Below are 72,089 nucleotides of genomic sequence, written 5' to 3' on the forward strand. Positions count from 1 at the left end.
ATTTAATGGGACTGAATAAGTGAAGAATAGAAGTCTATGGATTGAGGATCTAAGTGGGGTGAAACATAAGCAATTCATGTATACGTGAGTTATTTGTTGCAATAAGTGATTAGTGCCACATCCAGTAAAAGAATCCCAGGGGTGTGTGCCTACAGACACAAGCAAGTAAATTCACACCATTGTCCATGCAAAAACACTGACAGAAATGTCATAATATTATAGTGTCTGCAATGGGAAGTTGAAGCACCTCACCCAATCGATTGAGGAGGCATCTGGGACCATAGTTTCACCTGAGACAGGACATATCCCATGGCGAGGGACCCAGGGTGGTCCGCTGGCCCCTTCGAGGCAGCCACTGGGTGGCCCTCCACCACAACCCGCAGGCCCCGAGATGCAGCCAGTCCCAGCCCAGCCCAAGGATGGGAGGATGTCCCTTATTTGTTATTTGTTGGAGAAAGGGGAAGACAGGGGCACCTGACAAGAGAATGATGAGGACGGGAACCAAGGGAGCAGCTATGGGCTACGAGAGAGAAGCCCCACACACCAAGCAGTCATCCATCCCAGTGGGCCCGGCCTCAGGAGCACCGCCATGTAACTGAGTGTCTAACCCACCTCCCTATGACTGCAGTTATTGACCCTACCCTATGAATCAGTGTGCCCCATGCCTGTGTGGGTTTACCGGGCACTCCGGTTTCCTCCCACATCCCAAAAAACATGGAACATTAATTGGACACTCTAAATTGCCCCTAGGTGTGATTGTGAGTGCGGCTCTTTGTCTCTATGTGCCCTGCGATTGGCTGGCAACCAGTCAAGGCTGTACCCTGTCTCCTGGGAGTTGACGGCTGGGATATGCTCCAGCACTCCCGTGACCCAGGTGAGGCTAAACAGCGAATAAAATGGTTGGATAATAATAATAAGCGGCACAGTGGAACAGCTGGAAAGCGTTGGCCTCACAGTTCTGAGGATGTGGGTTCAATCCCAGCCCAGCCTGTCTGGAATTTGTATGTTCTCCCCTTGCCTGCGCAGCTTTTCTCCGGTACTCTGGTTTCCTTTCACTTCCCAAAAACATGCATTAATTGGAGACTCTATTGCCCTGCGATTGGCTGGCAACCAATTCAGTCTTCATGTCCTCCCTCACCACATCATCATCCTATTCTTTGGTCTTCCTTGTGAGGAAAAGCGGCTAAGAAAATGGTTGAATACAAACAATAATAATAATAATAATAATAATGGGGATGGAGTAGGAGTTATTATAATGAAGAGCTGGGTAAGAATGTCTTGGAGGAGAAAAGAGAATCAGATAGCGTGATGAGTCTGAAATTTGAGATTGAGGGAGTTAAGTATAATGTGATTTGCGGCTATGCCACACAGGTAGGATGTGACTTAGAGTTGAAAAAGAAATTCTGGAAGGAACTAGATGAAGTAGTTCTGAGCATCCCATACAAAAAGAGAGTTGTGATTGGTGCTGATTGTAATGGACATTTTGGTAAAGGAAGCAAGGGTGTGGAAGAAGTGATGGGCAAGTACGGCATCCAGGAAAGGAACTTTGAGGGACAGACGGTGGTGGACTTTGCAAAAAGGATGGAAATGGCAGTAGTTAACACTTTTTTTCCTGAAGAGACAGGCACATGTAGTGACCTACAATAGCGAAGGTAGAAGGACGCAGGTGGATTATATTTTGTGCAGACGATGTAATCTGAAGGAGGTTAGTGACTGTAAAACAGCATAGGATGGTGGTGTGTAGGATGACTCTGGTGGTGGGTAGGAATATTAAGAAGACAAAGGTAGAGCAGAGAACCATATGGTGGAAGTTGAGAAAGGAACAATGTTGTGCGGCCTTTCGGAAAGAGGTGAGACAGGCTCTCAATGGACAGGAGGAGTTGCCGGAAGACTGGACTACTACAGTCAAGATGATCAGAGAGACAGGCAGTGGAGTACTTGAGGTGTCTTCTGGTAGGAAAGGGGAGAAGGAGACTTGATGGTGGAACTGCAAACTACAGGAAGTCATACAAGGAGAGAGGTTAGCAAAGAATAAGTGGGACACTTAGAGGACTGAGGAGAGATGAAAGAAATACATTGTGATGTGAGGTAGGGCAAAGGTAGAGGTGGCGAAGGCTAAACAAGAAGCATATGATTACATGTACACCAGGTTGGACACAAAAGAAGGAGAAAAGGATCTCTACAGGTTGGCCAGACAGAGGGCTAGAGATGGGAAGGATATGCAGCAGGTAAGGGTGATTAAGGATCGCAATGGAAATGTGTTGACAGGTGTCAGTAGTGTGCTAAATAGAGAAGAATACTTTCAGAAGTTGATGAATAAAGAAAATGAGAAAGAAGGAAGATTAGAAGAGGCAAGTGTGAAGGACCAGGAAGTGGCAATATTTAGTAAAAGAGGAGGTTAGAAAGGCACTACAGAGGATGAAAAATGGACAGGAAGTTTGTCCTGCTGACATACCAGTGGAGGTATGGAAGCAGTTTGGAGAGGTGGCTGTGGAGTTTTTGACCAACTTATTCAACAAAATACTAGCGGGCGAGGAATGGAGGAAAAGTGTGCTACTTCACATGTTTAAGAACAAAGGCGATGTGCAGAGCTGTGGGCACTAAATAAATAAAGGAATAAAGGGAATAAAGTTGATGAGCCACACAATGAAGTTATGGGAAACAGTAGTGGAGACTAGACTCAGGACAAAAGTAAGTTTCTGCGAACACCAGTACTGTTTTGTATTTGTCTTGAGGATGCGAGTTGAAAAGTACAGAGAAGGTGAGAAGGAGGTACATTATGTCTTTGTTAATCGAGAAAAAAACCTATGACAGAGTACCAAGACAGGAACTGTGGTATTGCATGCGTAAGTCTGGTGTGGCGGAGAAATATCTTGGAATAGTACAGGATCCGTAGGAGGGCTGCAGAACAGTGGTGAGGTCTGCATAGGTGTGACAGAAGCTGCACTCACATTCTGGTAATAAACAAAAAAGGAAGCAAAGACACCAGTTCAAGTTTGACAGCTCGTGAGGAGTGAGGAGAGGAACTGTCTCATACAATAAGCCACTGCACTCTGGTTATCCTCTCCTCAGCACTTCTATTTATTTAGTTTTAAGATACCCCTTATTTACATGGATCCTACAAAAAGGAGATGGCAAGCAAAACAGTTGGAAACAAAGTGTACTTGTTTGTTCATGTGTGTGTGCATGTGTGTGGAAGATTGCTGAGTACATGTGTTGTCATCATTTCTTTAACAGGCAGCAGGTGCTCCTGATTCTAACAGTTCTGATGTTTAGATGTTTTTGTTCTTGCTATCTCCTGCTAGGTGGCTGCCACGTTATGTAGAACAGAGCAAAGTATTTCTTTATTGGACGCAGATGTATGATAATTATATTCACAATTATTCCTACACTATATCTATTCGGAAAAGGTACATAAATGAGAGTACTACCAATAAGTTTATGGAGACAGTGGCTGCGCCAAAGACAGTGAATGTTGAGACAGTTTATGAACTTTTGGACAATTTCACCTCAAAAATCACAAATGCCATGAATGCTGTCGGTCCTGTTGAAACTAAGACAATCCTGAGGTGACCTAGAACACCCTGGAGGGGGACAATGATGGTCAAGAGCTCTAAATCTAGGTGTAGAAAAGCAGAATGCAAGTGGAGAAAAACTGAACTCAAAATTGACTACGACCACTGTAATGTTTTGGCTACGGTTATCGTTTGAACTTTTCTCTTGAGAGTCCTCTGACAAACGAACACTGTCACCATAAGTGATTGATGCTCTTTTGCTGGAGTGGGGAGTAAAGAAGGAAGCCACATGTGAAACAAAGCAAGTATTTTCCGTTATTCTTAGATTGAACTATAGTACTTCTCGTATATAGCAAGAGCATAAAATGGTGTCAAAGTGACGGTAGTAAAACTATGGACTCATGGGGGGAGGGGACGAGGTATTGTCCACGAGAATGGACCGGGACTCATCCAATTTACCAGATGGATGGAGGAGATTCACGGAACACGTTGAACTCATGTTCACGGGACCGCTTAAAAACAGAGCTGAAGAGGAAAAGTACAGTTTACTCCAGCTCTGCATCATCAAGTTCGCACTGAGACCCAGTGTTAAGACATTGTGCATCTGAGTCCTTTTGCCTCGAACTGGAGTTGCCCTCACTGATTTGTGGTTGCTCTGTGGTGGTTGCGCTGTTGTGCAACAGATGTCACCAGTTGCATCTGAAGGACTGGCCATCACTAGTCCGAATGTGGTAGCTTTATGGTGTCTCTCAGCTGGTCAAGTGACTGTCACTGGTTTCCAAGTGCCATCTTCCTGCTGGAAAGGGATGGGTGTGCCAGCAGGTAGAGTCGACATTGGCCTAGTGGATCTGGTGTAGTGTCGCTTCTGGTGCTGCTGACAGTTCTCCCTCCTTGCACAGAGAGTTGCTTCAGGAGCCACCTGAGGTTGGAGTTGCTGCGTTGTCGTTGTCAGGATAGAACGCAGTCTACGGCTCATCAAGATCTGGGCTGATGATTTGAAGCTGTCGACAGGTATATTTCTATACTTCAGAAAACAGAGATATGGTTCTTTCTTATCCTCTTTGGCCTCGGTGAGGATTCGCTTTGCAGTTTGGACATTTTTTTCTGGCTACGCATTGCTCTGTGGGTAATGTGGGCTCAAGGTGATGTGATGAAAGCCCCACAACTCTGCAAACTACTTGATTTCTCTGGAGTTGTAACATAGTCCATTGTTGCTAACAACCTGGAGGGAGACTTCATGCCTTGCAAACATTGCTTATATATTCTGGATAACGGCAGCATTGGTGATGTTGTGCAGACACTCTATATCAAAGTACCTGCTGAGGTAATCCCAAATGATTATGTAGTTATCAGAATTCCATGTGAATAGATCAGTTGCTACAGTATCCCTTGGGGTCTCTGAGATGGCATGTGGGAGCAAAGCTTCCCTTATACTGGAACTGTGGTGTGATTGACAGATGTCTCACTTTTTCACTGTTTCTTCAATCTTTTGTCCCATGCCTGGCCAAAGCATCACATCTCTTGCCCTGTGTTTGCTTTTCTTGACACCAAGATGTCCTGTGTGTGTCAGGGGCATGCCCAAGCCAGTGCCCTGGGTGGTGCTGCCTGCGAGGGGCATGGCCAAACCGCTGCCTTGGGTGGTACCGCCTCTAGCAGCTGTCATACAGCTGCTCTGCATTGGACACTAATTAGACCAGGCATTTAACCCTTGAATGTGTCATTGGTATTTGCGAGTTCGTTGCACTGTGTTTCTGTAGGATGAACACCGCTTTATCGTGTGTGAGCAGCAGAATCAGAATCAGCTTTAATTGCGTGTAAAAGCACACAAGGAATTTTGGTGCTGCCTTGTTACGACATTCAGAACAAAGAACAAGGAACAACAACATAGCAACAAGAGGAGTTTGGTTTTTCTCTCCTGGTGTTCAATCCCAGTCAGTTTGTATTTCCACTTTGTCCTGGGAGCCCAGGTCCTCTTCCTCTGGTCCTTTCTGGGGGACCAGTTTGGCCATCTATCCGAGCGCTCTGTGGTGGCCAGAGGAAACGCCCAAGTAGGGTCCCAAATTTTGCCTCCTGCTGCTCAACGACCAAGCCACAGCCGGCGTCCGTCTATGCCTTGCCGGCGACCAAGCTTCTGCCAACTATCGTCCATGCCATGCCAACGACTGAGCCACAGTGGACTCTCGGTTCCGCCTCGGTGACGACCAAGCGAGTGCGGACTGCCGCCCACACAGCAGTGGCAGCAGAACCACAGCAAATTTCTGCCCACGCCTTGCCGGCGACCAAGCCGCAGCGGACTTTCGTCTGCGCCTCACTGCCGATGGTGCCACAGTGAATTTCCATCCACGCCTCACTGGTGACGGATCTATAGCCATCACCAATCCATACCTTGGTGGTGACCGAGCCACAGCCAATTCTCACCCATGCCTCGGTGACGACCGAGCCGCAGCCGATTTTCATCCATGCTTCGGTGGCGACCGATCCGCAGCCGATTCCCATCCATGCCTTGGTGGCAACCGAACCCCAGCCGAATCTCGTCCACCCCTTGGTGACAACCAAGCCACAGTGGATCCACATCCACACCTCGGTGGCGACCAATCCGCAGCCAATTCATGTCCATGCCTCGGTGGCGATGGAGCCGCAGCCAATTCCCCTCCATGCCTCAATGGGTATCCAACCACAGCCGAATCTCGTGCACGCCTCGGTGGTGACCGCCCCACACCCGCCTCCCGCTACTGTTTCCCCAGCAACCGATTTCCGTCCACCTGATGACCATGCCTTTCAGCGAACAATCCACAGCGACCTCACGATAACTCCTCATCAGCGACCGATCCTCGGCCGCATCCCACTCCTGCTTCAGCACCGACCAATCCTCGGTCGCCTGACGACCACGTCTCAGCAATATCCGATCCTTGGCCACCTTACGATCACGCCTCGGCGGTGACTGATCCACAGCCGCCGGATGACTAAGCCTCTGCGGCGACTGATCCACGGGTGCCACATGTCCATGCCTCGACGGCTCCCAGACCACAGATGCCTTTTACCCAGGCCTCGGCGGACCTCTACCAGCGTTGGCAGCCTCCAGCTCCCGACCACGTCTTGGGAGACCTTCATCTCAAGCCGTCACCTTCCCCCGTCTTGTTCCTGCTGTGCCTTTGGGTCCCTCCTCGGGGACGTCCACCTGAGTCGCCCTGTGGGGACCCTGGTGCTTGGCGTCCGGGCTGACCTCCTGACCAGCTTGGCCGGACTCCTCATTTCGGGTGGCCTGGTAAAAGGAAGTAAAAGGGTGGAATTTGCGATTGAAGATAAGCCTACCAGAGTGCCTTCAACGTGTGTTTTCCCAAAAAACAAAACGAATTGCAGAGGGCTTAAGTTCAGAGGATTGAGTGAATTCTAACTATTCAATCTATTTTCCTCCAGTTAAGAGGGCGAGGACTTTATTATTCCCGTCGCTCCATGCTGTTCCCAAGAATGATCTATTCATGCCCCCTACTTTCTGCCAGTTCTCCTCATGGATCCCTGACTCTGAGCCAGTCGGATTCCGCCTGAAGATGTCGACTCTCATTCATGGCCAAGCCTCCAGTTCAGATGTGCCAAGTCAAACACCGAAAGAGCAACAACTTAGAGTTCTGCGGCCTGTGGGTTTTCAGGAGCCACTCTCTAAATCCCACGTTCCTCCCCAGGAGTTGGCGATGGCTCCGCAGCCACCTCACGTTCCTGTCCAGGATGTGGCGATGGCTCTGCAGCCGCCTCACGCTCCAGTCCAGTAGGCAGCGATGGCATCACGGAGCCCTTCGTTCCAGTACCGGCGGCGACCGGCCCGCGGCCGCCCAATGGTCCTGCTTCGACGACGACCGGCGGTATTCTTCCGTCTCTCGTTCCTGTCTTGACAGCGACAGGTATACGGCATCCTCACGCCCTGATCTCGATGACTGCCACCTCCCTCTCCTGCTTCAATGGCGACTGGTCCGCGGCCGTCAGAAGGCCATGCCACAATGGCCACCGATCTTCGGCCGCTCCCTGACCTAGCCTCGGCAGCGACTGATCCCCGGCCGCCCCAGCGCCACCTCCAGGCTTGGTCAGGAAGGGTGCCCCGGTGACCCGCGTCTGGGAAAAGGAAACCTAAATCCACTATTCTTATTCATCATAGAGGTTTATGGAGACGTACTTTGCCTGGTCCCTCATCTAGGGCCTGTTTACCATGGGTGACCCTACCAGAAACCCCCAGACAATTTAGCTCCTAGGATTATCGCGACACACAAACCCCTCCACAATGATAACATGACGGCTCGAAGAGGGGAGGTCATAATTCATGGCATAAAAAACATGAAAACTAATACATTCTGAGTTAGAATCGGGAAATCTCGTTTTAGTGTTTGGGTGCATTTAGTAATCTTGCCAAAAAAACTACTGTCTGCAACATAAGCATTGCGATGCCGCGTGACCTCAAAGATTCTAGGGTGCATTTGCCTAATGAGGAGAGAATTTATTAAGTTTGCATCAGAACCACAATCAATGAAACCTGCCATATCTATTTCTTAATCCGAAGAGCTTAGTATCACTTGAGAAAGAGAATGAGTGGTGTATTTCTAAATGAGATTCAGACTCACCGTTCCCGTGCCTTTGTTTGGCACACCAGTAGCGTTGACATGACAATTGCTCTTGGAATGACCCAAATGCAGTACAAGCACCAGCCTTCCATCAGCCGATGTTGACATTCTCAGGGGAGAGATGGAACCTGTCCAGTGACATGGGTTCATCCGTGGTGGTGCTTGCAAGTGGATTGAGGCTGGCAACAAGTTATTTGCCTTTATTTTGCTGGTCACCATGAATGCTTATTTTTGGCGGTGGTGAGGTGGTCGGGGTCTTGGAGTTGAATAAGGTATTTACATGTAAAATATGTTTCTACTTACAAAAGTTTCACCTGACGCAACAACTTCTGGTATGGATTAATTTTGTAAGTAGAGGCACCACTGTATTTCTCGACCATACAAGACTACCACAGTTCCTCTCTTGGTACTCTCTCATAGGCTTTCTTTAGATGCACAAAGACACACTATAGCTCCTTCTGAACTTCTCTGTACTTTTCCACTACCATCCCCAAGGTAAATAATGCATCTGTGGTCCTCTTTCTGGGCATGAAACCATAGTGTTGCTCGCAGATTCTTACTTCTGTCCTGAGTCTAGCCTACCTACTCTTTCCCATAACTTCATTGTGTGTCTCATCAACTCTATTCCTCTATACAGTAAGACCTAATTTTTTGCAGTTTATGGTGACCAGAACCCCCTGGGAAATGTGAAAATAAAAACGCAAAGTAGGTTCCCCACCCCCACCCTCACACGCACACACACACACACACACACACACACCACACACACACAACACACACACACACATGCACACGCCCACAAACATTCATATACATTTTCTTTTGAGAGAGGCAAGAGGTTTGCTTCTGTTGATGGCTCGGAGAGTCTTTAAGTTCACTCTTTTGTACCTTGCCACATGATGAACGCAAACATGGTCCTTGAAGATGTATGCGGGAAGCATCAAGTCCAAATACCCTGGCTGTTTCATACAGGTCTAAAATTTGCGCCCGTGGCAGTAGCATTCCAGTCTTCTGGGAGCTCTTCCTGTCCATCTAGACTCTGTCTCACCTCTTTCCGAAAGACCACACAGCATTCTTCCTTTCTCAACTTCCACCACCTGATTCTCTGCTCTACATTTGTCTTCTTAGTGTTCCTACCCGCTACCAGAGTCATCCTACACACCATCATCCTATGCTGTCGAGCTACACTCTCCTCCACCACTACCTTACAATTGGTAACCTCCTTCAGATTACACCATCTACACAAAATATAATTCACCTGCATGCTTCTACCTCCGCTCTTGTAGGTCCCTCTATGTGCCTGTCTCCTCTGGAAATAAGTGTTCACCACTGCAAATTCCATCCTTTTTGCGAAGTCCAACACCATCTTCCACTCAAAGTTCCTTTGCTGAATGCCGTATTTTCCCATCACTTCTTCATCACCCTTGCTTCCTTTACCAAAATGTCCATTACAATCAACACCAATCACAACTCCCTCTTTGTATGGGATGCTCAGGACTACTTCGTCTAGTTCCTTCCAGAATTTATCTTTCAACTCACGGTCAAATCCTACATGTGGGGCATAGCCACTAATCACATTATACATCATAGCCTCAATTTCAAATTTCATTTTCATCACTGAATCTGATACTCTTTCACCTCCAAGACATTCTTATCCAGCTCTTCTTTGAATATAACCCCTACTCCATTTCTCTTCCCATCTATTCTATGACAAAATAATTTAAACCCTCCAGCTAAACTTCTAGCCTTACTCCCTTTCCACTTGCTCTCTTGGATGTGCAATATATCAACCTTTCTCCTAATCATCATGTCAACTAACTCCGGAGCTTTTCTTGTCAGAGTCCCAACATTCAAAGTCCCGACACACAGATGTAGGGTTTGTGCATTCCTCTTCTTCTTCCGACTAAGCCGCTTTCTTCCTCTTTTTTGTCTTCGACCAACATTATCTGAATTTCTACCTACGCCTTCCAGATTAACAGTTCCGGGGTCGGTCGTAGACGACTTCGCCATCAAGTCTCCTTCTTCTCTTTCCCACCAGAAGACACCCCAAGTACTCTCCTGCCTGCCTCTCTGAATACCTTGGCAGTAGTAATCCAGTTTTCTAGGAGCTCTTCCTGCCAGGGAGAAGAGATAGCGAGGGTGGATGACTTCAAATAATTGGGGTCAACAATATGGTGAAGTGTGGTAAGAAAGTGAAGAAACTGGTACAAGCGGGATGGAACAGTTGGCGGAAAGTTCTATGCCAGTGATTCCCAGTGCACCGGGGTACATTAGTGTGTCGTGAGCACTCTACATGTAATTGCTAAAAAAAAAACCATTTATTTCCAAGAAGTAATGTATTTTTCTTCATCTATTATGCTAGTGAGGCACAATAACAGGCAGAACAAAAAAATAATCCTCCTGTTAGATGGCAGGAAGTACATACAGTAATTAATCTATCCATTTTTCGTGACATTTACTTTTGTTGGTGTGCTGTGGGATTTTTCAATTGTAAAATATGTGTCTTGGCTCTATAAAGGTTGCAAATCACTGTTCTATGCGACAGAAGAGTCTCTGCCATGATGAAGGGTAAAGTTAACAAAACAGTGGTGAGGCCGGCCATGGTATACGGATTAGAGACGGTGGCTCTGACGAAACAACAGGAAGCAGAACTAGAGGTAGCAGAAATGAAGATGTTGAGGTTCTTGCTCGGAGTGAGCAGGTTGGATAGGATTAGAAATGAGCTCATTAGAGGGACAGCCAAAGTTGGATGTTTTGGAGACAAGGTTAGAGAGAGGAGACTTAGATGGTTTGGACATGTTCAGAGGGGAGAGTGAGTATATTGGTAGAAGGTTGCTGAGGGTGGAGCTGCCAGGCAAAAGAGCGAGAGGAAGACCAAAGAAAAGGTTGATGGTGATGTGAGGGAGGACATGACGACAGTGAAAGTTGGTGAAAAGAATGCACAAGATTGGCTTATATGGAAAAGATGACACACTCTGGCGACCCCTAACGGGACAAGCTGAAAGAAAAAGAGGAAGATCCCTCACTGGTGATGTAAGGAAACTCTTCCTCCACGTAACAAGGACCACCCCCATACTGAGGCACGTTTTGAAATTTTTTGAACCAGAAAAATCCTCATCCTCGAGGGGGTGGATCGCAATGCAGCGTCCAACAAGGAGCGAAGTCAGAAGTCAGAAGCGGTCAGGAGCCATGCAGCACATCCCAGTAGGTACCACAGTGCCTGTGCATTTGCTGCACAAAGTGAGTGATTTCTCCCGCTGGATCCCAAAAAGGATAAAAGTGCCAGCGGAGTTTTCTAAATCCCCCTGACTAATCATTTCCACTTCCTTGTACATCACACTTTTACTTTTCCTTCTCATTTTCTTCATTCATGAAATTCTCCAAGTATTTCCATCCATCAAGCACACAACAGACACCAGTCAATACATCCATCGAAATCACCCTAAATCATCCTAACCTGCTCCACATTCTTCCCATCTCAATTCCTCTGTCTGGACAACCTGCAGAAATCCTTTTCTCCTCCTTTAGTGTCCAACCTGGCGTATACTGTATGTCCTCATATTTCTCTTGTTTATCCTTTGCCACTTCTACCTTTGGCCAACATCACATCTCAATATATTCCTTTTTTCTCTCCTTGGTCCTCTTTCTTTCTATGACTTCCTGTACTTTGAGGTTCCATCATTAAGTCAAGTCTTCAAGGAGCTCCTCCTGTACGTCAACAGGCTGTCTGACCTTTTTCCTAAAAGTCACTCTTCCTTTCTCAGCTTCTATCACATGGTGTTTTTTCCATCTATTTAGCGCTCTACTGACATCAGTCAACACATTTCCCTCTTGAATTTTAATCACCCTTACCTGCTGTTCATCCTTCCCATCTCTATCTCTCTTTCTGGCCAACCTATTGAGTTCCTTTTCTCCTTCTTTCGTGTCCAACCTACCATCATACGTCTCTTGCTTAGCCTTCACCACTTCTACCTTTGCCCTATGTCACATCTCAGTGGATTCCTTTTGCCTCAGTCCTCTCAGTGTCACACTTCTTGGTAATCTCTTTCCCTGTATGATTTCCTGTATTTGGCTTTCCACTAGCAGGTTTCCTTCTCCCATTTCCGACAAGAAGACACATGAAGTACTCTCCTGCTTGTCTCTCTGATCACCTTGGCTGTAGTAGTCCAGTCTTTTGGGAACTCCTCCTGTCCATCGAAAGCCTGTCTCACCTCTTGCTGAAAGGCCACACACAATTCTTCCTTTATCCGCACATGATTCTATGTTCTACCTTTGTCTTCTTAATCTTCCACGCCATCACCAGAGTCATCCTACACACTACCATCCTATACTGTCGACACTCTCCCCTATGACTACCGTACTCTCAGTAACCTCCTTCGGATTACATCGTCTGCCAAAATATAATCCACCTGCGTGGTTCTACCTCCGCTCTTGTAGGTCACTCTATGTTCCTGTCTCTTCTGGAAATAAGTGTTCACCACTGCCAATTCCATCCTTTTTGCGAAGTCCAACACCATCTTCCCCTCAAAGTTCCTTTGCTGAATGCCGTATTTACCCATCACTTCTTCACCGCTGCATAGGGCTACATTGATTATTTGCTAAGAACAATAAAGTTTATCGTTTGAACATTAAATATCTTGTCTTTTTTATGCATTAGCTGCCAGGCAAATGAGCAAGACGAAAACCAAAGAGAAGCTTGATGGATGTTGTGAAGGCAAACATAAGGGGTGTTGGTGTGAGAGAGGAAGAGGCAAGAGATTGTGTTGCATGGAAGAAGATGAGGCGCTGTGGGGACTCCTAACGCAACAAGCTGAAAGGAACAGAAGGAGAAGTATGTTCCCAAACCTCCATCTATTTTCTGTACGACTTGTCCACTTCATTTTTGTAGATGTGTTGGAGACTAACCTGTCTTACTTTGAGCGAGATGCGGGGTCCATCCTGAATTAAGGGCACATACAGACAAAGATTTTGAGTCTTCAATTAACTGAACATGCATGGATTTGAATGCAGCAGGAAGTCCAAATACCCCTGAGAAAACTCCTCCAAACAATGGATGAACATGCAAACACTCTCTTGCTCGCCGCATGCACACGCACACACATATACACTCACGCATACACACACTCATGCACACACGCGCACGCGTTCCCTTGCCAATCATAAAAGATAATAAACAAAGTGCAGACGATAATTGCTCTCCAGGAACATTGGCGCCTCTTTCAGTGTGGATATGTACACTAATGTATTATAGCTTACTGATGGTCATTAAAATGTATGATGTCACTCAGTAAAAAGAAAGCTTTGCATATCAATTAGTTTGAGTATATATATATATATATATAATATATATATATATATATATAAACTGCGATTGGCTGGCAACCAGTTCAGGGTGTACCCCGCCTCTGTGATCGGCTCCAGCACTCCCTGTGACCCTTATGAGGATAAGGGTCTAAGAATGTGTGTGTGTGAATGTGTACAGATAGATAGATAGATAGATAGATAGATAGATAGATAGATAGATAGATAGATAGATAGATAGATAGATAGATGATAGATAGATAGATAGATAGATAGATAGATAGATAGATAGATAGATAGATAGATAGATAGATAGATAGATAGATAGATAGATAGATAGATCCATCCATCCATCCATTATGAACTAGTTTCCAGCCAATTGCAGGGCGTATGGAGACAGACAGCAGGCACACTCACAATCACACCTTTGGGTAATTTAGAGTTTCCAATTCCTGCATGTTTTTGGGAAGTGGGAAGAAACCCGCACAGGGAGAACATACAAACTCCACACAGGCGCCAGGAGGATTTGAACACTTGTCCTCAGAACTGTGAGGCCGACGCTCCACAGCTTTCCCGCTGTGGCGCTGAAATTGGACTCACCTTTCCCAAATGTGATCAAGGGACAATTTAGAGAGAAAGTAGAGTCTTCTGTCTTCTTGCTAATTTTTTTACGTGTCTGAGTAAACACACTAAGCCCCTGAGCACTCCCTTTGACCACTGTGAACAACATCCGACGTATGCACTGTGGTCAGATCAGTGTCATCCATTGAAGTTACATGGCTCATTAAAAAAAATCAGATTACACAATTTACATTCCCATCAGAACATATATCTAGTTGGAACTTCTCGACCTCATGCACAAACACGGGCTCCTTCACTGCCGAAGCGGTGAAATTCCATGTCCCTAGAGCTCGTTTCTGTAGCTGGGGATCAGATCGCCAAGGTCCCTGCCTTTGGCCACCGCCCATCTCACATTACACCTGACCCCTATGGCCCCTCTCACAGGTGGTGAGCCCATTGTGATGGGGGACCCTTGTTACCCTTTTTTGGCTGTTCCCGGCCGAGCCCCATGGGTTCAGGCCCAGCCGCTAGGCGCTCGCCTTCGAGCCCCACCTCCGGGCCTGGCTCCAAATGGGGGCCCCGGTGACCGGCGTCCAGGCAAGGGAAACCAAGATCCAATTTTTGTCGTCATCATAGAGGTTTTGGAGTCGTAGTTTGTCTGGTCCCTCACCCAGGATCTGTTAGCCATGGGTGACCCTACCAGGGGCATGAAGCCCCAGACAACTTACCTCCTCGAATCATCAAGACACACAAACCCCTCCAAAAAGAATGGGGAAAAGAATGTTGTACACTTTCATTTCAATATGACAGGGGTATAGATGACTGCATAATGTGTATGGTGGTACGCCTAATTTTAAATACCCTGGCAGAATTGGTGGTATGTTTTATTTAAATAGAACTGATGAGTGAACGACAGTCACCTTTTTTGTTATGTTTTGTTTGATGAAAATGTTTTGCAGTCATGCTTGACACTTCAATTTTAATTCCATAGAGATAAATGGATTTCACACGGCCCTTGATATTTTCTTTTAAAGAATTGTACCCATTTTACAGATTCTAATCAAATATACGAGGACAACTGTGTCTTTTCTCCTTTACTAAATATAAATAGGACTCTGAATTTCAAAATTAGAGCAAGTAAATGAAAATAATTTTGTGTTTAAATAAAGTGTTTTAGTTCAGAAAAGCCATGCATCCATTATCTCAGCTACTTTTCCTCACCAGGATTGTCAGAGTGCGGGGCTGGGTTTTGAACCTCAGTTCTCAGAACACCAGTTGTCCACTGTGCTACACACTGACACGCACGCGCACATACAGCCTATCCCAGCTGTCAACGGCCATGAGGTATGTTTACACCCAAAGACGTAGAATAAAAACTGGACCGCACTCTCCATCCATCATTGGTTCCGCCATGGTCAACAGACTCTGACTTCTGGTCAAGGCAAAAAGTATGGTAAACATAAACATATTGAAAACAATGTGATAAATTATATAATAATTAATTATGAAGGTTAAGCTGAAACACACTTACTTACACTCAAGTTATTTCTTTGCAACCCCCTGTTCGGTTTTGACAGCCAACAGCTCAACAAAAAAGCAAAACCTAATGTGTTCCAATTAAATTTGATGTTATTATGTTTCACAATGTATAATTGTAAACATGTCAAAGGACGTCAAATTTCACGTAAAATAGTACCCAAAGCAATGTTTTGCCTTGACCGGAGGTTTACCATGTGAAAGGGGCCTGTGTGCAGTCCAGTTTTTATTCTACGTCATAGGGTACTCCCAGAACTGGTTGCCAGCCAATTGCAGGGCACTTAGAGACAAACAGTTACACTCACAATCATACCTAGGGGTAATTTAGAGTGCCCAATGAATGTTGCATGTTTTTGGGATGTGGGAGGAAACCGGAGTTCTCGGAGAAAACCCACGCTGGCACGGGGAGAACATGCAAACTCCAAAAAGGCGGGTCCGGGATTGAACGCGGGACCTCAGAATTGTGAGGCCAACACTTTTTACCGGCTGATCCACCGTGCCGCCAATATATATACTGTATGTCCTCCCACGTCCCAAAAACATGCAACATTAATTGGACGCTCTAAATTGCCCCTAGGTTTGATTGTGAGTGCGGCTGTTTGTCTCAATGTGCCCTGCGATTGGCTGGCAACCAGTTCAGGGAGTACCCCGCCTCCTGCCTGATGACAGCTGGGATTGGCTGCAGCACTCCCCGCAACCCTCGATGAAGAAAATGGATGGATATATATAAAATGGAAGTTCCATTCCAATGAACACCTTAGGATTCTTGTAGAATAAAAGAAGTACTCCTTCATAACAATCATCTGAGCACCTTCAGAAGCTCATCTTTTCCATTTAGCACAAAATGGTTGCCTGGTGGGTGACGGGATGCCGTGGAACAAGGTTGGACAGTAGAACATTTAAAGGCAATAGGTGGTCAATGCCCAAACTTCAGTCAGTGACCAAAGCACAATTACCCCCCAATGTGTGAGCATAGGCCGTGAAATAATACTGGCGCATAGAAGCGCCGCAGAACTACCTTTGTAACACAAAGTGGGTGACTGCAGAGAGGCTCTTGCATGAAATAATATTTGGCAGAAAGACCGGCTGTGTTGTATTGGGGCAAAGCTATAGAATGCTTCAACTGGATAGAATACACTGAAAAGTGTGAATGTTTCTTTACTGCTACACATGGACGGACTGTGTCATATGTAAAAAACATGCTACAAGACGCATTTACAATAAGACTTGATTACATTTCTATAGTTATTGGTTTGTTGGGTCTCTTTAAAAATCAGCTTCACCCGCTCTTTGAAAAATGCCATGCAATAAAAATTCCTACAAATTTTTTTTCAAAAGAATCAGTAGACATAATGACAATTTAGGTCACGTTATGAGTGTAACAACATTTCTTAATGTAAAATATGCAAAAATATAAGTACATTTTTAGTATATAAGTACACAAAAGTAGCAGTTCCAACAGTCGTATTCTGTATCCCAGGGACGATACACTGGCATAGAACACAACCAGACAGTGAGACACTAGTTATCCAAGGGGGGTCAAGTTGAGGTGGGATTCCCTGTAGATTCTGGCCACTGCATACTGAGCTTCCCATGACCATTCATTTAGTAAAAGGTCCAAAAGCTTTTTGAAGGCCAGGACCTAAACACATATGACAAAATACACAGAGAAGTAGTATTGTGAAGCTGGGTTTACACCTTGGTGTGCCGCATTTATTTGCCTTTAGTGAACAGCGTGTCCAGGGAAAACCTGTTTCATTTTGTTAAAATCTGGGTGTAATTTTACAGGAATTATAGGTACAGATACGAGCAGACCTGTGACCCTAGTGAGGATAAGCAGTGTAGAAAATAGTAACACTTACAATGTACAGATGTATGATGGAAATGAGAGTGGAATGTAGAGAGCATGTGTTGTTTTAATAAAGCCAGATTAACTAAAATAATGCTCAACACTGTGCCTCCATTTGTTTTAGGCTGTTGTTTTATCGCTCTTTTAGGTACAAAGGTTTTTGTTTGGATTTGGCTATAGCACAGCCGTAACGAGCATATAGAAATGATTTTCAAATCATGCGAACAACAACACAGTGGATGATTTATCCTAGCAGATTGGAAGGATTATTTATGGTCAAACTTTACATTACCTTTGCTTTTTATAATTGTAATCACTCCTTGATAGCCTTCATTGTTGTCTTGTGACTGCAGATACAGGTGCTCTGCCATAAAGATTGGTGAAATCTAAATGCAAATACGATCTGAAGTTATCCGTTATGGTGAATAATTTCACTGGATTAGAAATCAGTCACTCCGTCTTGAAAAGCCACCTCATTGATTTTACCTTTTGCATTTTTTAGGCTTTGTTTTTATAATATAGAATAATACATTGCTCAAAGCATAAAGGGTTTCAGTGTCTTGTTTAAGTATTTAAAACAAACGGGAAAAAACACTGAGGAATAAATGTTTCTCTTTGAAACCATTTGTAATTTGAAAATACATTGTGTTAGTACAATAGACAACTCCTTAGCACATCTGGCTCACAGTTCTGAGGACCAGGGTTCAATTCCTTACTCGCCTGTGTGTAGATTGCATGTTCTGTCCATGCCAGTATAGGTTTTCTCCAGGTACTCCGGTTACAGGTGATATGCCCAAAACAGGTATGCTAGATTAATTGAAGACTCTAAATTGCCCATAAGTATGAATGTGAGTCCAAATGATAGTTTGTTTACATGCCTTATGCTTGGCTGGCATCCAGTACAGGGTGGACCCCGCCTCCTGCCAGCAGTTAGCTGGGACAGGCTCCAGCATACCTGTGACCCTAGTGAGGATAAGCCGTATAGAAAATAGATGGGTGGATGGATGTTGCAGTTGTTTACAGCTGTCATGCTTTGAAATATTTTGTCAAAGTGCTAATGGTCATGATCCCTACATCTAGAAATATTTTGTCAAAGTGCTAATGGTCATGATACCTACATCTAGAAATGCACAATGTATGGTCCATCGTCTTTATGTTTGCCATTGCCATATATATGCTATATATTTGCCATATACAGTATATATACATCCATTTTCTTAGCCGGTTATTCTCACATGGGTGGCAGGAGTGCTGGAGCCCTTATGATTAAAGTTTAATGTTAATGTGCCCCTCAAGTTTTATATGAATGGTACTTTTACAGTGTTGTGTGCAGAGCTGACAAACCTCCCAACATGGTGGGGTGTATGGCTCTCGAGCGCATGACATCGACCACGCTTGATGCAAGCAGAGAAACATTTTTCATTGAGTGAAAGTTACAGCAGTGATGCCATGAAGAGTTTTATTAAAAGTTTTGGACATAACCTATTTACACCAGCTTCCTTTTGTGTTAAAAAATAAAAAACACGTTTGAGAAAATTGGATTTTTTTTTAATTTCTAATTTATACTGTGCGCACACCCATGTACAGCAATCCTGCGGCCCAGCCTCAGCGAGACTCTACCTCCAGCGGCCCTATGGTAAATTGAATTGGAAACCCCTGCTCTAACCAGTCGTGCCACCATGCCACATATTGTAACTCATACAAACATATTTCAATTATAGTGGGATGACATAATTTGGTAAAGGTAGGTTTAAATCAGGCAAAAATGCATTTCAAAGATCAGATGTAATGTCATGTCATCTCTATGTGCAGTATTTTTTTTATGTACTGTACAAACAAACTATGGACCCGGTTGGGGAAGGCCACATATTTTGATGCACTGTGTGATTGTGGGTTGATGTACATTTTATTGTAGCTGTGCTATTGTTCTAATAAGGTGTATAAAGCAAAGGATGGGATGGAAAAATACGTAACTGTACACATTTTTGGTTTTGTGAGTCTTTTTTTTTTTTAACATATATTGTATTGTGACAAAATAGATAATTGAGAAGTGATATGCCTGTTGTAAAATGTGGAAACTTTTCAAAATTATATGGCATTTAGACACCAAGTTTACCATTTAAGTCTGGAGAGGTCAAATGAGGTTTGGAAAGGTCCTGTCTGATGGTGTCTCTAGAATCTGAAGAACATCTCAGTGTAAGACAATGGTTTTTAAGGCTGGGCCCCCCATTCCCATCATTATAGGGAGGGTGCGGAATGACCATGAACAACATACAATGAACACTTCATAATTAAGTTACACCCTGCTGTTGGTTGATTCTTTGTTGATTCCAAAGGAATACTGTTAGCAAGCAGGGGGTGGGAGCGGTGAAAATTTCACTTACAATAAGGGCGGCATTGCAAAAAAAGTTTGAGAACAACTGGTTTAAGATATTCAAAACCAGGGGTATTGGACTAATTGTAGATCGGGAGCTACGGACAACATGTCAGATCACTAAAATCATTCCGTACTTAAAATAACAATAAACAATGTTTCTCTCTCTTTTTTTTTTTAAAGCAAAACAAGAACATTGAAAAAAGCTTTAAATTTGATCACATTTTTGACATAATTTCACAAAAAAGATCTTAATTTCTTAAGAAAATGTTCCTCCACTTTGTCATTTACTCTTCATGTGTGCAACATAAACAATTACAATGACTGTATTTTAAGTCACAAGTATTTAGAACTGAAAAATATAGTATTGCTATATATAGCAGTACTTTCTAGCAATTATAAAGCAAAGCAAACCAAATTTATTTGTATAGAACATTTCTTTTGCTCTTATTGATGAACAACAATGTGAATTCATTTGCATGTATCCCTAGGCACACACTCCAGGGATTCTTTCACTGGGTTTGGGACTAATCACTTAAGGCAACAAATAATTCATGGATGAAGTGCTGATGTATCTTTTTCTTCTTTTACTTTTGGGTTGTCCCATTAAGGGTCACCACAGTGTGTCATATTTTTCCATCTAAGCACATCTCCTACATCTTCCTCCCTAACACCAACAGCCCTCATGTCTTCCCTCAAAACATCCATCAATCTTTCCTTTGGTCCTCCTCCTGCTCTCTTCCCTGGCAGCTCCATCCTCAGCACCCTTCTATCAACATACTCACTCTCTCCCCTCTGGTCTCCAAAACATCCATGTTCTGTTCAACTCATCAACTTTGATCCTTAATAAATCTTCAATTAAAATACAAAGAAAGCCCAGAACAAGCAGAAATACTCCACTGTGACACAGTAAAACTGTTCCGCCATTAAGGTGATACAGATTCTCCATTCTGCTTGCTTTCACAGCCGAATAGGACACACAAAAAAAATAATTTTCAGACATGCAATCAAGCTGCATCCCTCCTCACCCTAACCCATTTCACAAGGAGAAATATTTCCAATGTTATTAGAAATAAAAGGATTAAAATCATTTTGGATGGTCCATACAGATGGAGTTCTGCATAGTTGGTAGATACCATGTCCCAACAAGGCTGTGACATCAGCAAGGAAGTGGTGGAGCTATTTTATGTTCCGCGCTGGAGTAATGGGGAGTGAGATTGAGAAGCTGCCTGAAGGTGGGAACTGACCATTTGCTGTCATAGTAGATTATTTCTGCCCTCTGTAATAAAATAATTATCATGCAAGACAAAACACTATTCTACATAGCAAAAGATACCATTGGAACTTTGGTTGCGACAGGTGTAATGTGAGAAAAATACATGGTGTTGCCACTCTCATCCCCTGAGCATACTCTATTAACAACCAGAGGTGCAGCCTTAAAAGGAAGATTCATGAGGAAGGATGGGATTATACCTCTGAAAAGAAACTCTGGAAGGCAATTCTAGAATCCTCAAATGAGTACATGCAGAAACAATCAACAGACTTATAGTCTTTGGGTTACATTTATTCCAATGATAATAAGGAATTCCTTGGTAATGTAAAATTTTGTTTTTTGGAAGAAGGTGGGGCCAAATAACATTTCTTGTTTCTCATAATCGCTATATGAATCCATCCATCTGTCTTCTACTGCTTATCCGGGTCGGGTCATGGGGACAGGAGCTTTATGATGGACACACAGACATTCTTTTTGCTAGGCACTTCATCCAGATTTTCCTGGGGGATTCCCAGAGCATTCCTAAGCCAGACAAGTGACATAGTCTCTCCACCATGTCCTTGGTCTCTTTCCCATAGGACGTGCCTGGAACACCTCACCAGAGAAGCACCTGGAAGTCAGCCAAATCAGATGACCCAGCTGCCTCATCTGGCTCCTCGCAAAAAGTGGGGGAGCACCGGTTCGACTCTGAGCCCCTCCTAGATGACTTAGCTTCTCACCCAATATCTAAGGGAGAGCCCAGGTATTCTATGCAGGAAAATCATTTAGGTCACTTGTATCTAGGATTTTGTTACTTCAGGGATGACCCACAATTTGTGACCATAGATGAGGGCAGGAACGTAAATCGACCAGTAAATTAAGAGCTTGGTCTTTCGACTTACCTCCTTCTTTACCACAACGAACCGGTACAAAGTCCACATCACTGCAAAATTTGCACCAATCTGACTATGGATCTCCTGCTCCATTCTTCCCTCACTCAAGAACAAAACCCCAAGATACTTGAACTTCTTCACTTGGAAAGGGATCTCATCCCTGACCTGGAGAGGAAACGCCTTCCTTTTACAACTGAGGACCATGGTCACAGATTTGAAGGTGCCAATTCTCATTGCAGCCATTTCAAACTTGGATGCAATCCGTTCCAGTAAGTAGTGAAGATCACGGCCTAATGAAGCCAACAGAACCATATCTTCTGTAAAAAGCAGAGATGCAAAACTGAGGCCACCAAACAGGACCCCCGCTACCCTTAGTCTGTGCCTAGAGACTCTGTCCGTAAAAATTGGGAACAGAATCTGTTCAAAAGACAGCCTTGGTTAAGTCCAACTCTCACCTGGACAAAATCCAACTTACTGCTGGCAATCAAGACAAAACTCTGACACTTGTCATACAGGGACTGAACTTGCCATAAAATTCCATACTACCAAAGCACTCCCCCCACCCCACACACAGGACACCCCGAAGGACATGGTGGAATGCCTTCTCCAAGTACACAAAACACAAATAGAGTCGTTGGGCAAACTCTCATGTATCCTCGAGGACCCTGCTGAACATGTAGTCCTGGTCCACTATTCAGGTCACCAGCAGCATTTTCACGATACACAGTGTTGACGGCACTAATTCTCCCCCCTAAGATGCCTGACGGTGGACCAGAATTTCCTCAAAGCTGTCTGGAAGTCTTGCTCCAGGGCCTCACCAAACTCCACCCATGGCAGAGAATTTGCTTCAGCGACCATGAAAGCTACATTCCATTTTGCCAGCCAGTCTGCATCAGCTGACTCAGGAGTCCCACAGACGAAAAATGCTTGATAGGACTCCTTCTTCAGCTTCTTCATGCCTCACCATTGGTGTCCTCTAACGAATTCAGGGATTGCCGCCATGAGAGGAACTGTCTGCCTTATGGCTACAGCTCTAGTCTGGCTCTTTACCAATGGAGGAGCACAACATGGTCCACTCGGACTCAAATTCCCCCTTTTACCCCAGAACATGAGCAAAGTTCTTTCGGAGGGGGGAGTTGAAACTCTTTATGACGGGAATCTGCCAGAGGTTCACAGCAGACCCTCACGTTTGGGCCTGCCACATCGGACCGGCATCTTCTCCTACCATTGGAGCCAACTCACCAACAGATAATGATCAGTGGACGGTGCTTCACATCTCTTCACCAGAGTGTTCAAGAGATGCAGCCACAAATCTGATGACACAATCACAAAGTCGATCATTGAATAGTGACCTACAGTGTTCTGGTACCAAGTGTACCTAAACACTCTTATGCTTGAACATGGCGTTCATTATGGACAACCCATGATGAGCGCAAAAGTCCAGTAACAGACCACTGAGTTTCTGATGTGGGCGGCCATTCTTCCCAAACACACCCTTCAAGGTCTCACTGTCATTGCCCACGTGTGCATTGAAGTCCCACAACAGAATGATGAAGTCGCCTGTGGGAGCTCTCTCCCTCTAAGGACAAACAGCGGTTAGGACCTGTCCCCCACTCGAAAGCGGACGGAGGCTTACCACTCGTCCACCGGGGTGAACCCCAATATACAGGCACTGAGCCGTGCAGAAGTAAGTATACCCAAACCTGCTCTTCGCCTCTCACAGTCTGTAACTCCAGAGTGGAAGAGAGTCTAACCCAGGGTTCGGGAAGCTATGGCTCGCGAACCATACCTGGCTCTTTTGGTGGTTGAATATGATCATAACGACATACTCTGCATGTGATTTCTGTCATGCAGGCAACGCAAATGATGCAGAGAAGGTTTGTCCTAGTGGAGTTATTGTAGTTAGGTGTAGGAGGCAAGGCAAATGACGCAGAGACAGTTTGTTTCTTGTGGGGTTGGCGTAGTTTCGTGTGGCAGTCAATGTCTACAGGTGCAGAAGGGTCAAACGCTGATCGTGTCAGAACAACTAATTATCAAAACGCTTTTGACAAAGGACGCTCAAAGAAAACAATATGAGGAGTACTAAAGTTTTCAACAAGAATAGACAGCCTCTCTGGAGAGGGAGGGTTCTTCTATGTGTCTAAATTCACAGAGGGGGAGTATTCCAAAACTTTCATACTTGATGTTGCCAATGAACATTTTGACAACTTCACATGAAGACAAGATTATCAAACGAATAAAAGACATGCCTTTGTCGGCAAGAAGTGTTCACCAATGTACAGGCATTATGGCAAATCAAGTTGAATTACGTTCACGATTAACGGATGGAAGTCTTAACGTCTGCATGAAGCTTAATCTAATGACATATGAAACAGACTATAAAGCTATCAGCAAAACCGTGGTGCACCAGAAGTCGCGTTAATGGTAAGAAGTACTTTTGTCGTCATTGGTTAGCAACAGCGTAAGAATGTTATTTAAAATAATTCTGATTTATTGTACTCCAAAAGTGTTGGTCTTATATAAATTCGCAAATACACCTGTACTTAGTTTTTAAAATACTGTATGGCGCTTTTGAAATTACACTTTAAAATATTTGGCCTTTATGTCTCTCTAATCAAAAAGGTTCCCGATCCCTGGTCTAACCCCTCTCAAGAGGACTGGCACCAGAGCCCAAGGCGTGTGTGGAAGCGACACCAAAAGTATCTAGTCAGAATTTCTCTACCTCACACACTAGCTTGTGGTCCCTCCTTGCCAGAGAGGGGACATTCCAAATCCCTGGAGCCAACTCAAATCGCCAAGGTCCGTGCCTTGGACCACTGTCCGAATGTTGACATTAAATAATGTTATTTCACTCAAATTCATACAACAACCAAGTGCATTAAATGTGATGTGAACTCAAACAAGGAAAAAAAATAACAATACTAATGCATAATATCTGTAAAAACTAAATTAAATAATAGGTGAGAGGAGTAGGAATAAAGGTTTTGACTGTACTCAAACCTGTCTTTTCTGTTTACTAAAACTTTTTCTAGGCAGTATTGGATGACTGGTAATTGTGTTTGTGAGTGTGTGTGTGGGGGGGGGCATGTTTGTATTTCAGAAACCCCTCTGGTGCTTATTTGCTGTCTCTATGACAGGATAGTGCTGCATCTCAAGAAAAACTAGGCCAACATTAGCAATAGAGAGGAAACCACTGTACTGCCTTTCAGCACCTGCTATAGAAACCTCTCAAGACTGTCATTTTAGAAACTCTTTGGGGTGAATAGTTAGTTTTGCAAGTCCAAATTGAGTATACGTGCCTGAGGTTTTATTCAATGTACTAAGAGTCAGGTTGATTGTGAAATCAATAACTGGGTTTTAAAGCTGACTTTGTAAATACTGACTCTGTAAAGGCACAAAGGGTTGAAACAAATCCAAAATAAATTAAGCAAAGCAAATTTATCTGTATAGCGCATTTCATACACAATGTGGCTTACATGATTAAAAGGGTTTGAAAACAAAGTGTTCAAACATTTAAAATGAAAAAAAAACAATAAAAATTACAATATTTACATGAAAAAAATGAAAAATAAAATTACAATCAAAAACAGTGTACTGTGCAAGAAATATCATGACAATTTGAAATACTTGAAAAATCATGAGTAAAAAAATAAGTTTTCAACTTGGTATTAAAATCATTCACACTTGGGGCACAGGGAAGAGGCAAATACGTTTTTCACAGCACTATAAGTAAACATGGAGTTTGAGTGACTAATGCAATGTGTTCTTTATTATTATTTGTTCCTCAAAAGGTTTTTGAGGGAAGAAAGTAGAATTTGATGCGAGTTTACAAATGTAAGATAATAGCCTAATTCATTAATAAATGCCTAGAATTGTTTTCACTCAGTGCACAAGTTTAGCTTATATGCAAAATCATGATCCGTGCATACCAGCCAAGTGGCCATGGTAGAGTGGGGCTATAAATGCCGGGAATGAATTCAAATGAACCACATACCCATCAAAACTATATTTTTCAACATCATTTTTCATTTAGAGTTGGCTTCTCTTGGCTACTGGCATATATGTGAAAACCGCAGATACACGCATTTTTGCCTAAATAGCACACAGAGAGTTTATCATCAATATCATGTAGACCATTATGTGGCCAAACTGAATGCATGCATTCAATTACTAATTTGACGAGTGAAGGTCTACAACATTTAAAGGAAAATTTGCCACTTGATTGACCATTAACAATACCAAGTTACCGTTTGACCACTACCAAAACCATAATTCTCCAAGTATAATTTTTGCATTGATGTAAGTCACACGTGACTTCAAGAAGTTGCATCTGGACATACAGCACAGGAACTCTACAAAGCTGTAGATGTTCACATGACTGACTCCACTGCTCACAACAAAGGTGTGGCGGCTGCACTGGCAAGTAAGTTCAACTGAGATGAAACAGCTGGACAAATCTTTTGTGATAGTCACACAACACTTGGATTTGATCATGGTATGTCCAAAGTTGTCAACAGTATTGAGGATAAGATGGGAATGCAAAACCTATTCAATTGTTTCCTTTTAGACCTGGATATTGACCAAAGAAAAGATACAGTCTCCATGACAGCTGTCTCCTCCTCTTTGGACCAGACAACATTCAAAAACCATGGAACTATTATAAGGATTACAAAGTCTTCATCCACCAAAAACACAAGCCAACTCATCTATTTCTAATGAAGGATGCCCGTTTTGGTGCACTTTCAAAATTATGTGCTGTCATGTGCCATCACTGGGATGATTTCAGGAGCTTCCTGAGTAGCCATGAGTACATTACCAACAAGCTAGCCTGCCTTATCTCTTGAATAAGCCAAAGTAGTTATTGCTGTTGTTGCTGCCTTTGGCTTGCACCTTGTTGCTCCATTTTATGCAAAGACTATTTCAAGCAAAGCAATACATACAAGCCTTGCAGAATTCGTTGTATCACTCGACAGTGATCTCCAGAACATAGAAGTTGATGAAGATGTCTTCTGTTTCCAGCAACCTACTTTCAGTGGAATTTCTCAGTTTCTCTTTGATGCAGTCGAGGCAAACTACAAGCTTGATGTAGTCGAATCTGTCAAAGAGATGGCAACTACACGTGCCAAAGAATGTGTATCTTTGGCAAACAGAATTCTTCCCAAAATGGCTGATGTCCTTGGCATGCAGAGGGGCAAATATTATGATTTTGGAGGATATGAGAAAGAATATCCAGTGTTTGAACAGGCCCAGAATATCGACAAGGCTCCTGTTCACAACTTGCAGTTGGAAAGGCAGTATGGAAATACAGATCAGCGGCTAAAGAAGAAGCCTAGTTTGGACATTGTATTTTGTGGCAATTTATTAAAGCTGAAGACTTGCGCCATAAAGATGCTTCAAGTGATTTCCGTAAAATGGGCCCAGTGGTCAAGATTATGGATAATATTACTGCAGACCGGAACAAACGCCAGCAGGATCTTAGAGCTGCTGGGTTTAGTAAGAAGGAAGCTAATCTGCTGAATGTTGAGAACAGAAAACTAAATATTTTGGACCGACTGAAGGACCAAGGCGGACCATTCATAGCAGCTGAACATGTTGATGAGTGACCTAAAGACATAGACCAAGAGAATGAAAGACGAAGTAACATATGGAGATACCTCAGTGTCCCTACCCAGAGCAAGCCATGTCTTCAGGATGTTCAACACTGAAGGTCGAAAGCGGAAGATGCTGACTCCTGAGCAGTTTGGTAAGAATCTTAAGGTCCTGTTGGGCAAGACCAAGAACAGATCTACAGTTACACTGTCAGACTTTTGTTTGGCCATGGAGCAACTTCCCTGACACAATATCCAATCGCTGAATATGAATAGCCTGACATGTGTCAGGCATACAAGGATGCATACTGAGTATTTCTGCAAAATAACGATTTTAAGGATATAGTCATGTATTTCATAAAATTAAAGTACCCACAAGAAGCAATATCACAGAGACAAATAACATTTAGATATCTTCTTTATGGACAATAAAGGTTTATTTAAACTCATTCCCGGGTGTTTTTCCTCCCAAAAGGCATTTATAGCCTCCCCCATGACTCATGGCTGGGTCACCAAGCAGAGGAAAATGTGTTTATATCGCGCATTTCATACACAAGATCACGCAATGCGCTTTACATGATGAAAATGATTTGAAAAAAAGAGATAAAACATTTAAAACGGGGAAAAAAATAAAAATAACAACATATATACATAAAAAAAGAAAAAGAAAAGTACAATTAAAAACAGTGAACAGTGCAAGAAATCTAATTGAAATTAGAAATACTCAAAAAGCATGAGGAAAAAAAAGACGAGTTTTCAACCTGGATTTAAAAACATTGACACTTGGGGCTGACGTCATCTCTCTTGGCAACTTATTCCATTTGTGTGACGAAAATAGCTAAATGCTGCTTCACCGTGTGTGTGTTGGACTCTACACTCCACTATTTGACCTGAGTCAGTTGATCTCAGAGCTCTACTGGGTTTGTATTCTGTAAGCATTTCTTTCATGTCGTCAGGACCTAAACCATTTAGTGATTTATAGACTTGTAGCAAACTTTAAAATCTATTTTAAAGCTGACTGGAAGCCCGTGAAAAGGACTTTAGAATTGGACTTGTATGCTCTGACCTCTTTGTTCTAGTCAGAACCCGAGCTGCAGCGTTCTGAATGACCTGCAGCTGTTTAATGCTCTTTTTGGGGAGTCCAATCAGAAAACGATTACAGTAGTCAAATCTACTTGAGATAACAGCTTTTCCTGGTCTCCTTAACACATACAAGTCTTCACTTTAGCTATGTTCTTGAGATGGGCTTCTTTTTCCTTTGGCTTGTCCCGTTAGGGGTCGCCACAGCGTGTCATCTTTTTCCATTTAAGCCTATCTCGTGCATCTTCCTCACACTGTCCTCATGTCCTACCTCACAACATCCATCATCCTTTTCTTTGGTCTTCCGCTTGCTCTTTTGCCTGGCAGCTCCATCCTCAGCATCCTTCTACCAATATACCCACTCGCTTGCCTCTGAACATGTCCAAACCATCGAAGTCTGCGCTCTCTAACCTTGTCTCCAAAACATCCAACTTTGGCTGTCCCTCTAATGAGCTAATTTCTAATCCTATCCAATCTGTTCACTCCAAGCGAGAACCTCATCATCTTCATTTCTGCTACCTCCAGTTCTGCTTGCTGTTGTCTCTTCAGAGCCGCTGTCTCAAATCTGTACATCAGGCCTGGCCTCACCACTCTTTTATAAACTTTGCCCTTCATCCGAGCGGATACTCTTCTGTCACAAAGAACACCAGACACCTTCCACCAACTTTTCCATCCCACTTGAACCCGTTTCTTCACTTCATTACCACAGTCACCATTGCTCTGCATTGTTGACCCCAAGTAATTGATGTGGTCCACCCTCGCTATCTCTTCTCCCTGGAGCTTCACTCTTCCTCCTCCACCCCTCTTACTCACGCACATATATTCTGTTTTACTTTGGCTAATCTTCATTGCTCTCCTTTCCAGTGCATACCTCCATCTTTCTAATAGTTCCTTTGCCTGCTCCCTGCTCTCACTGCAGATCACAATATTATTTGGGAAAATCATGGTCCAAGGGGATTCCAGTCTAAACTCGTCAGTCAGCCTATCCATTACTACAGCAAACAGGAAGGGGCACAGAACACTGAAGCAGTCCCACCACAAATTTAAATTTTCCTGACACACCTATGGCACATCTCACCGCTGTTCTGCTGTCTTCATACATGTCCTGTACTATTCTAATATATTTCTCTGCCACACTAGAGTTGTCCATGCAGTACCACAGTTCCACTCTTGGTCCTCTGTCATAGGCTTTCTCTAGATCCACAAAGACACAATGTAGCTCCTTCTTACCTCCTCTGTACTTTTCCACTCGCATCCTCAAGGCAAATAATGCATCTGTTGTACGCTTTCTAGGCATGAAACCATACTGTTGCTCACACATACTTATTTCTGTCCAGCATCTAGCCTCCACTACTCTTTCCCATAACTTCATCGTGTGGCTCATCAACTTTATTCCTTTATAATTCCCACAGCTCTGAACATCGCCTTTGTTCTTAAAAATGTGAGCTAGAACACTTTTCCTCCATTCTTCAGGCATATTTTCGCCCGCTAGTATTGTGTTGAATAAGTTGGTCAAAAACTCCACAGCCATCTCTCCAAATTGCTTCCATACCTCCACCAGTATGTCATAAGGACCAACTGCCTTTCCGTTTTTCATCCTCTTTAGTGCCTTTCTAACTTCCACCTTACTAATCATTGCCACTTCCTGGTCCTTCACACTTGCCTCTTCAGCTCTTCCTTCTCTCTCTCATTTTCTTCATTCATCAACTTCTCAAAGTGTTCTTTCCATCAATTTCGCACACTACTGGCACCAGTCAACACATTTCCATCTCTATCCCTCTGTCTGGCCAACCTGTAGAGATCCTATTCTCCTTCTTTCGTGTCCAACCTGATGTACATGTCTTCATATGCCTCTTGTTTAGCCTTTGTCACCTCTACCTTTGCCCTACGTCACATCTCGATGTACTACTTTCGCCTCTCCTCACTCCTCTCAATCAATCAATCAATTGCACTGGAACCAGTCTGTAGCTTGTTCATGCTTAATGCAAGGGGAATCTGAGTCGGCACAAGGGATACACAGGCGGTCGGCACTGTGGATCTGTGAACAATGAGGAACAGACAAATTAGCTTGTGTATCTTGCTTTGCCACTGGAGTTTTATTCACTGTGCATGTGTGGACAGAGGCTAAACTTACCTCACACTTGAATTCACAGGGAGCGGTCCAGAAGTTCCATCTACTGATTACTTAGCCAAATCCAGTCTCTAAAATACAAATTTAAAGTATCAGCCACTGTCAGTAAGTAGTTATCATCTTAAAGAGAGCAAAATCTGCAAAAATAGATTTAGAATTGGAGTTATATGTTTTGACCTCTTTGTTATGTTCAGAACCCGAGCTGCAGCATTGTGAATGGGCTGCAGCTGTTTAATGCTTTTTTGGGGGGACTCCAGTCAGAAGACCATTACAGGAGTCAAGTCCACTTGAGATAAAAGACCTCAGACTGAGGATGCTTGACTCATACTGAGGTTATGAATCCCTCACTGTGTTTGTCCATGATTTCAGAATTAATTCTTTCAGACCTCTTTCTGGAATAAAACACCCCAAACATCATGTCACTGCCTGTAAGTCCTGCATTTGGGTCCAACTCCTTGTTGCATGCTTGTGACAGATAGGCTGATAGATGAGGTTAGGCTGGAATACCCTTAGATCGTGATGTTCGCAGATAACATTGTGATCTGCAGCTGTGTTTACTCGGCGAGTTAAATAGAATTTACCTCCCTAATCAATATTAACAATCATAATTCATTCAATTAGCTATCCTAAAGAAAGCAATTTGAATAAATGAGAACAACAAGCTATTGACATCAATCAGTGGCTAAATTTCATCAAAGAATATATTACGATACAAAAAATATCACAAGGAAAAAAAAAATCAACTATATAAATATATAAGTATGCCACCGTATGGGAGAACAAGCCACTGCAATCTGCAGTAGGGTCCTAAGCCTGGATGAATGCAGAGAGTTGCGTAAGAAAGGGCATCTGGCTTAAAATTTTGCCAAACAAACATCAGCATTCATGTAAAGAATCCCATCTCAGAACGGATGTGACCCGGGTTACCATCTGCCCCCAACACTGTGAACCTGCAGGGCATCGGTGGAAATTCAGCTACTGTGGGTCGAAATAATTGTGAATATAACTTATCATACATCTGCTTCCAATAAATAAATGCTTTGCTCTGCTCTAGATATTGTGGTAGCCGCTTAGCAGGAGATAGCACAAGAACAACAACATCCAATCATCAGAACTATTAGAACCAGGAGCACCTCTTGTCTGTTAAAGAACTGATGACCAGATGATATGTACTCAGCAATCTTCCACACACATGCACACATGCACACACATGAACAAACAAGTACACTTTGTTTGCGACTATGTTTTGCTCCCAGTCTCCTTTTTGTAACATCCATGTAAATAAGAGACGTTTTGAAACCAAATAAATGGAGGTGCTGAGGAGAGGATAATAAGAGAGTGCAGTGGTGAATTAAACGAGACATTTCCTCTCCTCTCTATTCGCTAGCTTTCAAACTTGAACTGGTGTCTTTGCTTCCTTTTTGTCCTGTTTAATGAATCTCTAATTGGTAAACTTGATCTTTATTTGGTCCTTCCACCCGGATCTCAAGATACCTGAGTTTTCCAGGGGCTGAGTCAACGTCCAGGCATCGACCGTGGCCACGGCACTTGAGACCCTTTCTGGGACTGGGCCTTGCCTTTGCGTATGTAGACTGAGGGTTGACAAGAAGCCGAAGGAGTAGGAAACACACACACATGAGGAATCAGTGACTGCACGTCTGGGCGACTGCAGCAGAACCAAGCCTAGACAAAATAATTCATAAAATAGAGAAAAGGGCAATGTGTGTCCTGTACGTACTTGAAACGTGTGCATGTGTGAAACTGTGAGTAGAGGTTCACTACCTCATTTCAACAGGAAATTAAAAGTGGAAAGTTTTTGGGGATGCAGAGGCAAGAATTCCCCACCACTTGTGGAAGAAACTTAAGAATTACCTTAAACAGAAAGTAATTGTCACCCTGTTCGGGGGAGGTAAGTATAATCACCATAGGTGAACCACTGACTCCAACAGGGAGAAAACAACCAGTAAAATAGTTGATACACCAAGATGTAAAACAAAAATTAATGTGTATGGACTGGAAGTTTGTAGGAATCCAATGTCCATCTAAAATCTTTTCCTTTTGGGTTGTCCCGTTAGGGGTCGCCACAGCGTCCTTCACTCACCTCACTCACTCTCTCGTCCAACATGTCCAAACCATCAAAGTCTGCTCTCTCTAACCTTGTCTCCAAAACATCCAACTTTGGGTGTCCCTCTAATGAGCTCATTTCTAATTCTATCCAGCCTGTTCACACCAAGCGAGAACATCAACATCTTCATTTCTGCTACCTCCAGTTCTGCTTCCTGTTGTTTCTTCAGAGCCACCGTCTCTAATCCGTATATCATGGCCGGGCCTCACCACTGTTTTCAAAACTTTGCCCTTCATCCTAGCAGATACTCTTCTATCACATTACACCTTACAGAACACCTTACGCCAACTGTTCCATCCCACTTGCACCCGTTTCTTCACTTCCTTACCACAGTCACCATTGCTCTGTTTTGTTGACCCCAAGTATTTTAATATATATAGTTGTATATATATATATATATATATATATATATATATATATATATATATATATATATAGTTGTATATATATAGTTGTCATTTTTATTGATTTGATCCCATTTTAAATGTTTTGTCTCTTCATTTTCAAATACAGTGGCACCACTCCGAGCGAGAACCTAACCATGTTCATTTCTGCTACCTCTAGTTCTGCTTCCTGTTGTTTCTTCAGCGCCACTGTCTCTAATCCGGAGACCATGGCTGGCCTCACCACTGTTTTATGGACTTTGCCGACTGAATACTCTTCTGTCACATAACAAACCAGACACCTTCCACCAGCTGTTCCAACCTGCTTCGACCCATTTCTTCACTTCCTTACCACACTCACCATTGCTCTGGATTGTTGACCTGAAATATTTGAAGTTGCCCACCCTTGCAATCTCTTCTCCCTGTAGCCTTATTCTTCCCCCTACACCACTTTCATTCACGCACATATATTCTGTTTTAGTTCGGCTAATCTCCATTCCTCCTCCATCTTTTGAAATTTTCCTCCACCTGCTCTCTGCTTTCACTGCATTTAACAATATCATCTGCGAACATCATGGTCCAAGGGGATTCCAGTCTCACCTCATTTGTCAGCCTATCCATTACCACTGCAAACAGGAAGGAACTCAGTGCTGATCCCTGATGCAGTCCCACTTTCCATCTTAAATTCTTCTGTCACACTGACGGCACACCTCACCATTGTTCTGCTGCCATCATACATGTGCTGTACTATTCTGATATATTTCTCCACCACGCCAGACTTACGCATGCAGTTTGGCACAGTTTTTATGCCGGATGCCCTTCCTGACGCAACCCTCTGCATTTATCCGGGCGAGGGACCGGCCTACAGATTGCACTGGCTTGTGCTCCATAGGGCTGCATTCTTCTCTCCTGCTAGTATTCTATTGAATAAGTCATCCATTGTTGTGGTTCATCATTTTCATTCCTCTGTAGTTTCCACAGTTCTGAATATCGCCTTTGTTCTTAGAAACGGGGACTAGCACACTTTTCCTCCATTCTTCTGACATCTTCTCTCCTGCTAGTATTCTATTGAATAAGTTGCTCAAAAACTCCACAGCCACCTCACCAAAATGCTTCCATATCTCCACTGGTATGTCATCAGGACCAGCTGTCTTTCCATTTTTCATTCTGTTTAGTGCCTTTCTCACTTCCCCCTTACTTATCATTGCCGCTTCCAGGTCATTCACACTTGCCTTTTCTACTCTACCCCATTTTCTTCATTCATTAACTTCTCAGAGTACTTATTCCATATACTTAGTACATGACTGGCACTATCCATCAATCCATTTTCTTCACCACTTATCCTCACGAGGGTCGCGGGGAGTGCTGGAGCCTATCCTTGCTGTCAACGGGCAGGAGGCGGGGTACACCCTGAACTGGTTGCCGGCCAATCACAGGGCACATTGAGACAAACAGCCACACTCACAATCACACCTCGGGGCAATTTAGAGTGTCCAATTAATGTTGCATATTTTTGGAATGTGGGAGGAAACTGGAGTGCCCGGAGGAAACCCATGCAGGCACGTGGAAAACATGCAAACTCCACACAGGCGGGTCTGGGATTGAACCCGGGATCTCAGAACTGTGAGGCCAATTATTTACCAGCTGAACCACCGTGCCGCCACGACTGGCACCAGTCAACATATTTCCATCGCTATCCTTAATCACCTTTACTTACTGCACCTCCTTCCCATCCCAATCCCTCTGTCTGGCCAACCTGGAGAGATCCTTTTCTCCTTCTTTCGTTTCCAACCTGGTGTACATCTCGTCATATGCCTCTTGTTTCGCCTTCGCCGCATCTACCTTTTTCCTACGTCACAACTTCCACCTCTCCTCAGTCTTCTCCATGTCATACTACTTCTTCGTTAATCTCTTTCCTTGAATGACTTCCTGTATTTTGGGGTCCCACCACCAAGTCTCCTTCTCCCCTTCCCTACTAGAAGGTACCCCAAGTACTTTCCTGCCTCCTGAGTACCTTGGCAGTGGTATTCCAGTCTTCCAGGAGCTCTTCCTATCCATCAAGAGCCTGTCTCACCTCTTTCTGAAAGGCCACACAACATTCTTCCATTCTCAACTTCCACCACATGGTCCTCTGCTCTACCTTTGTCTTCTTAATCTTCCTCCTCACCTCCACAGTCATCCTGCACACCACCATCCCATGTGAACTCAGATGGTATATTAGTTGTGGTGGCAGGAACAAGACTGACTGACAAACTAAATGCATCACACAAGGAATGGGCACCACTGCACACATCATTGTACAGAGAAACTCAACAGGAGTGGAAGAGTTTGAGACAATTTGTATAGGCTTTACGAAATATTTCTGATTGGACAGAAAAAGAACCAGATTTGGATTGTGACGACTGAACTGTACAGAAAACCACCTTATTGGACAGTGTAAAACAATCTGAGACCAGATGCTGCTGTATTCACAGTGGTATCACAATCTATACAGACATTCCTAGAAAAATAAAGAAATAGTGACAACCACTGGGAAAACAGTGGCACATGCAGAGGTAATTCTAAATTTGCTCACAAACGTTCAATTACCAAAACAAATAGCCATATGTAAATGTGGAACACACACATCAAATACAGACAAGGTATCATTCGGAAATGCATTTGTAGATAAAACAGGAAAAGAAGTAGCAGCCAAAACCTTCATGCGATTATTTGACCATCTAACAAATGAAGACATACTTTCAGATTATGTGTTCCACAAAATGCAACAACAAATCTTACCAGCAAAACTAAAAATGTAGAAGAATAAAGGTGCTGCATTAAAAAATTGGATTAATGTCAGCACAGATACAAAACCCATCCAACCACCCATTTTCTTTGCCGCTTAACCTCACGAGGGTTGCGGGGAGCAGTGGAACATTTCCCAGCAGTCAACGGGCAGGAGGCGGGGTACACCCTGAACTGACACACAGCCGCACTCACAATCACACCTAGTGGCAATTTAAAGTGTCCAATTTTGGGATGGGGGAGGGAACCGGAGTGCCCGGAGAAAATCCACGCAGGAACGGGGAGAACATGCAAACTCTACAAAGGCAGGTCCGGGACCTCAGACCTGTGAGGACAACGCTTTCCAGCTGAGCCACTGTGCCACCCAGGCTACATATCCATTTCCGAAAATACACATTGATTTCAATTAACTAAACAAAAGTGAGGCTTATCCTGTTAGGAGTCGCCACAGCGTGTCATCGTTTTCCATCTAAGCATCTTCCTCTCTAACACCCACTGCCCTCATGTCTTCCCTCACGACATACATCAACCTTTTCATTTGTCTTCCTCTCACTCTTTTACCTGGAAGCTCAATCCTCAGCATCCTTCTACCAACATTGTTACTCTCTCGCCTCTGGACATGTCTAAATCATTGAGGTCTGCTCTCTTGCACCTTTTGGCCGTCCCTCAAATTAGCTAATTTCTAATCCTATCCAACCTGCTCACTCCGAGCGAGAACCTCAACCTCTTCATTTCTGCCACCTCCAGTTCTGCTTCCTGTTGTTTCTTGAGTGCCACCGTCTCTAATCCGAACACCATGGCCTCACCACTGTTTTATAAACTTTGCCCTTCACTCTAGAGGAGACTTCAAATTTTGCCTCTATAGTTGCCACAGCTCTGCAAGTCCCGTTTGTTCTTAAAAATGGGAACTAGCCCACTTTTCCTCCATTCTTCAGGCATCTTCTCACCCGGTATTATTCTGTTGAATCAAAAACTGTCAAAAAATTCAACAACCACCTCTCCAAATTGCTTCTATACCTCTACTGGTATGTCTTCAGGACCAACTGCCTTTCCATTTTTCATCCTTTATAGTACCTTTTGAACTTCCCCCTTGCTCATTATTTCCACTCTCTGGTCCTTCACACTTGCCTCTTCTACTCATCCGTCCCTCTAATTTTCTTCATTCATCAACTTCTCAAAGTATTCTTTCCATCTATCCTTTCCATCTCCATCCCTCTGTCTGGCCAACCTGTTGAGATCCTTTTCTCCTTCTTTCGTGTCCAACCTGGTGTACATGTCGTCATATGCCTCTTGTTTACCCTTCGCCACATCTAACTTTGCCCTATGTCACATCTCAATGTAGTCCTTTCGCCTCTCCTCAGTCCTCTCACTGTCCTACTTCTTCTTTGCTCATCTCTTTCCTTGTATTACTTCATGTATTTTGGGGTTCCACCACCAGGTCTCCTTCTCCCCTTTCCTGTAAGAAGACACACCAAGTACTCTCCTGCCTGTCTCTCTGATCACCTAGGCTGTAGTAGTCCACTCTTCCGGGAGCGCCTCCTGTCCAACGAGAGCCTGTCTCATCTCTTTCTGGAAGGTTGAGTCGACGATTGATGTTTGGTCCTCGTTGTATACACTATGTCGGTAATAACATTAGTGCACTAGGCTAACTTGGGCCGAGCAGCTTCAGCGCGAATAATAAAGCACCAATAATGGTACTAAGATAAGACTTGTTAAATTTCCTAAATCCTCACGCCTCTCGTCGTACAAGTTATGAAGTTACTCACGTTCGATGTTTCTTCAACATCCACAAATTGATCACAAACGTGTCTCGTTGTCAGCAAGCTAAGAAAGGAATACTAGGCCGATAAGAAAGTTTAAGTTGGCGTTTCCACTTGCCCAACTATTTATTGGTACTCACTGTCCTCATTGTATACGATTTGTTGGTTTTGCAGGACGTGTAGATACTAGCGTTTGATGTTTTCCTCTTCATTAAATATTGGAAAACAAACGCTTTCGTTATTAGTGGTCCCAGCTAGGCTAACGTAGACCGAGCTGCTTCGATGTGAACGATAGGACTTGAAATTATGGTACTAAGGTTGCACAGACGGTGGTTTTAATCCACTGGGGTGATCGCCAGTAGCATCCCACATTGTGTATTCACAACATTCAGTACAAAATCAGCAGGATTTATTGAATTGCGATCGGGCTGGTCAGAGCCTCTGTTTAAGATGCGACCAGCTTGAAGACTTCATACCAGTAATAGTGTTGAAAAGAACTCTCTTCTTCTTTTCCTTTTGACTTGTCCCATTAGGGGTTGCCACAGCCTGTCATCTTTTTCCATCTAAGCCTATCTCGTGGATCTTCTTCTCTAACACCCACTGTCCTCATGTCTTCCCTCACAACATCCATCAACCTTTTCTTTGGTCTTCCTCGCGTTTTTGCCTGGCAGCTCTATCCTCAACACCCTTCTACCAATATACTCAGTCTCTCGCCTCTAACCATGTCCAAACCATCTAACTAACCTTGTCTCCAAAACATCCAACTTGGGCTGTCCCTCTAATGAGCTCATTTCTAATGCTATCCAAACCTGTTCTCTCCAAGCCAGAACCTCAGCATCTTCATTTCTGCTACCTCCAGTTCTGCTTCCTGTTGTTTCTTCAGTGCCACCGTCTGTAATCCGTACATCATGGCCAGCCTCACCACTCTTTTATAAACTTTGCCCTTCATCCTAGCAGAGACCATAGAACACCACACACAACCAGACACAATAGCATTGAAAAGAACGGGGAAAAAAAAGAATAAATGGCAGAGCATGTGCTCCCTTTCAAAATAGAGTGCGCTTTCACACCCTATTCCTATTACAGTGCACAACATCACACCATTATATTTGCCCCCACTATTTTGCGCTATAATATGAACATGACCTGTACTTACCTCCAAATAAGTTTGATGACACTTCCAAAAACCACAGAGTACAGTCTCCCCAGGTGCCACTATGTAATTTCCCTTATACACAGCCCAGCTCAACCAGTATTGAAAACTATCCAACAAACGATCAAGGCAATTATGAGGTGATCACTCACATGGTTAATCCCTGGAATAAATGCCAACTACACATTTAAAAGCCACGGGACACATAGTGTCAGCAACCGCACTCAAAAAGAGAACAGACTTTGGGCATCAAAAGTATCAATAATACTCATACACCAAAAACAATTATCTATCGATAGAAACTACTCTTAAGCAATTACCGAAATCCTTTGGGTGGACATAGTCTGAATGAGCCTATTCACCGGCCTAATCAATTGGCAGGTTCACCAATCAGACATTCATTAAACAGGACAAAAAAAGGAAACAAAGACACCAGTTCAAGTCTCGCGAGGAGAGAGGAGAGGAACTGTCTCGTACAATTCACCACTGCACTCTCTGATTATCCTCTCCTCAGCACCTCAATTTATTTATTTTTGAGATGCCCCTTATTTACATGGATGTTACAAAAAGGAGACGACAAGCAAAACAGTTTCAAACAAAGTGTACATGTTTTGTTCATTTGCGTGTGTCTGTGTGTGAGAGATTGCGGAATACATTTGTGGTCATCATTTCTTTAACAGGCAGCAGTTCTAACAGTTCTGATGATTAGATGTTTTTGTTCTTGCTATCTCCTGCTAGGAGGCTGCCATGTTATCTAGGGCAGAGTAAAGCATTTCTTTATTAGAAGCAAATGTATGATAATTATGATCACAATTATTCCTACATCAATCTACCTACTCTGGTATGGATCCCCCCACCCAATGGACCCACAACCACCCCTGCTAGTTCAGTGATCGTGGTGAAGGGCTCCTTCACAGATACCGAATCTGTGCATAATGTCTCAACTAAGAGCGTAGAGCCAGTAATGGCAGACTCGACAGTGTAGGTATCAAAGGATTGGTCAGACAACTGGCAACTGTCAAAACGTGACTCAACTGAACATGTGTCCACCTGAGATTGTAGCTCAGCACTTTTCTCATACTGTGTTCGTCATGTAGAAATTCTGGTGACTTCACCAAACCGCTGAATTAAATCACCAAGAGCCTCATTCAAAGAGACAGGTTCATCAGTCTCATCATCAGCTGGAGTTTGAGGCAAATCAGATACACACTGGGCAGTTCGGGTATCACTCCACTCTGACCCAAAGAAGCCACAGTACTTGTCTGAACCATCTCCTCTGAAATAAGGTGGAGCATTGACTTCCGAGTGCAACACCAAATTTAACTTGGAAGCATCAATGACAATGTTTGGAGTCTCTTCAGAGTGAGAGACATGCTGCGGTCGGTCAGGGGTGACAGCACGTTTGACCAAAGGAACCCTGCTGTTGTAAGATAATTTTGATGGATTCTCCAATTCCTGTTCCAATTGACTTGATCAGATCAGCAAGTTGGTTGGAAGACACTAGAGTCATTCATGTTCTGGGTCTTACAGGTGATATACCCGGAGTAAATGGTCGAAGTCTGACCCCATCACCACTGAGCTTCACATGACTGCCTCCATCTGGGAATGACGTGGTGTTAACTCAGATTGACTTCTCAGTGTGGACCTCGACAGATGTGTACACATCAGAACACTTCTTCCCCTCCCCACACTGCAACTCATCACACCATGTGCAGTAACCATGTCTATATCATTACGACAAACTATCACAATAAATTAACAGCTGAGCAGTGAAAATGACAATAGTCCCAGACAAACTCTCACATAAACACACATACGTTCACAATGCACACTTGACGAAAATAAGTTACTTCCAGTCACTCAAAAGGATGAGGCTCTTTTGACCAGCTGACTCCTGAGTGTCAGAGTTTAGTAGCGCTGCACCGTTCGAAAGCTGCTCCTCAACCACCGTCAAAGGAATCAGCATGCAGCGATAGGTCACTCCTGCTTGCCAGCAGACAAAACCAGGACGACTCTCAAACAGCCAGGACAGCAGCTATTTTGATGATTCGTCCCAACACGTCAGTTGGCAAAGTACTGGACCCAGAAGAGATGTGTACTGCAGCAACAGAGGAGGCCAGCTACAGCTGACCATTCGACGGGTCTCAGCACCAGTTTGTAGTGGGCCTAACTCTGCGTTGTGTATTCTTTTGTATGATGAATGAAAAGACGCGCAGTGGCTGGTCTCAACCTGGTTTAATCCTCTCTCTGTATTATAAAGGAGACACATTGACAAACAAACCCCCTCAAAGTTCTTACACTTGGAAGCCAGAAACACAAGAGGAAGGAAAAATATAACAAAAAACAACAACATATTATTTACATTGCAACAGATGACAAGAATATATATATATATATATATATATATATATATATATATATATATATAAACTTGCATAAACTCACATCGCTGTATTATAAGGGAGACATTCACAAATGTTCACAGACCTCTCTTCATAAAGATCCTCAAAGCTCTGCAACATTAAAGATATGGTCACCACACAGACCTTGAAAATGTCTCCCCTTCACCAGCTCGTGAGTTTATGTTTGAAATTAATGAAACACATTCAACACTGTGCCTCTGTAACTACACCCACTTTGCAGACATTTTAAACTAATTTATATTCATCTTTTACAACAAAACAATGAAAATATATGGAGCAGACCAAAATGCCTACCTTATACTTAGAACCCAGAAAACAAGAGGAAGTGATCTCGTCTAGCCTCCCGATAAATGTGGCTTCAAATTAAAACACACAGCCTACTTCCTGTGTTTCTAAGATCTTCCACCAACACTTCAACTGCATTTCCCTCCTTACCATGAACATTTTTAAACCCAATTCCTTATACCACTAATAGCATTGAAAAGAACGAAAAAAGAACAAATGCCAGAGCATGTGCAGCCTTTCAAAATAAGAGTGTGCTTCCACGCCGTGTTCCTATTATAGAGCACAACAACACACCATTACATTTGCTTCCTTTTTGTCCTGTTTAATGAATGTCTAATTGGAAAACCTGACAGCAGCCTTTTGAAAAGAGATGAGATATACGGACAGGAGGAGCTTCCGGTAAGACTGGACTACTACAGCCAAGGTGATCAAAGAGACAAGCATCTTTTGTTTGGAAAGGGAAGAAGGAGACATGGTGGTGGAACTCCAAAGTGCAGAAATGTATACAAGGAAGGAGATTAGTGAAGAAGAAGTGGGACACTTAGAGGACTGAGGAGAGATTAAATGAATACATTGAGATGGAACGTAGGGCAAAGGTAGAGCTAGCGAAGGCTAAAAATGTACAAAATAAAGAGAAAAGGACCTCTTTGTGCAGCAGGTAAGGGAGCCTGAGCATAGAAAAGTGTTGACTGGTGCCAGTAGTGTGCTAAATAGATGGAAAGAATACTTTGAGTTGATATATAAGAAAATGAGAGTGATGGAAGGGGAAAAGAGTCAATTGTGATGGACCAGGAAGAGGCAATGATTAGTAAGGGAAAAGTTAAGAAGGCTCTAATGAGGAGGAAAAATGGAAAGACAGTTGGTCCTGGTGACATACCTGTGGAGATATGGAAGCAATTTGTAGAGCTGGCTGTGGAGTTTTTGACCAACTTATTCAACATAATATACAGCACTTGGTGAGTTGTCCATTCAGCCTGTACTGTACATCAATAAAATGTATGAAAATATCAGTCTAAGCTATCAATGTTAACCAATTGAAAATCCTATCCACTTGTGAACAGATCTTACAATAGGTAGGTTAACATAAAAACCCACACTAATAGCTAAACAGCCAGCCTGACATTTGACATAGAAAGGTCAAAGAGTAGCTAGTTAGCTAGGCGATGCACAAAATCAAAGTGAACATATTTGCATTCCCATACAACACACACCAACATAAACATCAAAGATTGGGCTAGTACGTCAAAAACTTACAGCCAATGCTTTCTGAAGGCTAGCATACATAAAATGATGGACAACACGATGATGAAATTCACCTGCGTTCGGTTGTTGCTTGCTGACACGAAGAAAGTTCGATCTTCTCTGTAAATATACTAGGCACGAACGAATGAGTGCTGCCACCCAGCACAATTACACCAAAGTATTAGATGAACAAGGCTGTGTACAAATGTAACTGTTTAACAGCGAAAATGATAATAAATATGCAAAAGAGAAGAAAACTTTATGACATCTTGCAGGGCAGAACACTCCCCTACTGACATTGGGCAAATGTCACTCCACTATTTACATTGTCATTTTCTAATGATCCTCAGTTCTCTTTGGGAAGAAGTTGGATGACCTCAGACACAGGTCTGAGGAATGTCTTGACAGTGTCCTGAGTGGTTATCCTGACCTCTATCTTCCTAACCTTCCCATCACTGCTTGGGAAGGTTGAGGTGACCACTCCCATTGGCCACTCGTTACGAGGGAGCTGGTTATTCTTCAGAAGCACGATGTCTCCCGTGTACAGGTTTTCATGTGCTGTAAGCCATTTGCGCCTCCATTGAAGAGTGCTGAGAAACGTTTCCCTCCAGCAGTCCCAAAACACATTAGCGAGTGCTTGCACTTGTTTCCACTGAGACTTGAAGAGATCTTTTTCTTTGTAGTCGCCTGGTGGAGCTGGTAGACCCTGCTTTTGAGTGGAGAGGGTGGTTACCTGTGATCTGGGTGTCCTAAAAGGCATATGGGCAACCGAGCTGCTTTGTTCGTCTTTGTAGGACTCTTTCTCCATGATTTCGAGAAAGACCTCATCCTCCAATGACATGTCACACTTGTTGTTATTCTCTGTTTTTTCAATAACAGTGTGACCAAGTCTGTCCTCAGCTGGCACATGGGAGTGTTTGGGCGTGTGAGGATAACAGTAGACTCCCGGTGTCACTTATCCTCTCTTTCAAGGGAATGCGTTTGAGCACACAGGGAAGGGCATGTGTGGGAGATGAGCTGAGGTCTGGATGTAGGACTGTCCAGTGTTGGTTACTCTCACACACTTTGCACTTCAGAACCACTTGACAGTCTCTCACTCTGTGAGTTAAAGAGCAGCACTTGTAACACCTCTTGTGTTCTTTCAGGAATGCTTTCGGTCTGTGAGTGGCTTTCACCTGAAGACTTTACATTTCGTTAGAGAATGGGGCTTCTTGTGGATGTGACAAAACTTGTCGGGGTCGCTCTCCCTCCTCTCTGCCTCGGCTCTGTAGGTTGACTTCTCCTCAGTTGGTGAAGACACATCTGTCTTGTGGACTGTTACTCTGGTCTTTCCAGGATCCCGTCTTGATGTAAACCCTTCGTTGTAACCACAGCTACCGCTTGACAGAATGAAATTGGGATTGTTTCTCATCTTGGCAGATGAACTGAGTAAAAAAGTAGAACGATGGAAAGCTCACCTGGTATTCTTCTTTGAATCGTGAACCAGCAGTGATCCACTAATCCTTGGAGTTCAGTGGGCAGGTTCTCGACTATGGGATTGATTCTGCAAGGCGTATCAAGAGAACCCTGGTAAGAAACCATCTTGCTTGGCTGCATTCAGTTCCACAAGGAGGTCTCCTAGTTCCTGGAGCTTATAGTTTTCTCTTGAAGACAGTTTTGGAAAGTTGTCTAGCCTGTAAAAGGGTGTTCTCTATGACCTCTGGGGTGGCGTAACACTCTCCGAGTCTATACCAAGTCATCTGTAGAGCACCACAAGGGTTGGAGGGATAGGCAGCCCGAATTCTTCTGGCATGGTCCGCTGATTCCTTGCCGAGCCATTTTACTAGCAGATCCAGCTCTTCACTGGCAGTTAGATCTAGGCCGTGAATGGTGTGTTGGAAGGAGGACTCGCATGCTCTGAAGTTTTCCGGTTGGTTATCAAATTTGGTAAGCCCAGTGTTTACAGCTCTCTCCAGGCTACATATTTGACGATGTCTATTATGTTGCTAGCATGAGTCTGATACGGATGTTGTGAGCTCTGGATGAACTGACTGTCTGACTGAGGAGAATATTTGCTCTTTGAGGGACTGCTTTGGGATTGTAAGTCTTGCCTGAGGCTGGAAAACAGGCTGCTCTATTGCTGCTGGGTTGTAGCTGTCATGTGTCTGTCCATATGTTGTAGGGGGAATAGCCTGATCATTGTTCTGTGAATGGCTCCTCTCTGGGATGTCAAATTCTATTGGTGATGGCTGTCCTGTAACATTTAACATCACATGAGCAGGAAAGTGGAGGTGGAATGGGTGATGCCATTTGTCATCTCCCATCTGGGCTGTGGAGCAGTGGACCCGCTGATGTTGGAGTCATGACAAACACACCGCCAGTAATTATACAGGGAAAAACAGAATATCAACTGATAATTCGACAGAACCCGCTGAAAAAAAGACGCTGAAATAGGCATACAACTCGTAATTGACGAACTAAAAAAAGTGTGACTTTTACAGGCGTGCCCAGACTCACCATGTAATACGCCATATTCCCAGTCCGAAAACACAAACAAACAAATGGAGATTAATTTAGGATTTGCGTGCAATAAAGCAAGCAATGCAATCCATGCAAGACTGCGCCAAATGTTTCTAATCCACACACTCTTTTTAACTCATTACAACCCGGAACCAGGTGGTTCTCAGTGGTTGACCTGAGTAAAGCCTTTTGGAAAATTCCAATATACTTCCACCAAACTGCGACCTGACCTCATGGACACTCCCCTCCCAACTGGAGAGGTTGTTTTTGTTGACAGATCAGCAAACAAAGGGTGGGATTTGCTATGACACAAACCAAGGTCTTGTTTCAAGGAACACTGAAATCTGTATGTTCAGCACAAGCAGCGGAATTGTCTGCGTTGATCCAGGCTTGTAAGATGTTTTCCAAAAAACATGTTACAATCTGGACTGACAGCCAATATGGCTGGGGCTCAGTGTTCTGTCTGTTCATGTGTTCTGTCAACAATGGTCATATAGGGGTTTCAGGACCACAACAGGAAAAGAGGTTGCTCACAAGGCACTTCTCCACCAGTTAATGGATGCAGTACAATTGCCGGACAAAGTAGCCATTTGTAAATGTGAAGCTCATTTAACAGGAAATGACCCAACCACAATTTGCAAAAGACTCGCTGATAGAGCAGCCAAAGCTGCAGCCCAAGGAATCCCCATGGTCAACATGGCACTTGTGAAAGATGAAGCAAAAACACACACAGTAAATCAACATGATGTTTTGATTTCATGTCAAAGAAAAGCACCACTCACACACACACACACACACATTGGCAAAACAAAGGCTAAAAAAATGACGAGGATGGGGTCAGAAAATTGGCCGATGGTAAACCCTGGCTGCCTTGTTTGAATGGGCAGCAAGATTGACACATGGGTTGAGTCATGTGTTAACAGGGGGGATGGTGGCATTGACATCACAATATTATCACACACATGGATTTACACACTTTTCAAAAAATATTTGTCAACATTGCATTATCTGTTTGAAAAACAACGCACAAGGGTACTTAAGACCACAGAGAGGAACACTTCCTCTACCTCCAGAGTCATTTCACACAATCCACATGGATTACGTTGAGTTAAACAAAGCATTAGGGATGCAATATTGCTTGGTGATTATTGATGTGTTCTCAAAATGTATTTAGTTGTTTCCAAGAGCGCATGCTGATGCAAAGACAGTTGGAAAAGTACTGTGTAATTGCACTATTCCAACATTTGGCATTCCAAGTGTGATTCGAAGTGACAATGGCAGACATTTTGTGAATGACGCTGTGACAAAAAATGGACGGCAGCTGAAAATTGACTTAAAGCGTCATTGCATGGACCACACGCAGTCTGCAAGACTTGTTGAGCGTACTAATGGAACTGTCAAAGCTAGATTCATAAAGACAATGAGGGAAACAAAAAGACAATGGCCTGACTGTGTTCCAATTGTCGCCAAGGCAATGAGGATAATGCCAGCCGAAGGAAAAACACTATCCCAATTTGAAATTCTATATGGTCGCCCATATTGATTTCCAGATCTTGACTCTTCAGAATCACTGGCAACTGGCATATAGATCCCAGTCCACATGAAAAACATGTTCGACCGGACAGAGATGCATAAACACAATGACTTCCCAGTGTGTTCTGATCCAGAAATAGATCACGTCTGCACGAGAGACCAATTCTTCCTCAAAGTGTTGAGATGATCCCCCTGGGACAGTGAATCCTGCAACTGCCCCCACCAGGTGATTGCAGTGACTCCTACGGCTGTAAAGGTTGAGGGGTATGACAGCTGGATCCACCAGCCGCAGTGCAACCTCCTCCAATTCCCTGCTGACGGGCCTTGCGATGCCAGTCCCTTGGGGTAGGATCTCCACCACGTACACCCCAGTGTACTGACAAAAGACCACAGTTAGAGAGAGGGTTTTCATGGCAAACACACCCTTCTCGGGAAGATGGAGCGGACCACCGACCATCTGAATGCCAACAAGTGCACATGGACTCTGATAATGACGATGATTCTACTATTATGTAAACCTTTTTTAACGACTTCACAGAAAAGCAATACAGTTGTGAATGTTTGATGTTTCCAGGTTACCTTGTGTGTACATGTATTGGACAGCTTTAGCCCTTGCCTTCTTGTTTGCTCGCTCTTGCTTGGGAAGGGTTTGTACCTTATCCCCTCCGGGGTTTGGGGGTAGTTTTCTTCCAACTCAAGCAACTGCTTTTGATGATGTTTGATGTTTTGTTTTACTTAAATCATGATAAACGGGGGTGGGGGGTTGAAAGAATTTGTAGTTATCATGGTTAAAGTAGCTTCATTTGCGTAGACACTCACCCACGCAGATGTGTAGTCTTCAGAGAGGGAAGTGGTCAGTTTCACTCTTACTAAACTGTCTGTTAGAAACTGTTAGAATAACAGGAAATGATCTAAACATATCTCTTAATACAGCTGTTGTCTGTACATCTTGGTGAATTGCATCCTGCTTTTTCTGTTGAATAAAAGGTGAACGAGCAACAGAAACAATTTGGCAGGTTGGAGAGCTCACAAAGCATGTTGCTCAGCTGTCCCTTGCGAGCGGAGAAAGGCAGGCACGGGGAAAACATGCAAACTCCAAACAGGCAGGATCAGGATTTGAACTCCGGTCCTCAGAACTGTGAGGCCAACAATCTACAGCTGCCCCACTGTGCCATTTCTAAATACACAGGGTTCGATCACTACTTCGCGCTTCCCTTTTTGCAACTTCGGTGCTTTGTGTTTCTTTCACCCCTCTGCCCAAAAAATCTTGGAAAAATTAAGCCATATTGTTATATTGCGGGAAGACCCATTGCACGACATCGACCAATTAGTGCAGTGTGTGGATTTATCTCGTGAGCTGATTGCATTCAATCTGTGTGTAATTTTTGGACTTTATTTAAGAGATAGAATAGTGGTTTTAATTCTAGGTTTGAACCCGATGTTCTGTAATAGTAGTAAACTATGCACTAACTCTTCACCCCACCAAAAAAAACTTTTGTGAGTTACAAATATTTCTTGCTTAAGTTACAAGTTAACATTTTATAGCAAATACTCACTTCTCATCCATATTCTGTATGCCACCTTCCTCTCATTTCCCAGTGGACACTGAAGAAGAAGCAAGAAACAAGGCTATCCCATAGGATCATGAGCAAACCTTCAGATGAGGGTACCTTTAAGGACCTTAGACAATCAAAAGGTAACTTTTTCATTGCTATAGACCAGGGGTCGGCAACCTTTGGCGCCGCATGCAGCTTTCAACCTTATGTTGCGGCTCTGTGTGGCTTGGGAAAATAATTTGTATTTGTCACAAAAACGTGTACAGTAACCACTCGCTACTTAGCGCTTCATCGATTGTGGCTTCAGTGCATTGTGTGTGTCGCCCCCCCCAAAAAAAAGATACATCGGCATACAGTATTACGGGAAGACACATTGATACAAGGCGAGTGATTGGTCCCCAGCACAACATCAAACAAAGAGAGCATGTGGGGGTTTATCTCGTGAATTGATTGCCTGCGCATCATCACAGCCTCACCCAGCAACTTCCATTCCACCTTTTCTCGTCTCCTTCCTTTCTGCCATTTTCTATGCTGTTGACAGCGCGATAAGCTCTTGTGTTCTCATTGCCGCGTTGTGCTGATGCGTAAGCTGCCTCTGAAAAGCTCAAGAAGAAGAGGAAGAGACAGATAATGACGATCAGCAAAGCAGTAACACTTTTGAATATGATCAAAGTAGGCAGAAGTTGCACTTTTGTAGTGCGCGTTTATGCCATGAATGTGTACTACGTAAAACCTGTAAAACCGTTTCAATAACAGTTAATGAGGAAATGAAAAGTGTGGTGGCTGCAAAATAAGAAGATTGTTCAAATAGAAAGTGTTTTAGCTCTGTAAATCGCAGAAAAACAGCCCAGTGATGATGAAGAGGCTGAAGAAAGTGCTAACAAACCTCAAGCTACAAGGAGGGATTCACCCACTCGAGGATGAGGCTTTTCGGCAAGCTTTGGTTGGTTTGAAAAATTTCAAGTGTTACGGCTTCAGAAGCATGGCTCTATATGGTGAGGCTTCCTCTGGCGACAATGATGTTGCTCGTCATTATGTTGAAGAAGAATTTGCACAAGACATCGACGACAACATGGTACGAGCTTTTGAGTTGAAAAAATGTGTTGATTGGGTTCTATCCTTATACAGGAGGATTTTGAAGTAGAAGGAAAAACAAAGATACCACCATGTTTTTCTCAAAGATAAAAACCTCCGTTACACCGTTAGCACCCCCAGCAGAAGATTCTCTAAGTGAAGAATGTTAATTACCGATACCTATTAACCCTAACCCTAAATACTTAAATAAAAATTTTACTGTGCAGCACAAGGTTTTAATAAATAAAGATATAACTAGACATTTCTCAAATTTGCAAAGTATGAATACGTACTGTACCATTGACATATTTTAAACATTCTCGTACCCACACACACACACAAACTCCCCATCTCAAAGCTAAAAAACTGAGCTACTGTATTCGCCCATGCTTGGAAGAAATGCTGTTTTATAATTTATATTTTCAGAAAAATTGAAATTTATAATACTGCATAGATTATGGGGGTTAGCACAGTGACTCAGCTGGAAAGCATTGGCCTCACAGTTCTGAGGTCCCAGGTTCAATCCTGGACCTGCCAGTTTGGAGTCTGCATGTTCATCCCGTGCATGCGTGGGTTTCCTCCGAGCACTCAGGTTTCCTTCTACATCCCAAAAACATGTGACATTAATTGGACACTCTGAATTGAGCCGTAGTTGTGATTGTGAGGACGGCTGTTTGTCTTGATGTGCCCTGCGATTGGCTGGCAACCAGTTCAGGGTGTACCCCACGCCCTGCCCATTGACAGCTGGGATAGGCTCCAGCACTCCCCGCGACCCTTGGGAGGATTAGTGGCTAAGAAAATGGATGGATGGATTTAACTAAATACCTCTTTTTGTCTCAAATACACAAAATACAACTACTGTTTACCTATTTTAAACATTGTGGTACACACGTAAACATACATCCCCGCTACTTCGCGGTTTTCCACTTTTTGCGGCTAGTTCTGGTACCAAATAATTGCGAAAAAATCGAGGGAATGAAAATTATGTTTTTATTTTTCTGGGACAAATGTGTAAATGCTGCAGAGTTCTCTAAGAATCTCCAGGAGTTTGGTTGGTATTTTGGTTGTCAAACTCCCCCTCCTTTGACTATCTCCTTCCATCTGCTGCCAGATTAAAAACTTCCTCACAAACCGTCCACAGTCTTTAAGACTTGGGCCACACCTCTCTTCTTCAATCCCCCTCAGTACCAGGTCCCCCCAAGGCTGTATACTGAGCCCTCTGCTATACTCTCTGTACACATGTGACTACATACCAACCCATCCCAGCAACTCCATTATCAAGTTTGCTGATGACACCACCGTGATCGGGCTAATCTCAGAAGGAGATGAGTCTGCCGACAGAGACGAGATTGGTAAATTGTGAAAGTGGTGTTCTGCAGACAACCTTACACTGAACACCACAAAGACGAAGGAAATCCTCCTGAACATCCGGAAGTGCGGCATCGACATGGTCCCACTGTTCATCAATGGGGAGTGTGTGGAGAGGAGAGGTGAGAGTGATCAGGAAGAACAACTTGGAAGCTAAGCTGCTGCAGGCCTTCTACAGAACCACTGTGGAGACCATCCTAACTTACTGCATCACAGTGTGGTATGCTGGATGCACAGCAGCGGACAGGAAAGCTCTGCAAACAGTGGTCAACAGCGCCCAGAAGATCACTGGCTGCTTTCTGCCCTCCCGAGAGGACATTGCCAACTCCTGTTATCACATCAGAGCCACTAATATTTTAAAGGAATCTTCACATCCTGGTCATCACCTCTTTAACCTGTTGTCCTCTGGTCGGCGGTAAAGGTCCCACGAAACACGGACAACCAGATTCAAGGACAGCTTTTCCCAGAGCCATCAACTCCTTGAACTAAAACCACTGAACAATGTTATGTAATATTTTGCAACTGCACTTTTGTGCATTTATTTATTTATTTTAGCAACAACTGTGCCTTGATGTTTTATCTATTTTTTTTTTTACCTAAGTTGTTCTTCAATTTTTATTCTATTTTATTCCACCTTGTGGAGAAACACTCATCATTTGGTTGTATGCACAGCATATAATGATAATAAAGGCTTTTGATTAATTTTGATTTATTGAGTTTAAAATGACTAATTAAATGGACATTGTCATGAAATGCATGATTTTTAGTATGTTATTAATGAAAAAAAAAAGCATCCGACATGGACCCATGCATTTTTTCACCACAAAACATGATTTTGACGACTACAGCATTTTGTAACTCCCGCCATGAAAATCCTCTCGAGGGATTTGTTTTTGAGAAGAAACAGGATGTGACGTACGTGGCAGGACCGCCCTCAAGTGGACTCGTTTGTTTCTATTAGTTTTACCTCAGGGAAGGTAGCTTGTTGTTCCTTCGTGTTAGCCAAATTGCCAGCTCGTTGCATTGCTGGACATTGGTTGAACACACGGGAGGATGGATTTACCTTTCATAAGTTTGCAAGAGACCCGGTTCGTCGTGAAAATTGGATTGCACGGGTGCAAACGACGAGAGCTTTGTGGGTTCCAAATGACAGGTAGGTGTGTATACCGCTACTAAAAAAAAATAATAGTTTGGGGCCGTAATCGGTCTCTCAGAACGTAACAAAAGATCCGCGTACAAATGACAGGCGTGCTAAATGTGTCGATGTGCAACACTGCTGCCGACAATGTCGCACTCAGCCGTGTGCAACGACAACGCCGTAAAGCAGCCCGGCTCAGGTCCATGATAAGCCACCTCGGCGCCGAAAATTAAGCACCCAGGCCGAGGCGCCACATCCGCCGGTCATGGCTTCGGTAAAGGCTGCGTGCCGAGCTCGCGGACGGCAGCGGCTCTGAACAACGCTGCCAACAATGCCGCACTCATCCGCGTGCGCTGAGGTGGCTTATCGTGGCGCCGAGCCAGGCCGCTTTACGGCGTTGTTCATAGCTGCTGCTGTCTGCGATGAACAACACCACCGAGCCGGGGCGCTTTACGGTTTTGTCGTCGGATGCGGCTGAGTGCGGCATTGTCGGCAGCGTTGTTCAGACTGCAATGGCTCATCTCTGCGGACGGGGAGGCGGTTTGGCCGTGATCATATATCATCTGAATATGGCTCGAAACAATAGAGTATTATTGCCCCGGTAACTTCACTTGGTTTGTGATTTTCTCTTCTTCAAAAAGAGCTTCCGTGTCAGAAGGGGCGTGTTTGTCTCCCATAGGAGGGTCCACCACATGTTTTCAATGGCGAATGTCCGGGGTGATGTCACGGACAGGGGATGCAGCCAATATGGCGACCGGTTGGATGTCGTCGAATGACACTTCTGCAACTTTGCCCATGGATGACACGCTCTCCACTCATATTTATTTTTTCATATAGACATTGAAGTGAATAATGTTATATGTATTTTTCATTTCAATATCTACTTTAGAATGTTTATAGGGATGACACATTACCTTTAAACAATAGTCTGGTTCATTGACCAATGGGCAAATGGCGCAGACACTCCAACAAATTTAAAATGTTCCTAGTGACCAGTAATGTGATAATCTGGAACATTTTCAATTGAGCAAATTATCTTTTTACTTCACAGGCACATTAATGGCCAGTATGGTTCAACCACAGGTACTAAAGTAGTGGAGAGTGGGGAAACAAATACAATGAATGCACAAATAATTCCAAAATGCCCCGGTAGAGATGTGCCAAAAATCTTAAGACAAAATTGGTACCATGTGACGAGGAAGTTGTGAGTTGACGCAAGCTTCCAAAATGGTGGTGCATACATGTGCAGCGACTCCTCTTGCTCCATAGACTATGGCTTTTTCATGCTTTTTTTTTTCTCGAGAACAACTGAATGTGTCTGTCTCTCTCTGTTGCACAATCATGCCTTAATGCATACTTACTCCAAAGCGTTTCTGCTTAGTATTTGACCCGTCGCATTGAAGCCGCAAAAAGTGAAGCGCAAATAGTGAGGGAACCCTGTATTGTGCAAGCAATAATTAATTTTTTCACCAAGGAAAACAAATATTGTGAAATAAAATAAAGTTGGAAATGGCCTTTCAAATGTATAGTTAATAGTTGGCTTGATTTGGTTAGCAAAATGTCTATAATCTATTACAATGTCCAAATTACTCAACCGTGTACATTACTGCTCATCATTGTGTATTTTATACAGAAATTGCAGTTCTCATTAAATTAGCCAGATTAACAATATTGGCGATATTGTCTATAGTATAAGGTACAATGTACATATATTTAGACAGACCAGTTCATTTGTGTTTTTTAAATTTCTTTTTAAACTATACAGTCTATTAGAGCACCACAGGTCAGAGAGGAATGCTGTTTCTGGTGTGTTGTATGTCATGTTCGTATAACATTTGACAATAATGTTACTGACCGACTTGACTTAACTGTTTCAGAGGTTAACACGATGACTGCTGTGTAGAACTGCTTCAGCAGGTCCTGTGGCAGATGGTGGTTTTCTCAGAAGATGCAGGAAGTACATCTTACGCTGGGTCTTTTTGAGAATGGAGTTGATGTTGGTCTTCCACTACAGGTCTGATAGACTGTAATTCCCAGGAACTTTAATGTCTTGACAGTCGACAGCTGGGATGATGCTCTAGTGTTTGAAACAGAATGGCCTCTTAGACAGTTCCAGAGATCTATTGGCTGGAGTGAGTCTGTCTGCATGGACTTTGACGCAGGATGGGGACAAATGTCTGGGCCATGGGCTCAGAAATGATCCCTGATGCAGTTTCACCTCCAGCTTAAATTCTTCCGTCACACCTACGGCACACCTCACCACATCTACGGCACACCTCACCACTGTTCTGCTGCCCTCAGTCATGTCCAGTACGATTCTAACATATTCCTCCGCACAACCAAACTTACACATTCAGTACCACAGTTCTCCTCTTGGTACTCTGGCATAGGCTTTCTCTAGATCCACAAAGACACAATGTAGCTCCTCTGACCTTCTCTGTACTTTTCCACTGCCATCCCCAAGGCAAATAATGAATCTGTGGTACTCTTTCTAGGCATTAACCATACTGTTGCTCACAGATACTTACTTCTGTCCTGAGTCTAGCCTCCATTACTCTTTCCCATAACTTCATTGTGTGGCTCATCAACTTTATTCCTCTATAGTTTCCAGACCTCTGCAAATTGCCTTTGTTCTTAAAAATGAGAACAAGCACACTTTTCCTCCCTTCTTTGGGCATCTTCTTGACCACTAGTGCGTTTCTTTCAGCTTCTCCCTTTCAGGGTCACCACAGGTTGTCATCTCAGATGAACGCATTGATATGTTTGGCACAATTTTTTTTTTTTTTTTTTTTTAAATACCCTGGATGCCCTTCCTGACACAACCTTTCTCAGTGGGATACGAACCCACAACCCCTGGTTTACCAAACCAGTGCTCTTACCACTGAGCTACGGGGCCTCTCATCTTCTTCCCCACTAGTATTCTGTTGAATAAGTTGGTCAAAAACTCCACCGCCACCTCTCCAAAATGCTTCCATACCTCTACAGGTATGTCATAAGGACCAACTGCCTTTCCGTTTTTCATCCTCTTTAGTGCCTTTCTAACTTCCACCTTACTAATCATTGCCACTTCCTTGTCCTTCACACTTACCTCTTCTACTCTGCCTTCTCTCTCATTTTCTTCATTCATGAACTTCTAAAACTATTCTTTCCATCTATTTAGCACACTACTGGCACCAGTCAACAAATTTCCATCTCTACCTTTATCACCTTTACCTGCTGCACATCCTTCCCATCTTGTCCCCTCTGTCTGGCTAACCTGTAGGGATCCTTTTTTTCCTTATTTCATGTCCAACCTGGTATACATGTCATCATATGCTTCTTGTTTAGCCTTTGCCACGTCTACCTTTGCCCTAGATCACATCTCAATGTATTCTTTTTGCCTCTGCTCAGTCCTCTCGGTGTCCCACTTCTTTCTTTGCTCTTTCCTTGTATGACTTCAGAACTACTAAATTTTGTTCCTTCCAGAATTTCTCTTTCAATTTGAGGTCACATACATCCTACCTGTGGGGCATAGCCGGTAATCACATATGTAACACCCTCATTTTCAAATTTCAGCCTCATCACTCGATCTGACAATTTTTTCACCTCCAAGATATTCTTAGCTAGCTCTTCCTTTAAAATAACCCCTGCTCCACTTCTCTTCACATCAACTCCATGGTATAATAATTTAAACCCTGCTCCTAAATGTCTAGCCTTAATACCTTTGCGCATGCTCTCTTGGATTTACAATATGTCAGTGTTTCTCCTAATCATCATGTCAACCATTTTTTGAGCTTTTCTTATCATAGTCCCAAGATTCAAAGTCCCCACACTCAGTTGTAGGCTCTGTGCATTCCTCTTCTTTTTCTGATGACAAATCCGCTTTCCTCCTCTTTGTTGTCTTCGACCCACAGTAGCTGAATTTCCACCGACACCCCGCAGGTTTACATTGCCGGGGGCAGGCGTTGTTAACCCAGGCCACGACCGGTTATTGTATTCTTTAGATGATATTTGTTCATATTTGTTTGGCACAGTTTTACGCTGGATCTTTTTCTTGACGCAACCCTCTGCATTTATCCGGTCTTGGGACCAGCCTACAGATTGCACTGGCTTGTCCCCCTGTCGGGCTTCACTAAAACGAGGTCGGATAACTACTATGCAAAAAAAAAAAAACAACAACAAAACACAAGACTTAACTAGACTTGGCCGTGGTGGCACAGGAATGCTGGCCATGACAACGAGCCAAGTACACAACAACAAGCTTGTATACTCACTCAGACATTTACAGTCTCAAACAACGAACAGGCAACTCACAATACAACACGCAAGGCGTAAATACATGGCATAATTTGCTTTTGTGGACTTGGCCACATTTCATGAGATTCTCCTGCCAGGCTAACCTAAATTAATAGGACTGGCTGCAAACATTGGGTCCATATTTGGGATTAGCCCATTTGTGAGCAATCTTCCTTAGTAATGAACATTAATGCAACAAAGCTACGGTCAAAGCTCATACCTCAGCACTTGAATGACAATCTGAATTAGCTGTTACTTAGGACCTGCTGCCCTGTAATGATGCACTTGTGCAGGCTAAAAGACGTGAAGTTTCAGGAGCAAATACAAAGCAAGACTAAATTCTGTGAAATACTACTTTAAGCATTGTTTGCAGAAATGTAAAATACAGTAGAGAAATAAGTACTTTGGAAAAGTAAATATTTTACAATTCAGTGTTAGTTAACAGACTTACTACAAAAGTCATTTGTCCTTTATGCACTTATTTATGTGTTTTTTTTTAAATATTAATTTACATCTCATGTGTACATTATGATGACATGGTGAGGCAGCCGTAGAGTGGTGGCCTCAAACTTCTGTGGATAGGGGTTCAAATCCAGGCCTGCCTGTGTGGAGTTTTCATGTTCTCCCCTTGCCTGCATGAGTTTTCTCCGGGCACTCCGTTTTCCTTCCACATACAAAAAGCGTGCATTAATTGGAGACTAATTTGCCTCGAGGTGTGATAGTGAGTGCGACTGTTGTCTGTCTCCATGTATCTGTAATAGGCTGGCAACCAGTTCAGTGTGTACCCTGCCTCCTGCTTGATGACAGCTGGGATAGTCTCCAGCACTCCTACGACCCTCGTGAGGATAAGGGGCTCAGAAAAGGGATGGATGGATGTGTACATTTTATGGATTAACAAGGTAGGTGACAAATTGACTTTAATATTTTTCAGTTTGAAATTGCTACAACTTATTATTTAAGTATGTGGAGTAAATTTCTGTGTTCACAATTACTTCACAGATGTGGAAAATCAAGTTTTGTATAATTTCTGAATTTTGATGTTTGATTTGTTAACATGCAGGCCCGTATTTTTAATTTCCATATCCCTGTGACAAAATGTTTTCTGACATTGTATGATTACTCTGATCAATTGTAATCCAAATGCACACCCTGCGTGCTGCCAGTCTACCTATCATTGCGCTAAGCCTGGTGACCACAAGGTAGCAAATACCTCTGATGAAGGAGCTTCCAGGACTCACCCCCATAACTGATCAATTCAGCATCCCTCCTGCCACGCTGAGCCAGACAGTTACAAGAAGCCTGGTTTATGTCATCTGGACCTTAAACTAATTAACAGCTCCCTAGACATCTGGGTTTTCACTCATCAAAGTCGGTGTGTGGAACATCCTCCACTCGGTCTAAATGCCCACCCTCGCCCCCGGAAAATGAGCAAAGTTCTTTTCGAGGTGGGAGCCAGCCTTTCCCAGCAGACCCTCATAATACATTTCGGCCTCCCACATCGGACCGGCATCTTTCACTACCATCGCAGCCAACTCACCACCAGGTGGTGATGAGTTGACAGCCTCTCACACTGGGCAACTCCACTGGGGAACAGAGTCCAACCTCTCTCAAGAGGAATGGTACCACAGCCCATGTGGTGTTAGAGGTGAGTCCAACTATACAGTGAAGAAAATATGTATTTGAACACCCTGCTATATTGCAAGTTCTCCCACTTAGAAATCATGGAGGGGTCTGAAATTTTCAGCATGGGTGCATGTCCACTGTGAGAAAGATAATCTAAATGGAAAAATCCAGAAATCACAATGAATGATTTTGTCACGATTTATTTGTGTGATACAGCTGCAAATAAGTATTTAAACACCTGTCTATCAGCTAGAATTCTAACCTCAAAGACCTGTTAGTCTGCCTTTAAAATCCTCCTCCACTCCATGTATTATCCTGAATCAAATGCACTTGTGTGAGGTCGTTAGCTGGATAAAGACACCTGTCCACCCCATACAATCAGGAAGACTCAAACTTGTAACATGGCCAAGGCCAAAGAGCTGTCCAAAGACACCAGAGACAAAATTGTACAACTCCACTCAGCTGGAAAGGGCTACAGAGAAGTTGCCAAGCAGCTTGGTGAAAAAAGGCCTACCGTTGGAGCAATCATTACAAAATGGAAGAACCTAAACATCACGGTCAATCTCAATCGGAGTGGAGCCCCATGCATGGCGCTGAATGTTCCCCTGCTTAAACCAGCACATGTCAAGGTCTGTCTTAAGTTTGCCAATGACCCTTTGGATGATACAGAGGAGCCATGGGAGAAAAGCCCCGGCCTTCGGCTACCACCCAGCTCATACCCCACCCGACCGCTACAGCCCCTCTCACAGGTGGTGAGCCCAAAGAAAGAGGGACCCATGTTACCCTTTAGGGCTCTGCCCAGCCGAGCCCCATGGGTGCAGGCCCGTTCACAGGGCTCTTTCCTTCGAGCCCTACCTCCCAGCCCTTTTCAGATGGCTCCACACATTTAAATTCCACAGGAAGAGTTCACATTCTGATTGAGATAGAGTCTTCTTTTTCTATGCCTGGAGAAAGTAAAGTCTACCGGTATTTCTTCCCTACATTTGAAGCCTCTGTTCATGCCCAAACTCGAGGGTATTATAGGGAACGGCTATGTTTGAACCATTTTGTTCGAACAAGTGTTTGTTATACTTTAACTCATAGCCGCTAGTGAGAAAAACAACCTTTTCACCGCATCAGAAAACCGGCTGTGGGATCACGTCGCCCGAAAACAATAATGGCTTTTCGTTTGGAATATACACTGCTTGTCACCATAAAATAGAGCTTCGAGAGCCGTATATACAGCCACAACAACAACAAAAACATATATGCAACTTACTGAAAGGTGGTTTTTTTTTTCAAGTTGGAAGTGGACTAAAATAACCAAGTTTGGGCAGTGACAAAACTACACTGCATATTAAAGCTGTTGTTTTCTGGAGTGTTTAATCTACATATGAGTCACCTGCGGCTTTCATGACTCACTTTGAATTGTGTGCAAAGCCCAACTGAAGACTTTGTGTGGGGACATATGTCTTGTATTGTTTGATTGATGAATTTGAGTCAACTATAACTGTGGTATTCATAGTGGATTGGAGCAATTGTGGAATGCGAAAGTTATTGATCAATAAAAGTTGTGAGCGGTGTGTAGATTATTGTAACAGAGTAAAAATACTATTCCTTCCTAAAATAAATATTTTTTTTTACTTTCGGCTTGTCCTGTTATGGCTCACCATAGCATGTCATCTTAGAAGAACAGATATTTGTTTGGCACAGTTTTACGCCAGATGCCCTTCCTGACGCAACCCCCCTGCATTTTAGCATGGAAGAAAAGCTCACAGCAACTGGTATTCCCAGGCGGTCTCCCATTCAAGTCCTAACCAGGGCCAAACCCGCTTAGCTTCCAAGATCTGGCATTCTCAGGGTAGCATGGCCGTAACCTCTTCCTCACATAAATACTTGAGTAAAATTTAAAAAGTATTCTCATTCAAACTATTCAGGTCAAGTTCAAGTACAATGTGTCTACTTAACTTTTGCTTCCCATATGTCACCTTCAAAACACTCAAATCCTCAATGGAGGTTGGAGAGTCTACACTACAATATAGCAGTTCACATTCATTACTTATTTAGTATCATGACAAAAACATGCATCCATACATTGTTCGAGCCGCTCATCCTCACAAGGGTTGCGGAATGACAAAAACATAAAAACAATGTACTCACTGGAGGTGCTTACAAACACAAACGTTTCGTTTCTCCTGGAAAGTAGCTGTTGTGCTCCTCTAAAAATGGTCACAAAATCATTTTCTGGGTCTTGAAAAACAGCTATGTTGGTTGATCTAACCTGTCGATGTAATGCTTACCTTGAAAAGAGCGCATAGGAATTGAATTTTTAATCATGTCCGAAATTGTCTTCAGTCAATCCATCTCATGTCCATATTCATTTGAACCAAACAAAGGATGAGGGAAAATGCCAACAGGACTCCACCTGTATGGAGGTACAGAGTGGGGAAACTCAATTTAACTGGGGGACGCTGGAAGCAGAATCTAGGTGAGGCTGGGCCGCATCAGGATTTCTACAAGAAAAGCTCTGATAAAAACAATCAGATGCTCTCAAATATCTTTATTTTTTAACATAAAATAAGTTGAAAATAAAAAAGTACAAATAAACAGTTCTTTAACTTTTAACTTTCTGAACATGAATCTCTGGCCTATTTCTTGGTGCTAGAAACCTAGCAGCACTTCTTCTCACATAACCGAGCCACATTTGGCTTGAGGAAGGAAGCAGTTGAGCCCCTCATTCGAGCTTGAAGATGCACATCAGTAAGTCTGGTCTTGTCCTTGGACTTGTTGAAGTTCAAGGTGGAGAAGAGCTTTTCGCACAATTATGTACTCTCAAAAAGGCACATGGTCCGCTTGAACAGAAAGTTCAGGGAAGCTAGGTGCCAATTCTCTCGTAAATTGCCAAAGCTTGTCTGCTTCTTCACTCACCTCCCTGAACTTGGCTTTGAGTTCAGAGTTGCACTGCAGGTCAGTGTGCTCCATTTGAAGCACAGGAGGGACATCTTGTACATCCAAGGAAAAGGGGTTTGCAAAAATTTTAAATGTAGCCCTGTGCGTCTTGAAGTATGCAAATCTGGAATCAAATTTCTCCTGCAGCTTCAAAATGGCCTCCACTACTTCTCAGGACCGAATGGTGTGCCTCCATCCACGAGTACCTTGATTGCTAAAAAATGGCAAAGGTTTGTCTGAAGAACTGGGCTTTCCATAACACAAGTTTGGTGCAAAATGCCCTCATGTTGTCAAAGGCAGCACTGACAAGTTTCTCCTGGCCTTGTAACTTCTTGTTCAGTACAAGAAAATCTAGGTCCATGTGCCATTTGGGATCACTTAGCACAGGAACAGCCACTCCATCCTTCTCTATAAAGGCTTTCACTTCTGCTCTAAAAAAAAAAAAAAAAAAATATTCAATACATTTCCCGTGCGGTGAAGTGGAGCACATCCCATATTCTGACTCCATTTCCTCTAAAAAAAAAAAGCACGGCAACTTCTCAGTCTTAAGCCCCTGGATCTGATTCGGTTGATGCATTTCATAACGACAGACATCACATTATAAAACTTCAGGCATCTGCTGCAAAGGGCCTCCTGATGGATAATGCAGTTGTTGGAGGGAGAGCCTTTTGGGGTCCTTCCGTGTGTTCGTCCAATTCCAGGTTCGGTCAATAACTGGACTCCAGAGGCGTGAAAAATGACAAACACTTTGAAGTTTAATGAACAGAGCGGTCTGTGACACAGTGTGACACAGACAAAGGCTGTGGTCCGACACTGTGTGTGTGTGTGTGTGTGTGTGTGTGTGTGTGTGTGTGTGTGTGTGTGGTGTGTGTGTGAAAGCAGAACAAAGCTTATATCTGCAATGTTGGAACAAGTCTCAAAACAAGATCTAACTAATTTGACTAGACACCCAAGGCCATTGAGTCTGCTGAAAAACACCTCCGTTGTAGCTGGTCACTCAAGGCCGGTGCCTGCTAAAAAATAACTCCGTTTTGGCTAGTCACACAAGAACTGAGCCTGCTGGAAAAACAACTCCATTTAAGGCAGCTCCTGGAACCGGATATTAGCGCAGCTTTCTGTCCTAACATAACCTTTTCACAGTGCAGAGTTACGGCCTCCTCCACGTCGTCCTTGTTGTGCCCTGCAAGATGTTATTAAGTATTCTTCTGTTTTGCATATTTCATTATCGTTTTCACGTGTTAATCAGTTACACTTGTACACAGTCTTGTTAATTTAATGCTTTAGTGTAATTTTGCATCTGACTTCTGTGTGGCAGCACTCATTCGTTCGTACCTTGTACATTTACACACAGAGTGTCATCTTTTTCCATCTAAACTTATCTCTAACACCCACTGTCCTCATGTCCTCCCTCAACATATCCATCAACCTTTTATTTGATGTTCCTCTTGCTCTTTTGCCTGGCACCTCCATCCTCAGCACTATTCTGCCAATATACTCACTCACTCGCCTCTGAAGATGTCCAAACCATCAAAGTCTGCTGTCTCTCACCTTGTCTCCAAAACATCCAACTTTGGCTGTCCCTCTAATGAGCTCATTTCTAATTCTATCCAGCCTGTTCACACCAAGCGAGAACCTCAATATCTTCATTTCCGCTACCTCCAGTTTTGCTTCCTGTTGTTTCTTCAGAGGCACCGTCTCTAATCCGTACATCATGGCCGGCCTCACCACTGTTTTCTACACTTTGCCCTTCATCCTTGCGCATACTCTTCTATCACATAGAACACCAGAGCCCTTCCGCCAACTGTTCCATCCCACTTGGACCCGTTTCTTCACTTCCTTACCACACTCACCATTGCTCTGTATTGTTGACTCCAAGTATTTCTTGCGCTGTAGGCGGTTTTAATTGTACTTAAAAAAAAATATATATATATATATATATATATATGTATGTATGTATATTGTTGTCATTTTTTATTGATTTTATCCCATTTTAAATGTTTTGTCTCTTTATTTTCAAATACAGTGGTACCTCGGTTTTGGAACGTTTTGGCTTTCGTACAAATCGGTTTTCCGAACGAAAACTTCTAGGTTTTTTTGCTTTGGTATTCCAACGAAAATTGGTATTCGAACACCCCGACCAGATGACCCACGACGATTTGATATTGTGCTTTTGAACGCACCCCCGAAAAAACAGAACCAACCAGTTGACTCACACACTCCTTTACTCACGGATGTTTCCCAGTAGTGACTTTTTTTTCTTTAAATTGAGCAACATTAACTTCTGATCATGGCTCCAAAGAAGGCAAGTGGAACTGCTGGTGCTGAAAAAAGGAAAGTGGTGCATAAAACTGTTGACTTCAAGAAGGATTTGATAGCCGAGCACGAATCTGGTGTGCATGTCTCCATCTTTCTAATTTGTTTTCTTCCCCCCTCATTATTGCTTGTTTGAAGTTATTCTGCACTTTTGTTCATAAAAAGAGGTTTACAAGGCTGGGGGCCGAGTTGCTCCTCAAAGGACCTGGCTGTCAAACTCCTGAAGTTTGCAGATGACACCACAGTCATTGGCCTCATCAATGCTCAATTTGAAGAAAAAAAAAGTCACTACAGTACTGGGAAACATCCGCGGGCAAAGGAAAGCATGGGTCAATGGGTGGTGCCGCGCACGCGCGTTACATCTTTTCCGTTTTTTCGGGGGTTCGTTCGAAAGCACAAGAAGAAATCGTCATGATTCAGCTGGTCGGGTTGTTCGAATACTGATTTTCGTTCAAAAACCTAATAAAAAAAAAATCTCTAAATTTTCATTTGAAAACTGATTTGTATGATAACCAAGACGTTCGAAATCCGAGGTGCCACTGTACATAATAAATATATTTACAACAAATCTACAACAACCTAATGTTAAACACACTAAAGACTGTAGAAATGATTCTGGACTTCAGAAGGCATCCTTTACCACAGCTGGCCCTCAAGCTGTCGAAGTGTCTTGCGTCAACCATCGAGACCTACAAGTTCTTGAGAATTACAGTCTCACAGGACCTGAAGTGGTATATGAACATCAACTCCATCCTCAAAAAAGCCCAGCAAAGGATGTACTTCTTGTGGCTTCTGAGGAAGCATGGCGTGCCACAAGAGCTGCTGAGACAGTTCTTCACAGCGGTCATCAAATCAGTCCTGTGTACCTCCATCACAGTCTGGTTTGGGGTTGCCACAAAACAGGACAAACTCCAACCGTTTAATGGACTGTTGGCACCATCCTACCCACCCTTGAAGACCTTCACGTTACTCGAACTAACACCAGAGTGGGCAGGATCTTTTCAGAACCTCCACATCCTGGCCACCAGCTCTTCCATTTCCTAAGCGCTACCGATCAATGCAAATAAAAACTAGCAGGCATTTAAACTGTTTTTTTCTCTCTTGTAATTAAATCATTAAATCCTTCACCCTACTAGTTTCTGCCATTGTTGGGACACACCCTCACTTTCTGCTGGTCCAATCAGTGTTAGTCTTAGTAATATACTGTAGACTATCATACGATTCATCACTTTAAACTGCTCCGTTTGGACAATTTTCATTGCACTGGACTATAATGGTGAACCGTTATGCCCTTGATGACTATGAACTTTCCGACTAATAAGACATTGAAAAGCATAGCCAATAGGATCGACATGATGTAGGCTCTCTCTGACCGGCCATTGCTCTACCCATAAGTCATGCGATCTCATTCTTCGTTATGTGTATGCTTCACCTGCATTTGGGGTATGCTGCTGGATATTAGTCAACAATGAGTTGAGATCTTTATTCTACAACACAACATCTTAATGGCTCAACTGCCAGTGTTATGTGTATGTGTATTTTTGTATTATTTATTCCCTTTATTTTCCTTTCATACTTTAAAGTTATTATGATGCAGAACTTTTTTGATGAGAGATTCTGGAATGTTCCGAGGAGTGCCTATATAAGGACAAGAAGGACCGCCAACGGAGGTTCTTACCACCGCTACTTTGGAGAAGTACACAAGTATGTGCCACACTGCATTCTGCCTTTCGTCCTTGGATATTTCTGGAAAATTTGTTGACTTGGAATATTCGCTGAAAAGAACATTTGCCTGATTGTTCAACTTTGGTGACTATTCGTAGCTTGGCTCGACTACTCAGTCTTTGAACTTCTATTTTGTGTTAGTTGTTTTTGTGTTGTATTGTTGTGTCCGTGATTAAATTTTCTTAAACACAATACAACTGCTTTGCCATATTTTGCTCTTTCGAGCGAGGGTATTTTCGTCTAAATTCACAAGAAACAAAAGTGGGGGCTCATCCGGGATCGAATTCATTTGACATTTGAGACATCTACTTAAAAGCGTTTGTCAATTTTTTTTTTGCATGTTTGCAACTTAAATTGTGAAGCCAGCAAAATGAAGTTTAAGCTTGAGCACTTTATTGGGTCCTCTACCTCTGAAATCAGTCTGTGATTTGCGCAAATCTGATCTTTTGCAACTTGCTCGTTCGTCTTTTCCAACTTAATGCCAAACCATCTGAAAAAATTCCAAATTTTGAACATTGTTCTGAGTGATTACATTAATGAAAACATTTTTCTCCCTGATGGTTTGGGCTTGTACTGGAATTACAATTGCAGATTGAAAGTGAGAGATGAAGGAAAGACATAGACCTTGGAAAATTAGAACATGACAAAGTGATTGAATTTAAGAAACTTCAAAGGTCCTCTGATTCAGTTAGTTCTTCATCTTTTGAGATTACACGGGATGCCAAATTGTCCCTCCTTTCAATGAGAAAGAAGTTGATAAGTACTTCCTCTACTTTGAAAAAGTTGCTGAAAACCTCAAGTGACCTACAGAGTCATGGAGTATTGTATTGCAAATAGTCTTAAAGGGAAAAGCTCAGGATGCATATTCGGCCCTTTCTGTCGAGCAAAGTTGTGATTATGATCTTGTCAAAAAGATCCTACTGGAAGCTTATGAGTTAATGCCTGAAGCGTTGCGTTAGAAATTTAGAAATACTCAAAAAAAGGACAATGAGAGCTTTGTAGAATTTGTTCGGGAAAAGAAAATTTTGTTTGATAGGTGGTGTAATTCAAAGGGGGTTTCAGATTGGCAGAGTTTGAGGCAGTTAGTTTTGATAATAATTAGTAAATAAAAATAAGTAAAGTCTTCTTCTTTTCCTTTCGGCTTGTCCCGTTGAGCCTATCTTCTACATCTTCCTCTCTAACCCCAACTGCCCTCTTGTCTTCCCTCACCACATCCATAAACCTTCTCTTTGGTCTTCCTCTCACTCTTTTGCCTGGCAGCTCCATCCTCAGCACCCTTCCACCAATATACTCACTCTCTCGCCTCTGAACATGTCCAAACCATCGAAGTCTGCTCTCTTGAATCTTATCTCCAAAACATGAAACTTTGGTTTCCCTCAAATGAGCTATTTTCTAATCCTATCCAACCTGCTCACTCCGAGCGAGAACCTCAACATCTTCATTTCTGCTACCTCCAGTTCTGCTTCCTGTTGTTTCTTAAGTGCCACCGTCTCTAATCCGTACATAATGGACGGCCTCACCACTCTTTTGTAAACTTTACCCTTTGTCCTAGCAGAGAATCTTCTGTCACATAACACACCAGACACCTTCCGCCAGCTGTTCCAACCTGCTTGGACCCGTTTTATCACTTCCTTACCACACTCACCATTGCTCTGGATTGTGTCAAATTCAGCTTATCCGCAGGACTAATTGGCAGAAATGTCCTGACCGACGCTCCATTTAAAGGGTTAAGCTACCCCTTTACCCCAGCTGACTCTAACCCAGTGCGTGCAGGAGGACGGGAGCTTCTTAAGTCGGTGTCGAGATGAATTCGCCTAGGTGTACTAACTGCCTTTAGTTTTGCGGAGCCAATCCAGTCTGCCTCCACTTGTCCGCCTTGTCGAGTAACCTTTCCGAGTAACAAGGTGACAAAGTGTTCGCTCTGCTTTTACAGCAGCTCCATCTTTTATGAATCGATTGCACTTGTCATTGACCTAGCAGATTTAACAAGCCTTATTAGGATCGTACGGATTTGTTTTATCTTAAACCGGAGATTATCAATGAGTGATTGATTAAAATTGAATTTTTCCGACTAAATGATGTTAATGTCAATGACGTTTGATCTTTAATGAGGTAGAATGGTAATAATGAGATAACTCAATATAAGAATGACAAAGATAGATGAAGATGGAAATTTTAAGAATTTAATACAATGATAAAGATTGTTCAGATAACATTCATTCTACAGTTATCCCCGCCAGACCCGAGGTAAGGTTGCGATGTTAAGGCAAAATTCAATGTTAATTGAACATAAATCAATAAAAGTAAAAATGGTTAAAATTATAAAAATTGTTCAGATAACATTCATTATACAGTTATCCCCACCATACGCGAGGTAAGGTTGCGATGTTAAGGCAAAATTTATTGTTAATTGAACATAAATCAATAAAAGTAAAAATGGTTAAAATGATAAAAATTGTTCAGATAACATTCATGATACAGTTATCCACGCCATACGTGAGGTAAGGTTGCGATGTTAAGGCAAAATTCTATGTTAATTGAACATGAATAAATAAAAGTAAAAATGGTTAAAATGATAAAAAATTGTTCAGATAACTAGTCTAGTGGAAAATTAGTTGAAATCTATTTCTACTTGCCGACTTCCTGTGTGGTCATTCGAGTGTGACGGGCTTCCTGTTCAGTAACTTGACGCTGCAACCATCTTGAAAAATGTTAGGTGTGGCTTGACAGCTGCATCCTGTCACTGTCTTTATATCAGAAATAAGATGAGAATACAAAGATATAACAATAATTGGGTTCGTAAAGTTGCTAACCCCGATATATGTATGTAATACAAAGATATGAAAAATAATCAGGTTTATATAAGGTTACTGACTTTGTATGTGAACGTATGCAATGCAATGAGAAGCTAAGTGGGTAGGCTACGTTTATCAGAGAGATCTTTGCCGTGCTGGTGACCCAATCAAGTATAATTTTGTTTGGCGACATCTGGTGTCCAATTTGAGAGTTGGTGGCTCAGCTCAAAACATGAACCTTAAGCCATACACCTCAAATGTTATCAATTCGCTCCATTGCTATTTGTGGTATGGCAACCTATCTGACAATTGTTGACCCTAAATATTTGAAGTCATCCACCCTCGCTATCTCTTCTCCCTGTAGCCTCACTCTTCCCCCTCTACCTCTTTCATTCACGCACGTATATTCTGTTTTACTTCGGCTAATCTTCATTCCTCTCCTTTCCAGTGCATGTCTCCATCTTTCTAATTATTCCTCTGCATGCTCCCTGCTGTCACTGCATATCACAATATCATCTGCGAACATCATGGTCCAGGGGGATTCCAGTCTAACCTCATCTGTCACCCTATCCATTACCACTGCAAACAGGAAGTGGCTCAGAGCTGATCCCTGATGCAGTCCCACCTCCACCTTAAATTCTTCTGTCACACCTCAGGCACACCTCACCATTGTTCTGCTGCCATCATACATGTCCTGTACTATTTTAACATAATTCTCTGCCACAGCAGACTTACACATGCAGTACCACAGTTCCTCTCTTGGTACTCTATCATAGGCTTTCTCTAGATCGCTAAATTGCTTCCATACCTCCACAGGTATGTCATCAGGACCAACTGCCTTTCCATTTTTCATTCTTTGTAGTGCCTTTGAGACTTCCCCTTTACTAATCATTGAGTGGCAATGATTAGTAAACTCCACAGCCACCTCTCCCAACTGCTTCCATACCTCCACGGGTATGTCATCAGGACCAACTGCCTGTCCATTTTTCATCCTCTGTAGTGCCTTTCTAACCTCCTCCTTACTAAATATTGCCACTTCCTGGTCCTTCACACTTGCCTCTTCAACTCTTCCTTCTCTCTCATTTTCTTCATTCATCAACTTCTCAAAGTGTTCTTTCCATCTATTTCGCACACAACTGGCACCAGTCAACACATTTCCATCTCTATCCCTCTGTCTGGCCAACCTGTAGAGATCCTATTCTCCTTCTTTCGTGTCCAACCTGATGTACATGTCTTCATATGCCTCTTGTTTAGCCTTTGTCACCTCTACCTTTGCCCTACGTCACATCTCGATGTACTCCTTTCGCCTCTCCTCAGTCCTCTCAGTGTCCCACTTCTTATTTGCTAATCTCTTTCCTTGTATGACTCCTTGTATTTTGGGGTTCCACCACCAAGTCTCATTCTCACCTTTCCTACTAAAAGACACACAAAGTACTCTCCTGCATGTCTGTCTGATTACATTGGCTGTCGTAGTCCAGTCTTCCGGGAGCTTCTGCAGTCCATCGAGAGCCTGTCTCACCTCTTTCAGAAAGGCCGCACAACATTCTTCCTTTCTCAGCTTCCATCACATGGTTCTCTGCTCTACCTTTGTCTTCTTAATCTTCCTACCCACCACCAGAGGCATTTTACACACAACCATCCTATGCTGTTGAGCTACACTCTCCCCTACCACTACTTTATAGTCAGTAATCTCCTCCATCGTCTGCACAAAATATAATCCACCTGAGTGCTTCTACCTCCGCTCTTGTAGGTCACTATATGTTCCTCCCTCTTCTGGAAATAAGTGTTCACTCCAGCCATCTCCATCCTTTTTGCAAAGTCCACCACCATCTGTCTCTCAAAGTTCCTTTCCTGGATGCAGTACTTACCCATCACTTCTTCATCGCCCCTGTTTCCTTTACCAATATGTCCATTGCAATCTGCATCAATCACAACTCTCTCGCTGTCTGGGTTGCTCAGAACTTCTTCATCTAGTTCCTTCAAGAATTTCTCTTTCAACTCTAGGTCACATCCTACCTGTGGGGCATAGCCGCTAACCACATTATACATAACACCCTCAATTTCAAATTTTAGTCTCATCACTCGATCTGATACTCTTTTCACCTCCAAGACATTCTTAGCCAGCTCTTCCTTTAAAATAACCCCTACTCCATTTCTCTTCCCATCTCCTCCGAGGTAGAATAATTTAAACCCTGCTCCTAAACTTCTAGCCTTACTATCTTTCCACCTGCTCTCTTGGATGCACAGTATATCAACCTTTCTCCTAATCATCATGTCAACCAACTCCTGGGCTTTTACTGTCATAGCCCCAACATTTAAAGTCCCTACACTCAGTTGTAGGATCTGTGCATTCCTCTTCTTTTTCTGATGACAAATCTGCTTTCCTCCTCTTCTTTGTCTTCGACCCACACTAGCTGAATTTCCACCGGGGGCGGGTGTTGTTAACCCGGGCCACGACCGATCCGGTATGGGATTCTTTAGATGAACGCTCATATTTGTTTGGCACAGTTTTTACGCCGGATGCTCTTCCTGACGCAACCCTCTGCATTTATCCGGGCTTGGGACTGGCCTACAGATTGCACTGGTTTGTGCACCTATATGGCTGCATTAAATAAAAATAAGTAAAGTAAATAACTAATTTATGCAGTGTGTTCATTCTGATCTCAGGATTTATTTGAATGAACAGAATCTTAAAGACTTACATGATGCAGCAGTGTTGGCAGATATATATATATATTTTTGACTCACAAGAATTCTTTTCAGTCTCCTGGCAATTCCAGGTTTTTTCTCCACGAGGTCTTTTCGTCGGGAAAGACTGCTTATCATACAGGGTCTAGTGCTGATTAGGCAGGTTCAAATTCTTCTGACAAGCAGTCACATTCTTCTTCCAAACCCAAGTCTTCTCGTGACTCCTGTGACTCTGGTCCTGTCTGTGCTTATTGTAAGAAGCCTGGTCACTTGATTTCTTCTTGCAAAAAGTTCAAGTACAAAAATCTGTCCACAAGTTACACAAATTATTGTGTATCTATCGCACCTCAGACTTCCTTGCCAGGTGGTTTGGAGTATAGTTTTGTTTCTGACAAAAAACTTTCAGATTATGACGTTCCGGAGAAGTATTTGCCTATGATTCACATTTTTCTGCAGAGTCTTCAGCTAACTCAGATGTCATTCTTAAGGGTATATAGTAAGTGGCAGTTTTCTTGCTCCTTTACATTTCGTGAATTTGATTTCAGATCTGGTTTCAGACATCATCGAGGTTGGTGTTCTTGACTCTTCCAGTTCCGGGTGTTGATTTGTTGATCAGAAACGATCTTATAGGGGCTCAAGTTGGCACTGATCCTTTTGTCACTGTTTCTCTGGAGTGTTCACCCAGCACAGAGAAGTTGGAGTGTGACTTTCTGGGTAGTTTTCCGTCTTCTGCAGTGACTTGTTCAATGTCAAAAGACATTTCTTTCAAGACTTCTTTGCCGAATGATTCCATTTGGGATTTATCAGATACATTTAGTGTTCTTTCTGTAGGCTGATCTTCGAACTCTTCAGGTCCTACTGATAAGTCTGAAAATTTGTTAAGTGATGATCACATTTTATCAAGAAAGCAACTTATTAGTGGACAGAGTGATGATGTTGAGATGCAGAAGTTAGCAACATTGCTGTTTATTTTGAAAAGGCTAGTAAGGTTCCAGGATGGTGTTTTGATGAGGAGGTATACGTGTCCAGAGATTCCTGCGGAGGATGAATGGAAATTAAATCATCCAATTGTGCTTCCAAAAGTTTTTTGAGAGCATGTGTGGCCACATGAAAGTCCCTTGGCAGGTCATCTGGGGGTAAACAAAACTTGTGAGAAAATTTTAGCACATTTCTTATGGCCTAGTTCAAGGGAATATGTTGCTGAATTTTGTAAGACCTGTCATGCATGCCAAGTTGTTGGTAAACCACATCAGAAAATTCCTCCTGCTCCTTTGAGACCTACACCGGCTTTCAAGGGACCTTCCAGTGGCGTCATCACTGATTGTGTTGGTCCACTGCCAAAAACCAGATCCGGTGATCAGTATCTTCTCACTATCGTGTGATTCTACCACATTTCTGGAGGCTATTCCTCTCCATCGGATTGTTGCTCCTGTGATCATCAAGACTGATAAAATTTTTCACCTTAGTTGGGTTGCCAAAAGTTGTCCAGTCTGATCGGGGCTCAATTTTTATGTCCAAGGTGTTTCAAAAAGCAATGTATCAGTTTGGCATAGAACAGCTTAAGTCCAGTGCTGATCATCCAGAGTTGCAGGGAGCATGGACCTTTCCGATGGCGATCTTAAGCTCTGCCCCTGAGCCATGCCCACAAGCTACCAAAATGGCGATTGAACAGAACATTTGAAGTCGATTCTCTCTCACATGTTCCAGATAAAATTAGGGTATGTTTTTT

At 43.1% G+C, this 72,089-nt stretch overlaps 1 long non-coding RNA gene across 2 annotated transcripts; it reads right to left on the bottom strand.

The window, feature by feature from the left end:
• Positions 1 to 25,363: 25,363 nt before the first annotated feature.
• On the bottom strand, positions 25,364 to 41,719 carry LOC133506694 (uncharacterized). 2 transcript variants are annotated; one of them, XR_009796578.1, is made up of 3 exons: positions 41,613 to 41,719; positions 30,691 to 30,758; positions 25,364 to 30,594 (listed from the first exon to the last, which is right to left on the bottom strand). It is a non-coding gene; the product is annotated as an uncharacterized LOC133506694 (long non-coding RNA). The 2 variants fall into 2 exon arrangements; XR_009796579.1 differs by lacking the exon at positions 41,613 to 41,719 and adding an exon at positions 32,182 to 32,281.
• Between the last annotated feature and the right edge of the window lie 30,370 nt (positions 41,720 to 72,089).

Source organism: Syngnathoides biaculeatus, chromosome 9, assembly GCF_019802595.1.
Source record: "Syngnathoides biaculeatus isolate LvHL_M chromosome 9, ASM1980259v1, whole genome shotgun sequence".
Classification (NCBI taxonomy): Eukaryota; Metazoa; Chordata; class Actinopteri; order Syngnathiformes; family Syngnathidae; genus Syngnathoides; species Syngnathoides biaculeatus.